The sequence below is a fragment of the Pezoporus occidentalis genome, unplaced genomic scaffold (assembly GCF_034315485.1).
Source record: "Pezoporus occidentalis ecotype Australia unplaced genomic scaffold, CSIRO_AGI_Poc_V1 ctg97, whole genome shotgun sequence".
Classification (NCBI taxonomy): domain Eukaryota; kingdom Metazoa; phylum Chordata; class Aves; order Psittaciformes; family Psittacidae; genus Pezoporus; species Pezoporus occidentalis.
The window spans coordinates 552,512-622,303 of NW_026916336.1; the positions used below are offsets into that span (position 1 = coordinate 552,512).

At 42.6% G+C, this 69,792-nt stretch overlaps 1 protein-coding gene across 2 annotated transcripts; it reads right to left on the bottom strand.

The window, feature by feature from the left end:
• Positions 1-6,057: 6,057 nt before the first annotated feature.
• On the bottom strand, positions 6,058-59,475 carry RYK (receptor like tyrosine kinase). Of its 2 annotated transcripts, none has more exons than XM_062606556.1 (15): positions 59,051-59,475; positions 44,356-44,477; positions 43,529-43,628; positions 42,230-42,364; positions 40,398-40,454; positions 39,662-39,806; positions 36,367-36,467; positions 33,993-34,118; positions 31,008-31,094; positions 16,211-16,280; positions 13,739-13,871; positions 12,180-12,289; positions 10,516-10,675; positions 7,889-8,025; positions 6,058-7,083 (listed from the first exon to the last, which is right to left on the bottom strand). In XM_062606556.1, the coding sequence occupies exons 1-15, from the start codon at positions 59,343-59,345 to the stop codon at positions 6,972-6,974; spliced, it is 1,890 nt and encodes a 629-aa protein (XP_062462540.1). In that variant the 5' UTR covers positions 59,346-59,475; the 3' UTR covers positions 6,058-6,971. The 2 variants fall into 2 exon arrangements, with proteins under 2 accessions (XP_062462540.1, XP_062462539.1); XM_062606555.1 differs by having other exon boundaries at positions 33,993-34,126; positions 36,366-36,467.
• Between the last annotated feature and the right edge of the window lie 10,317 nt (positions 59,476-69,792).

Here is a 69,792-nt window from a genome sequence, read left to right on the forward strand (position 1 = left end):
AGGAGTATTTCCTCTGTGCTTTTATCTGTTGACAGGTAAAAACTGCCAGCTGAAAGGGGGCATTTAAAGCTTGGATTTTAGCTCTCTGGCAAGCATTTAAACCAGGAGCTAAGTCCTGCAGGCACAACCTCAGAGAACATGACCCTTTTGACAGCCTGCTCTTTCTTTCCTTGAACTGCTTTTATTTTGACACAGTTCCCCTATTCAAATTAAATGCCAGTTTAGCTGGGGTTTTTTTGTTGTTGTTGTGGGATTTTCTTATGGGTTGTTTCTTCTGCCGTTTTCTACTTTGCTTTTACTTTGCATATCTAAGCAAGTTTGGTCATTGGTACAGAGCCACTCTCAGGTAATTTTACAGCTGGTCCCATGCATCACCCAAGACCAAGCAGAATCGATTTCTTTCTGAGAGGTGTCCTGTCCAGCTGCTTCTGCATCAAAGAAACTCCAAACATTACATTTACCCAGCGTGAAAGACTGAAGTCGCCCATCAGGCCAATGTACCTGCTCTCATGTGGTATTCGACTACATCACTGCTCATGCTGCTTGTGTCATCCTTCTCTCATGCTCATCCTATCAATATTCCCTTCCAAAGCCAGCTTGCCGTCTTCCCACCTCCAGGCTCACTCCTGAAGACTTCTGACATTTCTGAAAGACAAGTTTAGTCAGTCCACTTCCATATTCCTTCAAGCCCCGCTGCAATCGCAAACCATTATTCAGTCTGTTCCTCAGCATTTCCTATGGAGATGTTGCCAGTGTCTGTCCCGTTTGCATCACTAAAGACAATTTCTTTTTCCTCCTAGAGCATGGGTCATCCCCAGCTTTCCCTGTCTGTGGGTTTCTCTTAGCTCAAAAACAAAGCTTGGAGGACAGCTGTAAAACCTCACCAGCTCAGCTCCATTTTAACTGAGGGACAGCCAGCTCCTCTGCAGGCAAGGGGGCTTGAAGACACAAGAAACGCTCACAGCAGCTTTAGACCAAGGCTGCCTGGAGAGAGATGTGAGACACAGAGGGTCTGGGCAGCTTTAGACCAAGGCTGCCTGGAGAGAGATGTGAGACACAGAGGGTCTGGGCATGTGTCTGAGCAGCCATAAGCAGGACCTTAAGGACCTGGGTAAGCTTGAAGACAGATTTCACATATTAGCTACAGCACTTGATTTACATTCTGCACAGGCTATAGCATCTCAAGCACATCCAGAAGACTCCTACTTGCTTTCACCCAAGTTTCTCAGCAGAAACACACTTAACTTCAGCTTCCAGCCTTCCCTGAAACTAATCCAGTCTGGAACATCACAAACATAATGGAGCCACCTCCCCTAACCTTTGTCGGTAACCCACCCCCTTAGAGAGTCATCAGCTTTTGATGGGCAATCAAGCCTGGGGCCTGCACAAAACTTGGGTTTAAAAAAAACACATACTGAAAATGCTGGTTTTGAAGGTGTTGGACAGCTCCAGAAGATGGTCCCCAAGTGGCCACACTTGGCTGCAGGTCCTTCCCACACAAGCTGCACAACACAGTAGTTCCCAGCCTGCTGGATCAGAGGCAGCCCCTGACTTGGATGCTAGAGAGCTATGAAATGCATGGGAAGAGGAGCCATTCTTATGTCTTCAAGCAATGATTCCATTACAAGCAGGCACTCCTGCTGGAGGACAGGATGGGATACAGGACACATGGCTGCAGACCAAGTGACTTCCAACAGGGAGCCATTGCATATATCCCCACCACAGTTACTGTATGTCTCTGGATATAAATCCAAGTGCCTCTGGACACAGGTCCAAGCCATTTTCATTGTCATTTACAGGATGAAATGAACTACACCACATAGGTCCTTCTGTTACAAACTAGTTTCAGAAAGGTGAATCTTGTCTCACTAATGAGCTCAAGTGCTCAGGTTTCTGCTTACTTGCGAAGTGTTGTGGCTCCAATAAACTAAAATGAAGTGCATCTTGTCTGAGCAGGAAAAAACAAGGTAGAAGCTGAAACTACAGAGCTGGAGAAGAGGCTGGGGGGCAGGAGGGAGGGAGAGGAGGAGATGGGGTTATTTGATGCATTCAGCCACTCCCACCCTAGGAATGCACAGAAGCTGACAGCTGAATCAGAAATGCACTTGGGGCAGTTATTTTGTTTAACTTTGCATAATTCCTGGGTTTATTAGTGGAAAAAGGTTCCAAGTTGAAGCTTTTATAAAGCTGCTATGTTTGGCTGCTTCAGCTGCCATGCAGCTGTGAAAAGGGGATTTGCTCTCTGGAACATCAGCCTTGGAGTGAGAGCTGGGCCTAGTTACAGTGAGCCACACTTGTTTATGTGACTGAGAACAGTTTCTGTGCCATGAAAGGAAGGAGACAGACCCAACATTATTATTGCCTTTTCCAGCCAAGGGAAGCGTGACAGCAGATGGCTCAAACACAGGCAGCACTATCAAAGGTGCATTCAGCCACTGCAGTTCTGGTGGAGCTGTAGGACTCCAATATAAGCCAGCACATGAGAACACACACCAGGCTTTCCCTGAGTTTTAAGCCCAGTATAATCAACCCAAATCAGGCTAATAACTGACCTTGAAAAATGCTGAATTTTACATTCAGATCTTGCCTTCTGCTACAGAGCTACTGCATGGTAACACAAGCCTCCTCTTTTTAATCAAACACACAAGCCTTATCAAGTGCTTATTTAGCAGGACTATACAAGAGATGCTGCTCCAGGGCAAGATACAGTTAAGAGGTCAGGATAGGCAAGGTTCACTCCTTACAGGAATGAAATGAGCCATCAGAAATACACGTTCCCTTTACCCCCCAAAAAATGCCCTCCCTGCAATGCCATTTCAAACAGGTATTTGCAAGGCAGCACCCCAGAGAGAAGGTATGTTCTCCACATCCTTACCAGGGAGGAAGCAGCAATTAGCAAGTGCATCACTGGTGAAGCACATGAATGGCTGCAGGAATGTCCTTATCTGGCTGCAAGAACCTGGATGTGTGAGGGTGTAAAAGCCTCCCTTCCCAGCAACAGCACCACAGATTTCAGCTGCCAGATTGGCTCCTTCTCGGAAGGCTCCAGGAAGCTATCTGGATCAAACCTCACTCACATCAGTCCTCAAGCAGGCTGCCAGCCTCAGGAGGCTGCCTGCCCTTTTTCTTATTTTAATTAGATTTATTTCTCCTAATGCCTTCTCACTAAAACTCCTGTTTTGAGATCAAAGGCTATGGCTGGACTCACATTGAATCCTGTGATAACAATAAAATCCCAAACTGGTTTGGGTTGGAAGGAATCTTAAAGCTCATCTAGATCCAACCCCCTGCCACAGGCAGGGACACCTTTCACTAGACCAGGTTGCTCCAAGCCTTGTCCAGCCTGCTCTAAGGTCTCCCCCCAAGCCTTCTCTTCTCCAGGCTGAACAAGTCCAGCTCTCTCTGCCTGTCTCCATAGCAGAGATGCTCCAGCCCCCTCCTTATCACAGTCTGGTCCATCCATCAAATCCATGCCTTTCCAGTTCAGAGACAAGGATGTCATGAGGGACACTGTCAAATGCTTTGCACAAATCCAGGTAGATGACATCAGTTGCTCTACCTCTATCCACCAATGTTGTGGCTGCCTCACAGGAGGCCACCAACTTTGTCAGGCACAATTTGCACTTAGTGAAGCCACGTTGGCTGTCACCAACCACCTTCTTATTGTCCATGTGCTTTAGCATAGTTTCCAGGAGGATCTGTTCCTGGAAAAAGATCTTGCTGGGCACTGAAGACTGGTCTGTAGTTCCCCAGGTCTTTTTACCTTTTTAAAAATGAGGATTGTATATCCCTTTTTCCAGTCAGCAGGAACTTCATTGGACTGCCATGACTTCTCAAATATGATGGATAATGGCTTGGCAACCTCATCTGACAGTTCCCTCAAGACCCACAGATACAACTCCTCAGGCCCCATGGCCTTGTGTACCTTCAGGTCTCCTGGATGACTTCAAACCTGAGCTCCTAGAGCAGGCAGTTCTTCTTTCTCCGGGTCCCTGCCTTTGCCTTGTGCAAACTGTGCGGTGTGGTTGGAGCTCTTGCAAGTGAATACCAAGACAAGAAAGTCATTGAGTACCTTGGCCTTCTCTGAGTCCTAGCTAACCAAGCCTCCCCTTTCCTTCTGGAGAAGGCCTAAATTTTCCCTTGCCTTCCTTTTATCCCCAGGGTATCTACAGAACCTTTTCTTGATGCCTTTTAATGTCCCTGGCCAGATTTAATTATCACGGCTTTAGCTTTCGTAACCTGATCCCTGACTGCTTAGAAAATTTCTCTGTATTCCCCCTGGGCTACCTGTCCTTGTTTCCACCTTCAGCAGGCCTCCTTTTTGTGCTGGAATTTGTCCAGGAGCTCCTTGTTCACCCAGGCAGGCCTCCTGGCATTCTTGCCTGACTTCCTCTTTGTCAGGATGCATCACTCCCGAGCTTGGAGGAGATGACCCTTGAATATTAACCAGCTTCCTTGGGCCCTTCTTCCCTCAAGTACTTTAGGTACAATGAACTCATACAAGGCATCTACTCAAGGTAGTTCTGCTATCAGCAAAATGCGTATCTTAGCTTTAAACCCTGTAGGTGAAGCATGTTTAATTGAAAAGTAGATTTTCCAAAATGGATAGGTGCATCTCTACCTTACTGACACACTAAACCACTTCTCAGTCTCTAATGATGTGCACACTCATCTGGGAATAGATAAGAAATAGTCTGGCAAAGGGAAAGCTGACACAGTTTACTATTGCCACAGCTTGTGCTGATGAAGTGGAACAGCTTCCCCAACCCATCAGAAGACCCCAGCAGTTAGATGCCACTGCAGATACCTATCAGATGTGAACAGATCTTGCAATATATGTGTGCAGGTGACTCTACGCTGTGAAGCACATATAATATGCATATCATTTTCAACCTGGGCTGTTTTCCAATCTCAGGTAAATCTTACTGCTATGACCCCTGTAGATTCCATCATAACACAGGTCTGGGTACGAATAACACTGACACTGAGAGTTTTAACAACCAAGTCATCGTAAACAGGTACTGACATTAGGTAGTTTCCCTGAGTCAGAATGGAAAAAGACTGTGAAAGTCCACACAGTCGAAGCCTTACTGCTATCCCCAACAAACTCAGTGTCTCCAAAGCCAGTCAAATGAAACCAGTTTGAATTCATTCAAGCAAACACAGCCCATCATAACATGCCCAAACTTGAGCCAGCAGGAAAAGTTCCTTCTAGGATACAGCAAGCCTTGGCTCACTAGCCACAGGTAACTAACACCAAAGTACAGAAGTACAAAATTCTCCTGCATTGCGTAGGACACTCCTGTTTAGCTTAGCAAGGCAAAAGGGCAGCCTGTAAGACAGAGAAGAACCCATGCAAAGTTCTGCCTCACAAGAGGCCAATTAGAAAGTATTATTTCAGCAATGTTCAGGACTCTGGAAAGGAAAAAACCTCTGTGCAGCTGCATGACACAGCCAAATCCAGCTGACCAACATGGCCAGATCCAGCTGCTTGTACTTGCAGACCAAAGTGGCCTAAAATGCTACAACTGCTACAGAGCCTGTCAGGGCAATGCTCCCAACCATGCAGCTGCACAAACACTTGAGGCTACGGGCGCGTTACTCTGAAGGGGGAGTGAGACAAAAGGCAATTTTCCCTGTTTCACATTGTGCTAAAGCTCAACCTGCCTCATGCCACCATGCAGAGGATGCAACCTACAGTTCACTTGGAACACTAAGTTACTCTACAAATATCTTTGTTACATATATAGAATATTAATATTCCTGAGGCTCAGTCAATGGGTCACCACATACTTTCCCTGCTCAGTCCTACTAAGTAACATTCAACTCGAAATAACCTGGAGTGGAATGGATACTTGAAGAAGGCTGCAGGACAATCTACTAAATCTCAGGGACTAGGTTCTGCAAGGAGGGAGGCAGGCAATCCACCCTGACTTCATGCCAACTCCAGTGCAACCACCACCACTACACCACCCTGCACAGTCAAACACACAGGGCAATGTGAGGGACCAATCTTTCACATTAGATGTAATAGAAAAACATTCTTTACTCTGCAAGTGTCTTTACAAATATATATTTATATATTTAAGCCCATTTCAGGCCATAAAAGCCCATAAAAAACAATCAGTACCTTTTTGAACAAGAGAAACTCCGATTCAGAAGTCTGAGGTGAAAGATTACCACACAAGGGCTGCTTTGGCGCTTCTCTGAAGGCCACTATTTAGCACATAAAATCATCCTAAAAAGAAATCACATCAGCCTTTTATCTGAAAGGAGGGACAACATTTTTACACCTCCTTTACTGCTCTTTGTATGAGGTAAACTGGAATCACTTTTACATGATCACTTACTGCTTTAAAAAGGAGATATTGTATCCTGAAGACCAGCTTTTCCAAAAAGCATTTGTGAATGGGTTAATAAAGTAAGATGCCGCTTGTGGATCCAACCACAATGTGCTGTTGTCTCAAAATAGAAGTTGATACTAAAAAGCTATTCCAGATACATACAAGTACAAACACTAGAGCTGGTCAGAAAAATTCAGTTTCAACATTTTTAAGAAGCAGGGAATGTTTTCTGCAGTGTGTTTTTTTGCATTGATTTCCCATGCTTCACTTTGCTACCTGTTCAATATACCCTTCAAAAAATAATCACGTCTGTTGTAAGAGTGCAAAGTCCATCCCGATCTTGTGTTTAAATTCACTATCACTACATTTTAAAAATCCTGATGGCAAACAAAACTGTGTCGATTTAACTTAGCAAAAGTGATATCTATAAAATATTCAACATCAAGAGGTCTTACAAAAAAACTTCAGACTACTAAGGCATTCTAAGGCACAGTGTTTTGGAAGAAGTGCTTTCTCCCTTTAGTGTTGCTTTATACACATCACGTGTGTGAGTCCAAGTGATGCATGGAGCTGCAGATGTATGCCATGCCTTCTCCCAATCAGTGAATTGAATCTTCTTCTGCAGTTTCAGACGTAGGCTCCCAATGCTGCATGAAATTCAGTTAGACATTGCACCAGCTGCTGAAACTTGGGTCTTTCTTCAGGATCTAGGGCCCAACAGCAGGCCATCACAGCAAACCTGCATGGCAAAGACAAACAGAAGATATGAGAATGTAAGGCAGGTGACTACTGTCCCAACCTGAAAGTGAAAGACAGCATTTGCCACTGAAAACCCTGCTGAATGGAGACAGAAAAGGAACCTGTATCTTCTGATACACCATGCTGAACAACTGCTTCAGAAAAAAAAGACACCTGGAATGATCAGTAAACATGCCGTGACTGGAAGTACATGGACAGGATACAAATCAGAGGCAGTCCATGAGGAAGAAATACGTAATTCATGGAAAATTGCTCAACTATTGTAAAAGCAAAGTTTGAAGTGTTTCTGTGGTAGGTTTACAGGAAGGGGATTTGGAAGAACATGCAAGGCCGAAGGTAGTACCTGTGCATCTGCATTCTCCTATACCATTAGGATTATGAAAAAACACCTCAAGCACTGCCATTTAACACCAATAAACACAGTACTTCTCCATAGTCCTGCTGACAGAACAGAGATTCCCTCTACCTAGTGGCTTCAGACACTGCAGCCCTAAAAACCCTTGCCCCTTTGCCTCCCTCCTCCCACCCTGCAGATCAACCCCATTTCTCCCATGTGTCACAGTAAGTAAAAGAGTTGGGTCAGGATTAAATGAAACTCAACACCACCAACAAAAAGCATTTAATTTTAGCCCAAGTTCCTTGATGTATGCCATGCAAATACTTGCACAAGGGTTTGTCTAAAAGGCAGGGGAAGGCAAACTCGTCTCTGTCATTGATAAGGTTAGCTTAATATGACAGTTACAAAACCGACATTTTATCCTCCCTCCAAAAACATGATGACTTACAGTTCATCAGGGCAGTTGATGGGCTGAGCTATTCGATAGCCATCCTTTAAATACGCAGCCATCTCAAATGGGTCGATATCAACATATGGAGTCTGTCCTAAAGTCATCAGCTCCCACAGCGTTACTCCAAAGGCCCACTAAGAAGAAATAGCATGGAGCATTCACATAACATGCCAAGTTTTGGTGTTCCACCAGAATCAGTCATAAATAAGACTATACAAATCAAGAGAGCTTTACATAAATGCTGTATATATACACAAAAGTTCAACATGACCATACATTGTCTTGACTAGGGACAATTAAGAACCACAGAACAGATCATAGAATCACAGGATCGTTAGGGTTGGAAAGGACCTTAAGATCATCTAGTTCCAGCCCCCCTGCCATGGGCAGGGACACCTTACGCTAAATCGTATCACCCAAGGCCTCGTCCAACTTGGTCTTGAACACGGCCAGGGACAGAGCATTCACAACCTCCCTGGGCAACCTATTCCAGTGCCTCATCACCCTAACAGGAAAGAATTTCCTTCTAATATCCAACCTAAACTTCCCCTGTTTAAGTTTTAACCCGTTATCCCTTGTCCTGTCACTACAGTCTCTAATGAAGAGTCCCTCTCCAGCATCACTATAGGCCCCCTTCAGATACTGCAAGGCTGCTATGAGGTCTCCACGCAGCCTTCCCTTCTCCAGGCTGAACAGCCCCAACTTCCTCAGCTTGTCTTCATACAGGAGGTGCTCCAGTCCCCTGGTCATCCTCGTGGCCCTTCTCTGGGCTTGTTCCAACAGTTCCATGTCCTTTTTATGTTGCGGACATCAGAACTGCACACAATACTCCAGGTGAGGTCTCACAAGAGCAGAGTAGAGGGGCAGGATCACCTCCTTTGACCTGCTGGTCACGCTCCTTTTGATGCAGCCCAGGATACGCTTGGCTTTCTGGGCTGCAAGCGCATGCTGCCGGCCCATGTTCATTTTCTCATCAACCAACACCCCCAGGTCCTTCTCCACAGGGCTGCTCTGAATCTCTTCTTTGCCCAACCTGTAGCTGTGCCTGGGATTGCTCCGACCCAGGTGTAGGACCTTGCACTTTGCATGGTTAAACTTCATGAGGTTGGCATCAGCCCACCTCACAAGCGTGTCAAGGTCCCTCTGGATGGCATTCCTTCCCTCCAGCCTATCAACTGAACCACACAGCTTGGTGTCATCGGCAAACTTGCTGAGGGTGCACTCAATCCCACTGTCCATGTCAACGACAAAGATGTTAAACAAGAGCGGTCCCAACACCGATCCCCGAGGGATGCCACTCGTTACTGCTCTCCAGATGTTAAGTTGAATCTTAGTGCACTTAAATCTACGTGCTAACAAAAATAACCCCACATGTTTACTGCATTTTTTCAGTATGACGTTTCAGGAAACGTAACAAATCTAAGGAATATTTAACACCAAACCACAGTTCTGAAAAACAATTTTATATTACTTTTTACCTCTTCAAAATATTACAGAAAATTCCTCAGAGGTCTGTGAAATTCAAAGATTCAGAAGAGTAGAGTGAATGAAACCTTAATTTTTTTTTTAATCTGTCATCTGTATATTTTGAATACAGGCTCCAAAGTCAGACTCATGAGAAAAATAAAGATTTCATCTAAGTAAACATGACAGCTGGATCAGTACTCAACACATTCAGCTGGCAATAGTTGCCAAAAGGAGCTTAAGGTGATAAAAAAAAAATAATAAAATCAATCAATCAATTTACATGCAAGCACAGTACAAGTAAAATTATTTACTAGCTGGTATCAAGAAACTCAAGTGACAAAACACAGGTGGTGCAATCTCCAGATTTCTTGTAGCCATGCCACAAGTAGCTACAAAAAAAATAGCACGAAGAGACACAGAGCTTCATTTCCAACAGAGGGAAAAACCACAGAACTAAAATTCAGCAGGAACTGTGTTTTGTTTTTCTGTGTTCTGGTTGACTGGTATAAATGTTGGCAGAGAATGAACACATTAGGAATGTTTCAAGCCAGCAAAACCATTTTAAAGAAACGCATCCAAAAAGCAAGACTACAAAACGTGCCAATTGCATCTTAACAGACATCATCTAAATTGTTTGCAACAGATTTCATTACCAAGGACTGTTGAATCACAGAATGGTTTGGGTTGGAAGGGACCTTAAAAGCTCATCTATTTCCAACCCCTTCCCACAGGCAGGGACACCTTGTTAGCATGAGTATAGCTACTAGGTCAAGGGAAGCAATTCTTCCTCTCATTTCTCTATCTGTGAGACTGCAACTGAAATACTCTGTTGTGGACTCTAGACCACGTTAATTCAAATAGCAGACAAGTCCCAAAACAGACTACTTCCTGAATTTAACTGCCTTTCCTGCTAATACTATCAAGGAAAACAGGGTAAAAGGGAATATTCTGCCATGCAAGAAGGGCCTGCTTGACCTTTGAACTATCTGCTACGAACAGCAAATGTAGGAAGCAGGTGTATAGATGCTGTTCTGGGCAAATCACTGTTGTCAATTCAGTACAGCTGAAAAAGTGGAAGAACGTCAAGAACATGTATTTACAAAGTGTAAGAGGGAGCAAAAAAATAACCAAGCAAAAATAAACTCCCAAACACTTACCACATCACTAGCACTGGAAAATTCATTGTTAACCAGGCTTTCAAGAGCCATCCATCGAACTGGCCTGTTTTCATTATCTCCCAGGCAATGGTAGTCCATAGGAAATAGGTCTCGAGAGAGAGCATTGTCTGTAATCTTAACCTGAAGTGCGTCATCAATGCTATTTAAAAAAAAAAAAGAAATAGTTAGCAAACTTGGCATTAGAGTTTTACAGAAAATATTTATGCTCAAGTCTTCAGTTTCAGACTTGGGATTTAATTGGGGAACACTAATCATACTATCAACACTTCAAAGGACTAGCATTCTTCTAGAGCAAGACACACTTATTCTATGGTAATCAAACATTATCAAAGAACATATTTATCCTGCATTAACAGATAAGCACTAAAAAAAAAAAAATTAGCAGTCTTAGATGAAATAAAAATCAAACATTTACAAGTGAAAAGAAAAACAAAACAACACCCACAGTTAAAGCAAACAAACAACTCCCTAAAATTATTCCTGCTCACTTGGAGATCCTCTTTCAAATCAATTAAATTTCAGCTATAGTACCTCTGTACCAATAAAGAGCCACAGATTTAAGAAAAATAAGATCTAGTAATATCTTGGTAAAGCAACTGAGATGATTTGTGCCCTGAAAGCTTGTTTATGATAAAGCAGAGCTCATCAAATCTCAAAATCACCTCTAATAGGCAATTCCAGGTTAAAGACTATATTCATCAGTAGTTCAGTTACCTCATTAGAAGGTGCATCACTGACAATTTGTACACAACCGTGAGGTATAAACCTGAGGTTGATTCTTTGTCCTTTTCTTTCATTACTGCCTCATTAACTGATCAGTGTGTAGCCAGGAGGAAGAGGGGGTATCTTTAATTCTGAAAAGTAACTGTATTATGATTTGAATTATGACCTTATTTGCAGGTATCGTAAAACTATGCTCAGGGACTAACTGCCCTCTGTGATATTTTCAGTTCAGTGAAATAGGCAGAATGCTAATTTTCTGTTTCTCTTTATTAGGTATTAAAGCAGATAAAGAAAGAGCACAACTGGCAGTCTCCAAGTGATTGGTTTAGCTGAAAGCCACCAAACACCTCAGTCTCTACATTTTGAGCATAGTCCAGTCAGAAGATTATCTCAAAACTCCTGGCATGTCATTCCTACCATTATGAAGCACATCCCTATCTGTTCATCATTTGACAACTAAGAAATCTGCAAATCACCAAAGCCATTAAGCCATTCTTTAAGGAAAAAAGAAAAAAAAAAGAAGAAAAGCAACTTCATACAAAAATCTATCCATTGATAAACTGCCAAAGATATTCCAAGTTTTTATTAAAGCTTAAGGGAAGCTTTAATATTTTTCAAGCCTTTGAAAAAGTGATAGACAAAAACTAGCAAAAGTATTTAAGATGAGGTTGTTCTGCTTCCTTGAAAATCACAATTTCTGGTTCACCTCATGGTTGGAGGAAAACAATTTCACTAACAGAACTATTTGCCCAAAAGTTGGAAAACCTGAACAGTTGCATATTGTGAAGCAGAGAATCAGGTCAATTGAAGAAAGCCATCACAGAATGGTTTGGATTGGGAGGGACCTTAGTTCTAACTTTTCTTCCATGGGCTCTAGCTACTGACATAACATTGTCTGCAAAATGACTCTGAGTACTTACACACAGTTTCTAGCAGCCAGGTCCCTGTGAATGACCTCCCGTCTGGCCAAATAACTCATTCCACAGGCAATCTGAATAGCCATATGTACAAGATCCTGCTGGGATATTGCCTGCAAAAGCAGAGAACAACCATCACTGTTAGGCCAGTGCCCACGAAGTGTTTTTTGTTGTATTCTAGTGCCCCTAACTCTTCCCCACACCTTTAACAGCACAAGCAACAGTCAATATCTACTGCTGAAAACAAGCATCAAAGGCTGTTGCTCCATCTACTTTTACAACTTCACAGTCCTATATAAATTAAACCTTTGCACATATTTACACCCTGGACTTCTTTTTCCATTTCTACAGTGTTTCAGAACTTCAGTACGCAGATGTACACACTGAGGTTGCAAGACTGGGATCAAAATAAACCAAATGCTAAATTAAAACAATAATAAGCTGGCTTCTGCATGAACAGCTTAATAAGAACAGAAGCTACGCATCACTGCTGAAAACTCAAGGAGTTTGCTTCAGGTATTTGTCAAAAAGTTTCTTCTTAAAATAAGACACCAAATGTCACATTATTTTATAGTTAAGTACAGTCATACCTACTTGCTAAAAGACAACTCCTGTTTGACAGAATATAGATTTTAAATACAATTTCTGCTGAAATTCTTGGAAAGGGATAGCAGTGCATTGCATATGGATTTATAATTTGGATTAAGCAGCAAAACAAGTAAAATCCAAGTTGAAAGAATCTAGCACCTTAACACACTTTGCAGATTAACAGAGGTAGGTGGCCCTTGCTACTTTGAAATCTGGTACATAACAGGGACAAATGCTGACCTCAGGAAACAAGATTTCATTTTGTGCTTGATTTAGTCTAAAGACAAGCCAAATCAAGCTGAAGTTGAAGACAAGATAATTCTAACAAGAGGGATTACACATACATCACTTATTCAGACTATTAAAAATAAGCAAAATACGTTTTCATCCAAGAATATTTTCTCACTTCTCATGAAATGTATTCAACAGGTTCCACTGAAACACAGTAAAATTGCGAATGCTGAAGAGCACACACAGCAGTAAAACCAGCAGATTGCTTCCTTTACCATGTAGTTAACTAAATCCAATTACTTTACTTATTAACAAATCTACAGGAGCACAGAAGTGCTTTACGCTTACTATGAAATCAAGAACTACAGTAATTAAAGGGATAATCTAGTAATTACATCAAAAATAAAATCAGTAAATCTCATATTTCCCCATACACCATTTCCCCCTGGGCATTCTAACTTAAACCCACAACCATATACATCTTTTAATTTATGGGTTGATACACCAGGCACTTCCCAAACCAGAGTTTACCTCAGCTTCATGCTCTCTGAACATCCGTGATAAACACAGCCAAGAATGTTTTCCTTGTATAAATCAAGACAAACACTTGCTGGGGAACCCACTTGTCAATTCTCTCATTGTCACCAGCTAATAAGTGAATACTACAACTATTTTTTGTCATACACTGATGACAATATAAGTCCAAGTGTAACAGGCAAAAAGTCACAGATTTCAGAGTGTACCTGAGGATTGTTGGCCTCTACCAGCTTGCACTGTCTCAAAAATAGTTTAAGGTTCCCCCAGTTCATGTATGGCAGCAGCACCATTGGTTTCTCTCCCTCTTCTATACAGACATGAGTGATGGGCAGCAGATTCCTGGAAGGCAGACAGAGAAATTCCCGAGTTCATGAAACTGAAATTTGAGAAAAATCTCGTGATCCCTAAACACAGTGAAAACAACTCAACACTGAAGAAAAGCATTTAATCTTGCATTATGAATTGCAGAGGACAAGATCTCCAAATAACTGAAGCCCTTGATAATTTATTTAATAAGATTATATGAGTATTTTCCCATCAGGAAGAACTCCCCAAAAGTCTTCACTTGGTCCAAAAGGGCTGAAATAAGTTTCTGTTAATACAGGTTATAGTTTATATTAAGAAGCGATATATCCTCAGCTTTGAAGTCTAAATGCAGCCACAGATACAAGAATATATAGCTCCAATACAGTGGTTTAAAAAAAAAAACGAAGTCAAAACCACCATGTTTGATCCACCTCAAAATGCCAGAACAGATAAATGTAGTTTTCAATTAACTAAGCAGTAAATTGCACTCTAAATGCAGAAGTACCTCAGGAGTTTTAACATGGGTGTTTCAGAATCATAGAATCATTTAGGTTGGAAAAGACCTTTAAGATCATCCAGTACAACCATAAGCCTAACACTGACACATCCCCCACTGACACACTTTAAAGCACTCCTTCTGGCTCAGATAACCCCTATGCTGCATTGTTTCTAAATATCTTATTATAGTTTCAATATATCAATTGGTAGACACCTGAAGCAAACCATATATAGTTCCAATTTTCCACAAAAGGTTTTTAAAAAAAGTTATATCTTCTCCTGAAAACATATTAGTAAGTCTCCAAAAGTTATTTTTCAAAGGGAATAGGGAAATCTCCTGTTCTTACTTGAAGATGTCTGATAGGCAAGTGTGACACCCATGCACTCTACATACCATCTACCTTTGATCAAGATAAAGGTCCCAGCTCTATAGGCAGTGTACAGAAGAAAAGCTTTTTGGACTTTTTAAAGAACTGGACTTGTAAAAGGGAGGATAGCAGCTGATTTTGAGCTATGAGAGGGGGGTGTTTAATTTTGTTTCAATTTAATGTATGTTTCCCCAAGAGCCTGCTACTCCTCTTAACATAACCTTCATTTTAGGTAAGGCCTTAAGGAGAACAACTCTTAAAAAAGGAACTTCTACATGTACTATAGAATTAATCATTGTGCATGAAATATTCTAATTTCCTTCACAGTACCAGTAAAAAAAAAAAAAGATAAATTAAAGGTCTAAGAAAATTGACAGTGAGTGTGGGTTTCTTCTTATCTGCACCCTTGCCAGTAATGAAGATCCTTAAAGTCAATCTCAGCCTTTAATCCAAGCTGCAAAACTGCCCCTAATTCAAGCTGTTTGAGGAATCAATTTAAAAAACTTAAGCCATCACCCCCCAAAAAACATGTCATTAATTCTTCCAGAACACATCCCATCAGTGATGCTACAATGCCATACTAGGACAACACACATACAAGAGTCCAAAAAAAGCATTTCCTTGTGTCCAGGTGGGACAGTACCTAAACACAGTAATTTTCTGTGTCATGCAGAAAATTATGAACAATACAAACCAGACTAGTAAATTAGCTAAACTGACAATCAACCTGCACATTTACTTACTCTTATCATAGACTGGTTTGGGTTGGAAAGAGCCTTAAAGCTCATCCAGTTCCAATCCCCTGGCACAGGAAGGGACACCTTCCACTAGACAAGGTTGCTGCAAGCCCCGTTCAACCTGGCCTTGAACACTGCCAGGGATGGGGCAGCCACAGCTTCTCTGGGCATCCTGGGCCAGTGTCTCACCACCCTCATAGTGAAGAGCTTCTTCCTAGTATCTAATCTAATTCTATCCTCTGTCAGTTTAAAGCCATTCCCCCTTGTCCTGTCACCACAGGCCCTTGTCAAGAGTCCCTCTTCAGATCAAGCCGGCCCCTTAGGTATTGGAAGGTATCATCATGAAGATCCACCACTTTCAACAACTAGGCTTGTGCAAGAAACAGCAGAAACCAACATGTGCCTGCAACATGTTTTTCTGTAAAAACTAAGGATATATAAAAGGAGTAACTACCCATATTTTACTGAGAGGTTTGAAACACTAAAGACTTTCCCCATTTCCCCATACACTGCTACAGACCATGCAGCTAAGAAAAAAGCTTATAAGCACTTTCTGCAGTAAGAAGCATTTCGAGAATTCAGTATTTTAAAGTGACGCAAATACAGTTTTAGCTCTTTTTGGCTTAAAAATCTGAAACATATAAAACATTGCCTAATTCTGGAAGGAAAAAAAAAAAAAAGAGTAGTTTCCTCTCCCCTAGGGTACATTAAGCAAAAGTATTTTCAGCTCACATAGATACAGTTTTGTTTATAAACACTAATAGCTTACCTGTGATGAAGTCCTCTGAGTTTGCAGCTTTCAGTCAGCATCATTGTCACCTGTACCTCTGAGGCCTGATCTAATAAAAAGAAATAAGGAACCATAGATATAACTTTGGGAACAAAACAACATACTGATATTTGGTCCAGATTTACAAGTCAGTTGAGGTCATTTGAGCACAAACAGAACTTGTTTGCCTACTTTTGTAAAATGGAATTTAAAAAAAAAAAAAAAAAACAAACTAGCAAGCCAAGTTCTAGGGCATATTTCTGCTTAAACAAATGGGGTAGAGCTGAAAAAGGAAATCAAACACTCCAGGTGCTGACAGACTGTATTTTTGCCACTTCCTGACAGCTTCTGGGCAGGCATGAACTGCCTCCTCTAGGCAGCATGGTCACATCCTGCACACGGGGCTGGTGCTGCTGGAAGAAGGGGAGCATGCCACACGTTTCCCTAAGCCACAGATGTACTCAGAAGACACCGCTTCACTGTGCTGTTGAATTACCAACATAGGCTTCTGCAGTTTACTGCCACATTGATGGAGACCATTTATTTCTAGATATACTTATTTATTTGCTGTCTACTTTAAGCACCTGACTCTTGCTAACCTTGCTGTTCTCTTCCCCACCTTTCAAAAAACATAAAAACCACTGCTGCCAACTAGAATTCGAGCATGTTGTAACCTCAGTAGCCCTCAGCAATCAGAACATCTACTGGACAGAAGCAGAAGTATTGCCTGTAGCCCCTTCCCCACAAATATTTTTGTGTTTGTTTTGGTTGTCTTTTTCTCCCCTCAGGGAATCTTAATGGGATGTAAATCAGAGCTCTGGCAATCCCACCCTCCTCATACCTGGCTGCATTTTCTGTCCCTCCTTCATGCTAGAACTAGCATCAGTGTGCCTAGGCAGCAAGCTGGCACAGGAGAGAGCCCATCTAGGGCCAATCAGTTTTCCTTGCTGAAGGAAGAAGAAGAGAGAACTCATCTGCTCTTTTCCCTTCCTCATAGTCGTACCCTCCTACCAGCACCAGCCCTGACACCCTTTCCTAACTGCACTTTAACCCTGAAAAAAAAAAAAAAAGGATGGCTTTTGGCTGAGTTGAGTGGCGAATGTGGTCAGTGCAGATGAGCATAAAGTAAGCACGAAGCCCAGAGGGAAAGCACAGCTTCCCCCTCATGGCCATAGCAAGCTAAATGGATAGGCTGTAACCGTAACTGGCACACAAATTGGCATTTAGCTTTCCAGACCTGCTGGAAATGGAGACAGCTCCAGACACAACACAGCTCCTGCCTAAGAAGGGTTCATCAGAAATCGTGCAACTCAAGAACCAGCAAGCCACATAATATCAGCTGGATTGAGAAAGTTCCCCTAAGTCAGGGAAAGGAATGGTATTCCCAAGGCAAGCTACTTCAAAGGCTGCTTTACCATCTTGGCTCAGGAGAGATTAAAAAGGAGGCATGCCTTCCCAAAAGCATACAGGCACTAAGGAAGAAGATGATGAGGTTATAAATGCAGATACAAGTCCCAGGCCAGAGGCACTGAAGCCTGAAAGTGCTTGGAAAGCCCTAAAGAGTATCACTGCCTGGACCCTGTGCAGGCTGGAAGCACTGAGACCACCAAAAGCCAAACCACAGCACTCTAGAGAAGTCCAGACACAAAGGTACCATTAGATCAGTAACAATTACAGCTGTGGTGTATTATGGGACACATCAAGACAGTGCATTTCTTTGTATTTGATAACAAGTTACATATGGGGGGACAGTATGAACAGGTTCTTGCACTGCTGGAGACATGTAAGTAATGGTCAGTTGAAGCCTCTAGTTTGCACTCAAACACACAGAAGCATGAGAAAGGTCAGGTCCTACCTACCGTGCAGCAAGAGTACTGAAGTGTTTTCTATGTGATGAATTTGACATGTAGGAGAGAGACTTCAAAAGGCTTGTAAACAAAAAAACCCAAGATACTATATTAAAATTAGGTTATAGAGGCATGAGATTTAGGTTAGGTATTGGGAAAAAATTCTTCACCATGAGAGGGGTGAGACACTGGTACAGGGTGCCGAGAGAAGCTGTGGCTGCCCCATTCCTGGCAGTGTTCAAGGCCAGCCTGGACAGAGCTTGGAGCAACCTGATCTAGTGGAAGGTGTCCCTGCCTGAGGCAGGGGGTTGGAACTGGATGACATTTAAAGTCCCTTCCAACTCTAACCAGTCTGTGACTCTATGAATGGCTGAATCATCCAAATATGATACAGGGCAAAAAGCATTAACAAATAGAGGTGTAGCAGCATACTGTAAGAAGTTAGAGGAACTGCCAGAAGGCTACTAGCACACAGCTTCAGGTTGAAGTGCATTAATTACTGGAACTCAAAGGCCACAAATCTCTTCAACCCAGCATATGACAAAGGGAAGAAAGAGATTACTGGGTGTGAGTTTAAGCCGGTTAATTTGCTTATACACTTTTTGACTCTCTGCTTGCTTAACTGGTTTGCTTTTAATTATAAGAGCCACCATGCACTAATTTGAAGCTCTAAATTAGAGACTATTTAAGACTGGCTTTAAAATCTACAGAACAAGTTCATCTGGTTCGGACAATGCACCTATCATCTCCTCATGCTAACACTAAGAGACAAAATTCACTGACGCCTTTCCCTTTCCATCACACAGGGTGTTTTTCAGCAGGACGCTGTTACATTTCATTTTCTTTCAGCTTGCAGACACTACACTGTAGCTGTTGAGCACCCAAAACGACAACTAACTCCCATTCAAGTATATACGGAAATCTAAATCTTATCTACTGAAACAGTCCCAGCATCCGTATTGTGCTCTCTTATCAATATTATTTCCTTGTTTTCTGTATAGAAAAAACTTACAGAACACCAACAAATTCAACACACTCAGAACAAACAATAGCAGTACAACTTTAATACTCCTCCAGCTTAGACCAGTGCCAATTTAGAACCGCCACGCAATTTGATTATTGTGGTTTTGTACTAGATACAATTTGAAACAGACTCACTACTCTCAGTGATTCTAGTCAAAAGGGGGTAAAATCCCACCCAAATAATGCTACTGCAATAGTCCCAATTGCAATTAAGCTTTTTAAGGACATAATCTTTAGTTACACAAGAAAAACATTTAAGCTCTGCCACATTAAATACATTGTAAGCACTTTGAGCATTCAACAGATGGGTCTTCATGGATAAGGAAGAAGGCGATTTTGGTAATGACACATTTTGTTGTGGAAGACCTTGTGCATCTGACCATCTTGCACTGAAAACCCTTAAAAGCGATCCAGAAAATCCGAAGCACTTCTGGCTTTTCATACAGAGCTCAGCCATGGACAACTCCAGCTTGTTTCATAGAATCACAGAATCATTAGGGTTGGAAAGGACCTTAAGATCATCTAGTTCCAACCCCCCTGCCATGGGCAGGGACACCTTACGCTAAATCATATCACCCAAGGCCTCGTCCAACCTGGTCTTGAACACGGCCAGGGTCAGAGCATTCACAACCTCCCTGGGCAACCTATTCCAGTGCCTCACCACCCTAACAGGAAAGAATTTCCTTCTTATATCCAATCTAAACTTTCCCTGTTTAAGTTTTAACCTGTTACGCCTTGTCCTGTCACTACAGTCTCTAATGAAGAGTCCAGCCCCAGCATCCCTATAGGCCCCCTTCAGATACTGGAAGGCTGCTATGAGGTCTCCACACAGCCTTCTCTTCTCCAGGCTGAACAGCCCCAACTTTCTCAGCCTGTCTTCATACAGGAGGTGCTCCAGTCCCCTGGTCATCCTCGTGGCCCTTCTCTGGGCTTGTTCCAACAGTTCCATGTCCTTTTGATGTTGAGGACATCAGAACTGCACACAATACTCCAGGTGAGGTCTCACAAGAGCAGAGTAGAGGGGCAGGATCACCTCCTTCGACCTGCTGGTCAGGCTCCTTTTAATGCAGCCCAGGATACGCTTGGCTTTCTGGGCTGCAAGCGCATGCTGCCAGCCCATGTTCATTTTCTCATCAACCAACACCCCCAGGTCCTTCTCCACAGGGCTGCTCTGAATCTCTTCTCTGCCCAACCTGTAGCTGTGCCTGGGATTGCTCCGACCCAGGTGTAGGACCTTGCACTTGGCATGGTTAAACTTCATGAGGTTGTCATCAGCCCACCTCACAAGCGTGTCAAGGTCCCTCTGGATGGCATTCCTTCCCTCCAGCCTATCAACTGAACCACACAGCTTGGTGTCATCAGCAAACTTGGTGAGGGCACACTCAATCCCACTGTCCATGTCAATGACAAAGATGTTGAACAAGACCGGTCCCAACACCGATCCCTGAGGAACATCACTCGTTACTGGTCTCCAGCTGGACATTGAGCCATGGACAACAACTCTTTGTGTGCGGCCATCCAGCCAGTTCTTTATCCACCAAGTGGTCCATCCATCAAACTGATGTCTCTCCAATTTAGAGACAAGGATGTTGTCTGGGACTGTGTCGAACGCTTTGCACAAGTCCAGGTAGATGACATCAACTGCTCTACCCCTGCCCATCAGTTCCGTAGCCCCATCGTAGAAGGCCACCAAATTGGTCACGCAGGATTTCCCCTTAGTGAAGCCATGCTGGCTGTCAACAAGCACCTTGTTGATTTTTGTGTGCCTTAGCATGCCTTCCAGGAGAATCTGCTCCAAGATTTTGCCAGGCACAGAGGTGAGACTGACTGCTCTGTAATTCCCCAGGTCATCCATTTTCCCCTTCTTGAAAATGGGGGTTATATTTCCCTTTTTCCAGTCATCGGGAACTTCACCTGACTGCCATGATTTCTCAAGGCAGTTTTACAAGGACACACTAAGGTGAATCCTAGAGATTTGCCTTGGCTAAAGTGCAATTCTGTACCAAAAATGCGTATCAAATCTCTAAGCATTACATGTAAGCACACACATGTGGACCTTTTATTCACAGAGTTGTTTGTGTAGCCACACAAACCAAAACCTGGGGACTGATCCTATCAAACATGAGATTGCCCACAGGCTTCTGTGGCTCCTTTTTTCTGTACCCATGAAGTCATTTGATATGAACACAGCGGCACACACAGCTAAAGAGGAGGGGAAAAGTCTGCCAGAGGGCCAGAAATCTCTTAAATTAGAGTAACAACTTAAAACCATGACTGAGTAGGCCACAGTCTCCATATATTAAATCTGTGCATCAGGAAACAGCCCTGAGTTTAAGTCAAACACTCCAGGGCAAGGCAACAAGGGCTTGCTACACAACTTCTTCAAAGCCTTAAAAAAAAGTTAAACTTCCCTCTGAGATATAAACACTATTCGTGATTAAGAGTATGTCAGGGCTTAACAATTCATGCAATTGAAGCCTGCTGATCATAAGATGTAGCCAGGTCAGTGCTTCTTAGCCCTGAAAGAGCATCATCTATTTTATTTTCACAAGGATATCACATCCAAACACCTCAGCAACTCAATAGCAGACGCTTCAGGTCACACGAGTTAAAGAGAAGGATTTAATACCCAGTATGAATCCTAGATGTTCAACTTGGACCAAAAAGATCCAACTTTTGGAAGGTGCCTAAAAACAAGACTATCTGATATAGATGTAAATGCATTCTGGAACTAGGAAGATGCTTTAAAGCACTTGATTTTACCCTTCCTGTGCCAAGAGCCTGGCTGAGAAAGCGCACCCGAAGGCGCAGAGCAAGATAAAGCATTTCAAGACGCTTTAATATAGCTGCAAGTTTATCTCATGATATTCTGTTATATGTATAGAGCCAGGCACAATAGGGCTCTTGGCACTACTTTAAGAGGTTAATCTCTCCACACAATTCTGGCAAGTGTTCTACGTGCTGAGGCCCTTCCTGGTTCACGGGGAGAAAGAGCACCCAGTCGAATTTTACCAACTTCTCCAAGCCCATCTGCAAAACTGCATTTTAAAATCTTTGTTCATCATCAGTCAGTCACATGAATCATTGTAACACCCATGTGGAAAAACATCTCTTTGAAGTTTTGCAATGACATTGACATTACAGCAATTTGCTTCCTCCAAGACTGGGCACTGATAACAACTGCAGAGCATCCAGCTCTGCATTCACTAGGTGGTAGTGTATCAGAAAAGACTCACTCCACACCTCAAATTACCTACCAGAGATGAAAAGCAGCAACTACCTGGCTATGCAGTGGGTTACCTGATGAACTGGATGGCTTTCAAGAATACCATTTAACATCAGACCTCCTAGAATCTCAAAATAGCAAAGCACAGCATTACAGCTTAAAGACTTCAGACCATCGCATGGTCACTGAAATCTCTTTCTTCAGGGAGAAGACAATCTTAAAAGCAATATAACCAAGGGTTATGTGGGCAGTAACACAGAACAATTTCTTTCAGCACTCCCATCAGAAGCAGCTCTGCAAACACTACAGCCAGGAAGCCCAAGACTTCTGATAAGCGCATTTTCTGACCACAATATTTAAAAAGATATTTTACCTGAAGCTTCTCTCACCTTTGGACCATTTGTAAAGTCTTGTTCATGTGCAAGCTTCCTTCTGTCTCATACTGAAAGCTAATACTCCTCAACATCAGAACACTTATACCATCCGTGTTCTATACAGCCACCTGTTTTCACAAAGCTTTTATTACCCTTACTATCTTTCAGACCTGTGGGCTTTTCCAAATATACAGTGACAAAGTTCACAAGCTCAGGTCATTGAAGGGTGAAAAGCATGTAGGCAGGCACAATGGTCACAGACTGTGTCCACAGGAGTTGAGAATCAGTACTGGAACTGCCCTAAATGTTCAGCTTCAGTTAAGAAAGGTTCCTAGTATCAACACATCCTTTTTAATTACTGCTCCTTCTGCACAGCAATTAATTATGTAAAATTTCTCCCAAGGCAGAATTCAATCCCAGTTCAAAGGGAATGCACGCCTGAATCCTGTTTTAATCCTTCTACATAAGTCTGGCTTCTGGACAAACTTCAAACTCAGACTATCCTGAGTTTGCTTCTGTTTTTTTAATGCTGCTAGCAGTCGTTTTCAGAACGTTCCTTCAACAGAAAGATGAACTGCTTAAGGAATGCAAGTAGTCATGATCCAATCTGCTTTTTCATAGGTAGAAAAAAAAGCAAACACAAATATTTATGCTTTATAAATTCAAGAGGCCCTAACAGTCTGACAGTGACAAGTTACCATGGAAGCCAGTATTAATCTGATAGCTTTCTGCCTGCCATAGAAGTGAAGGAAAAACACCTTGCTGCTATTTGGCATCTCTACTGCACATGCAAGTCCAGATGCTTACAGAGGCATTCAGGTAACAGCTATACTCTCACACATCAACATCCATCTGGTCTACAAGACTGCCATGTATCCTACAGAACCCAAATCTCTTGTACGTAAAGACATACAGACACAAATAACAACATAAGGAGGTTACATCATGGGACACGATGCCTCCTCTTGTTCAAATTTCAATAGAGCAAGATTTCTCCTCTCATCTTGGTATCAAGGGTATTTATCTTGAAATGTTTGTTTCCACACCACAACCATACAAGCTTACTTTCCAAAGCAATGCAGTTCACAGTTTTCCAAGCCTAATTTTATTAAGTTCTGGAGGTGATTCACCATGACACTGCTTAAACAGGGAATGCTGTTTTGGTTTTCCTATATTACAAATACACACACTATTTTAAACCACAGAGAAGTGCAGAGAGAAGAATGATTTACTATTCCCCTTCATAACAATAATACCAGAGCCCAAGCAGCTGCAGAAAATAGCAACAAGTAAAAGGCTTTTTGTTCAGTAACCCATTTAACTTCAAATGAAGCTGAAAGCTTAAGCCAACGTTAAGTGAAACTGGGGAACAGAGACATAACTGATTTGATGTTTTGAAGTCTATCAAATGCTAAAGGGCAGCAGATAACACTGACATACAAGTAGTGATTTTAACTGGATGTATATTAAATTGTACTAGAGATTATGATTTTTTTCACCCTGCAGAAGCATATGGAATAGCAAATCTTTAAGTTAAGAAGTACAGTACTTTGGACACCAACCTCAGAGCTGCCACTCAATTTATTTTTTTTTTGGTGTATTTTGTACTATTTTAGGTCTCTGTTTTTTTTTGTAGTGAATTGGGATTACACGACAAATACAGGGCATTTTTAAGATTATATTCAGGAATTTGCTACTTTTCCGTAATTCTTTAAATTCAAGTATCTTCCTTTACAAAGACTCTTGAGAATTTAGTTCAGACTAGAAGCAGCTCTTTTCTCAAATTTTTTTTTGTTGTTGTTAGAAACTTTCTTCTATAGAAACAGGATCCCATACTCTGATTTTGGAAGGTTAAATACTTTTAACAATTAACTTAAATACTGTATATTTAAGGCAGGAACTTAAAATAATATGTTTTCACAAGGCAGGGATTTTAAGAATGTACCACTCAGAACATAAAATGCAATGCAATTCAAGAATGGTACCTTGGGTACAACTGTGTATGCTTGAGGTTGTGGTATACTATTGATTACGTCTATTATGAACAAGAAACCCTTCAACTTAGTTTAACACAAAGGTTATACTAACTCATGTCACTTAAGGATTGCTTTCCCCTTGCTTTGCATAGACAAAGTTCTCAGGATCTCTATTTCTACACCTCCTAACTTACTGGAGAAGTCATAAAGGGTCACCAACTTGCCTTCAGCTAGGTCATAAGCAGGCCAAAATGGACATCACTGAGCAGTAACAGACTTGAACACTATGGACAGTTAAGTTCCACTTGTTCTAACATACAACATTTAACATCTAACAGGTTTCCTCACATTTATAATTCAACAACCAACTTGAACTGCAAAGTGCAGGTTTTGTCTCATAATAGAAAACTCTTGTGTACTACAAATACTCCAAAGGCAGTTGCAGTCCTTAGCTGTACCAGATGAATTCATGGGTAAGGTCCTTCCCCAAAACTTCCACTACAGCATCATGATCTGTATTGACTCTATGGGGGCACTTTGAGCATCTCCTCTGAACTAGATTAACAATGAAAGTTTTTTAAAAGTATAATGTTGCAGGTAGCCAAGAATGCTGAAAGAGTCCTTCAGTGACCTATGACGGCATGAACAAATCTTTGTTAAGGCGGTAAAACAATAAAGTCTTAAAGAGTTAGGCACACTCATACTATGACTTTGTTTCCAGGGCTTATCATGGGTAGTTTGTTTTCAAACACTCTTTTCTTGTATATAAGAATAGCTTTAAGTGGCTAGAAAATGAAGTGGAAGCAGTTGAGTTATCTGGAAGAGCACAAGCAGTTGTTTTTAACAAAAGTGTACCTTGGCTAGAATGTATTAAATGAGTCAGGGTTCTGCACCACTCAAACTCACTTCATATGTTCCTGGAATAATACAATTCCATTTGTTCTACAAAGAATTTTCTCATTCACAGGAAAAACACCATTTAACAATGTGTTCTTTAAATCAATGGTGAAAACTGTGTGTTGTCTTCCTCTTCTGACATAAGATGAACTATAAGATTCACAAGAAAGTCTGTTTCATGCCATATAAAGGCAGAAGAGACTGTTAATCACTGGCAAGAGATGCAATGCCAGCTTTTGAGAAACATGCCAACTAAGACACTTCCAAAAATTAAGAGTAATTGGAAACCTCCTATTACAAAGTCAAGCATTACACCCTCATAAAACAATTCTACTGTAGAGCAAGAAACACAATGAAGATAGCAAATGCCAGCGAAGTCTTTCATCTTTCTAACAAAGAACTTATTCAGGTTGCGTTGATCCACAAATTTCAATACTCAAATGCAGTACAGGTCAACAGATTTTTTTTCTTACTGGTAATGAGACATACATCCTCCATCTTCACAAATGTCCATTCAAAGAAAGAACAAAAGCAAATTATCCATAGAAAAGTCTAAATGTAAAAGAAGCTAAAACTTCTATGATGACAACTAGCAAATTAATGCACAGTGAAACTGTAAACTGCAAATAGGAAAGAACAACGGGACAGACAACATGAAGGCTCCAGTGAAAGTATGAACAAGTCATACCTTTTGCTTACAGCTTGTGATCTTTGTACTCCCAAAGTTATTAGACCTTCCAGAAAGCTACCTCTAATTTTGCCAACTGATACCCATTTTTTTCTTTTGAGCTCTCCTCCTTGGCACAGAACGCTGCACATAATGGAATACTCAGGCATCCAGACACACTCTAAAGTGTTAGATGATATAGCATTAAAAAAACCTATTATAAATTAATGTATTTCATGAAAACACAGGTAGAAGCTTTGTCACTACCCAGGGCGTGTTGCAACTCTTCTCTAGAGCACACTACAGTTAGGTGGAAGAAAAACTCTAAGGGATCTGAACTTCTGGCACTCAGGGATGAATTCTGCCTTCATACTGTATTTTTATAATAAAAGATGTGACAGATTTCAAAAGCAGCTGTCTCACTCTCCAAGTGGCCTCTTCGACTTAAAAGTTTCCCAGGACAAAGGGAGGCAGATCCAGGCTTTCTCAGTTTTTATGTATTACTGATTCCTTTAAGAGCAGATCACTTCTAATGGGAGAATACGTACCAAGTTCAGAAAAATCAAGGCTACTTGATTTCAGTTTGCACTCTTCTGGTTTACAGTAATGCTCAATACCTTACCATGGTGCTAGAAAACATAAGCGAAGGAAAGCGGGAAAGGCTGCTGCAGCTACTGCCACAACTAGTCAATTGTTCTTGCTTTTTGATACTCTTGGGGAAAAGGAGATAGGAAAGAAGCCAACTGAGGACTCATCTTAAGAGTGGGAAATACAGATCTAACTATTGTCTGATGAGCATGTCAGCCACAACATTCTTCTTTCCTTGGATACGAAATGAGAAAACTGACAGCACATTCTTCTTTGTCCACAATACTGGAAATAACCCATCTTGAAAGATTATGGATCCTGTAACACACTAACAAATGAAGGAGGAACAGAAAAAGAGATCCATTATGACAGGAACCTGCTGCTCTATCTACGGCATGACCTTTTTTCACAGGTTCTCCTAATGAGCATTATTCAGAAACCATCACTTTAACTGTACAATATCCTTCTTTGACACCTTTCCTAGAACATCAGAAGTCTTCTCCTAAAAGCCAACATACATGGGCTGCCCATAGCACAAGTAAGCCTTCCAGTCCCATCTACACTAATTGTTGAGCTTCCTTGGGCATGACCAGTGGTTAAAGTGGACTTACTCCATTACCTTTACCACTCTACACAATTTACTGGGATCAATATAGCTTCAAACAGTAACACCTAACACAAAGCCTCTTGCATGCCAGTACACTGGACTTATTCTGCAGGGGTGAAGGTGTCACTTATATCCAGTGACACAGTATACAACTGCACCAAAGGTCATGTCTAGACCAAATTCCAAGGTTGAGGGAGGCGATTCTCCACCTCTACTCTGCCCTTGTGGGACCTCACCTGAAGTTCTGCATCGAGCTCTGGGGCCCCCAGCATAAGTAAAACATTGAGCTGCTGGAGCACATCCAGAAGAGGGCCATGGAAATTATCCAAGGGTGGAACTCCTCTGGTACAGAGAAAGGCTGACAGACTTTCAGTTCACATCTTCCAGAAGATCCAGCCCCTTCCCCATTAATTCGGGTTATTTGGGGTAGCACTGGACTTAATCCACAGTGCACCACTCCGTAAAACAAGACAGTTTTGGAGCACTTGGCTACACAAAGGCTATTTTCCTTGTTTCTTTTCCATGACCCTCAGGCTCCTTTCTTGCCTTCAGCAACAGAGATACTTAAGTCAGTTTAATAGTTCTCATACCCATCTTCTCACTTTTGTGGTCCTGCCCTACTCCTGTGTTTGTGCCAAAACAGCAGTGTGTGTGTGGTCACAGAATGAATGAGATCAAGGAAAAAGTCTGGTTAAGAGAGCATTTTTACTTTTTTTTTTTCCATAAGCAGATCAGATTCCCAAGTTATTACATGACCCAGCTGCACAGACAACTATCACAGCCAGGGTATGAAGACAAAGCTGCTTAATATTAGCATCACAAATGAGCTGCTATAAGGAAAGTGGAGATATTTATAGTTATTTTCCTAGCAACGTTGTGCTGCCCAAAACAGTATTGTTTCACAGACAAGTATCAGCAAAATCTATTATAAACTTTGCCCATATAGATCGTTTTTAGAACTGACAAATTCCCTACAGACAACAATTACGTGAATACCATTACTCCCTGAAGACCATGCTCCAGTTCACCGCAGCCAGAAAATCTTTCACTGCAAAAGGAAGGGCTATTGAAATCAGGACGTGTGCTGTGTCAAAGATACAAGTCACTGTAAGGGAAAAATATGGCGTTAAGTGTGAATTGGAAGTCCCATTTTGGTAAAGTAATAAGATAAATAGCGATGAGAGGCAGCTAAATTAAGATGCTCTCACAAATCTTGTCATTTAATCCAATGCTATAAAAAGTAATCAGACTTGAGTGGTGCTGTAGAGATGTTAAACTGCCCTAGCTCAAAACAGGTTTGGGGCTCACAAGAGCTGTAGTATTTGTTGACTCTGAATAAGGACAGAGAACAACCAAATAACACAGTGAAGGGGATCACAGATTAAGGTGATGCTCGTGAATGATGCTCCACATCAGACTGCCTCATCAAACACAGAGAAGCACCATGCTCAGTCTAAGAATTAGGGGCTAACTTTTTTGGAAACTATATTACATAAAAATAATAGTCAGAAATGTTTGGCAGGAAGGGGCAATAGAAGAGGGCAGAATTCAGGAAAAGTTCCCAAAACACTGAAAAGATCCATACTTTTTTTATTTCTTTAAATAGGGGACACTCCTTTGCTTCTTGCTGGAAGTCACTACAGGAAAATACTTGCCTTTATATAAGAGGACTATTACTTTTGTTAAAGATATGACAACTTCAGTAGACACAGTTCTAACTACCACCAACATCCTAAATGGCATCTTACCAACATCTTCCAAAGGGGCAGCATATCTACTCTTCAGAAATCCTCTCTGGACTTTACAGGGAGGAAAAGTGCTACAGAGTGAAAGTATACCACCTTAGAGGCACTCCTGAAGAAATAATGGAAGCATCTTGTGACTACAAGAGTAACTGACACTCTGATTATAGGAATGCCCATGAGGACATGCAAGAGACAAGAACAGAAAATGTGACACTGGCAAATCCCCACTATCCAGCCTTCCATGAGTCACATCAGGAGAAATACAAACAGTTGCTGCAGAGGACAGAGCAAGTTCTGCTGTCTGACTCAATGCTGAGACAGATTTACTCACAGTTTACCCTCCTGCTGCCCATTAAGCAATACTTCCCCACTGGTACCCATCCCACCTTACAGTTCAGCCATACCAGACTGATTCAGAGGTAAGGATTTGTTAGGCAGGAAAGGAAGCTGATTTCACACTGCTTGTGTTCATAGAATCACAGAAAGGTCTGGGTTGGAAGGGATCTTAAAGTTCATCAAGGACAGTGACACCTTCCACTAGACCAGGTTGCTCCAAGGCCCATTCAACCCGGCCTTGAACACTGCCAGGGATGGGGCAGCCACAGCTTCTCTGGGCAACCTGTGCCAGTGCCTCACCACCCTCACAGGGAATAACTTCTTCCTAGTAGCTGATCTAACTCTATCCTCTGTCAGTTTAAAGCCATTCCCCCTTGTCCTGTCACTGCAACAGCATCCATCACAAAAACTGCCACTTCACATTGTTTCAAGAACTAAGAGCCTCTTCTTTAGCTACTTCTATTCCAAATGAGGTTGACTTCAAGAAACTCCTCCCCTTAAAGTGAACACAAATATTTTTCTAAGTGGCTCTCCAAATAAGCTTTATTATTATCACAAGCATCTGATTGTGTGAGAAACATACCAACTATAGGAGGTTGCTTCTTTTAAACAATGTATTTTTCTTAAAAATGGCACAGAATGGGTAGAAGAAAGATTCAACACCAACAAAATTCAGCAGCTTCACCAATTCCCACCTTCCTCTTCAAAATGAGTCTCTTTAAAAATTCCTAGCCAGGCCAAAAAAAAAAAAATTTGAAAAACTTATAGAAGCCTAATTGTTTGGTTTGGGGATTATTTGGAGGTTTGGAGGTTGTTTTAAAGAGTTAAAGAACTTGTAAAATGAAAACCAAAAGGCAGTAACGCACCACCTGAAATGACAAAAGTAACTGGTGAAGCAACTACTGCATGAGGAGTTCAGCAAAGCTGTTTTGAAGTACTAGAAAACTCTGATAATGTGTGTAAAGGAAAGGATGTTATGTGGACTCTATGTAAGATATATGTAGGCTATCTGTAATACAGTTTTCACCTATACTTACCTTGTTGTTTCTTACGTCTGTCCATCATGACTTAAACCACTCCAACAACATATTTCTTGAACAAGGATGGTATATTTTTATAAATTATGTTCTAAATATTAATTTTTATGCTTCAGTAGCAAAATTTAGGGATAGCAGAAACTATGCCCTATCTTCTGTACAACCACATATCTTCATAAAAGGTTTTAAAAACGCACTGCAGGTGCCTTTTTCAGCAGTTTGCAAGGAAAAAGATTGTGGATGGATAGAACAGTGACATGCTAGAGGAAAAGAAAAACACACATTCTTCTTCCATATAAGATTTCTATTCTCTCTGGCTGAAGGCAGCATCCAAATTGCTTTTGCTTTTTAAGCAGTAGTAATTTGCATATTTTGGGGAGGAGGGGGTTGGTTTTAAAGACAGATTTGATGCACTCAGCACGCACCACAATCCACACAACCGGACAAAAAAAACACTCCTTAATGCAAATGTACCTTTAACAGTTTTGACAAAAACTTGTTTCTCTTTACTGGGGTCTTTTTCCTCTATTAGAATCCCGTGAAAAATGCGCCCAAATGTTCCTGTGAAGAGAACATACAGTAAGTATGATGTGATTAACATACACTGGTAACATTAACAGAATTTCAGATTAAGAAAACTCTACCTTAAAACATATCAGCCAAAGCAAAACCTTAGAAACAGTTGCAGCTGAAGCCTAAGTCGCAAGTGCCCTACATTAAGTCAGCAATATATAACCCAACCACTTCTCCAGCAAGAGGTGGATTCAGAACTATACGCAGTAATTGCTGAAAATTTTAGGTAACTAGAACTTAAGGGGACAACTGTGAAAGTGGACCCATAACACCAGCAGAACAGAGTTAAATTAAGTATCAATACCAATGATGGGGTTATTTTTGGTAGCTCAGTCTTTGACAACTGCACTAAACACCAGCTCCAACCTTTTCTCACACAGCCAGTCTGGAATTCTCCAGCATTTCTCAAAAACATGAATTTTGGTTTGGTTTTGGTTTTTTTCTTTAAATCTTCACAGGGCAATACCGGTTTCAGCCAACCTGTACCCATGGAACAGTTTGAAACAAACAGTAGCCCACTATTCAAATGTTTCACCTCAGCTGGAAGGTTTTGGGTTCATTTGGGTTATTTTTTCAGTCTCTCCAACATTTTTGCATTCACAAAATTTTAATGATGCTATTGCAGGAAGAGGAGCTACAGCTGGGAAAAGAACAACTACAGCGTGGTAACACTTTGAACTGAGTTTTTATACAACTCGGGTTGGCAACACTTTTCTGTCACTCTATCACCATGGCACCAATGTGTGCATCATCTTCATGCAGTCTAACCATAAATATACAGGATGAATTATTGAACAGTAAACTAAAACCTTCCTATCTCAGCTCTTGAAGACACCAAGTGCCTTAAGTATGTATTTCCAATACGCAGGTGTAAGTCAAAGGGAAGAGAGCATCTTGTACTGAAATGTGTGCTGGTATGAAGCTATCTGTAAATGCTGAAATTAAAGAGGATGAGGAAGCATGTAAGAGCAGGTATGACTAGAAAGTAGTTTTCATGCAATCTAATATCTAAACACAGTAAGACTGTAACAGGGTTTTGTTGTTTTGGTTGTTTGCTTCTTTTAAGCAAAAAAACAGTAACCTGAAAGACTGGTGGTATGTTAGCAGGAATTAGATGTCACTGGTGTGCTGTAACATTTAGAGACAGCACTGTGAACATGCTACTTCTGTCTTGCTCTCCCCAAGGCTTTTCCCAGGTTATGCTGTTTGTATTCCAGACTGACATCAAAGCCATTTCTCTTCTTCACGAGAAAACAGTAAAAGGTACATGTACTGTGAACATCCATTTGCTAAAGCACACCTATTTCATAAGAAGCTTTTGTTGTTTTTTTCTTAAGACACCTACATTTTTGTCTTACATCTAGTAAAATATGAGCTTGAGGCAGGTTCAGAATCAGATGCTGTGCAAGCCCAGCAATACAAAAGGCCTGTACAGACCCATCTTCCTTTGCACTCTCTCAAGACCTGGTGCTTTACACCACAGCAGAACCATAACACTCTAAATTATCTGCATGTTAAGGTAGGTTATATTATGGAAGCTACTTTGATGTTTATACTGAATCTCTAACTAAGATCTGCAAAACATGTTCAAGTTCCACTGGCAGCACTTAGGAATTCTTAAAAATTTTATGCAGACATTTCTATTACTCACTTCTTCGCCTCTGAATCTGTTTTGTTCTTAGATGACAGAGACTCAATTCCATTACAGTCCTGAATTAAAATTGATAATTGTTCATTAGGACCTGTCTTTAAGTTCTCTAACTTTTGATGGGTTTGACAGGCTAAAATAAGAGCTGGAAGCCAAGAAACAAGATCCCAGTGTTAACTGAGTCCATATCGCATTCAACAGCCATTTAAGCTGTATCTGGTGGACTAGAGCAGCTTTACTACTTGGTGCTAAGCATCTGAAGCATAGCTGCAGCACTAAGTCACTTCTGGTCATAGGATGACTCTTGAACATTACAGCTACAAGCAGCAGACAGTACAAAGGAAAACAAAGCACAACCTGCATACAAAGGAAGCTTTTTGCAGAACCACCATTGGAGTGGAGCACAAAGATACCTCCATAGAGATTTAGAGGCATACATTAAACAGGAAGCATAGCATCCTCCCACTGTTTTCAAGGCAGCAATGCAACACATTTAGCAGTTCTGCCTCCAAAGGATGAGCGCCTCAGATCTCCAGCTTCAGAAGTTTGATTTCTCATGAGGCTCAGGGAACACAGACTCGAAGGTTCAGCAGTAAAGTATAATGACTATTATTTAAATATTTAAGACTATTTCCCAAATTCAGTCTCAACAAGAACCAATTAATGTTGTGCATGAACACTTCCAAAGTAAACATTAATCAGGTAATCTCTGTATTCTTCATATTGGAGCTGTAAATGTTGCATCTGCTGACCAGATTTCCAATAGGAAGCTATCAAATTGAGACAGTGAGATTTGTCAGCTGAGGTTTCTGTGGGCGTCAGGGTTTTTTCTGTTTTCCATTTTTCGTTGTTGGAGAATCTCTCCTGTAGTAACTTACAAAAGTGAGTTACTTTGCTGCTGACAACTGATTTCCTCATTCCTTAACCATCTAACCCTTTCCTTTAAATAAAGGACCTTTAAATAAAGGACCAGATTATTATTACAACAGACAAGCTGAATGATTTACTGAGAATGATTCGTCGCTTCCCATTCTAATGAATTCTGGAAACTGCTTTCCCCACCCAACCCCCCCAAACGCAAAGACAGGTCTTCCTGCAAAAATTCTTCTCCTTCACCACAGTTATAAAGATCAGCAATGTCATCCATGATTAATTTCTGAAAAATCCAGCTATTAAAAAATATATAGACATATATATATACACACACACATTGTAGCCTACGAGTGTCCTATTAATACCTTCTTGAAGCACATCTTTTAGAGTGATCCTCTCCCTGGAGATGGCTATGTCCTTCACTTTAGCTTTTGCTTCCATTAGAGTGACACTTTTAAGATCATTCTTCTCTATCCGTAATGTAGGATAACCTGAGGAGCCAGCAGAGCCAAACAAACCAATATAAATACCCTTATAGTAAGAACACAATCACATTGCTTCACCTCAGCACCACCTACAGGTAAAAAGACATGGAAGCAGCATGTATTTAAAAATACTGTTTGTTAGTCTTTAAAAGAATAGTAATGTTTAATAGTATTAAACAACAACAAAAAAAAAAACAAGCCATGTGAATGTAATCATCTGCAGGGAAAAAGATACCACCCAGGAATTTTATGTACAGTCATGCAATCAACTCATTATTAACAGCAAGTAAACGCCTTATATACCGAAGTCAATTAACATGACACTGTTTCCTTGTTGTCAGGGAAGCGCAAAGACCACAGTCAAGAGACTTGGCGAGGAAGATGCCTTTCACCAGCAGAATATAACGAGAACTATCAGTGCCCTCTTCTGGCACTTCTAGACATCTAGATACAATACAGACAGGCCTGCATATTTCTGTACACATTTATGAATTATCATGGAAATCTTGAAAATTACTTTATTTACTTGTTACTGAAAAAAAGTTAACTCAAGTGTGGAAGAACTGTTCTTCCTGTTGATCTCATGCATGTAGTCTGGGTTTGCTCAATCCAACCTGGCTTGCTCAGCATGGACAAGGCCCTGGGGAGACCTTAGAGAAGCTTCCAGCATCCAAAAAGACTACAGGAAATCTGGAGAAGAATTTTTTATATGAGCACATAGTAACTGGACAAGGGGGAATGGCTTTAAACTGACAGAGGACAGAGTTAGATTAGATGCTAGGAAGAAGCTCTTCACTATGAGCGTGGTGAGGCTCTGGCCCAGGATGCCCAGAGAAGCTGTGGCTGCCCCATCCCTGGCAGTGCTCAAAGCCAGGTTGGATGGGGCTTGAAGCAACCTGGTCTAGTGGAAGGCATCCCTGCCCATAGCAGCCGGCTGGAACTAGATGAGCCTTAAGGCCCTTTCCAACTCAAATCAGTCTGTGATTCTGTGAATCTTTTTTCTTCTTATACTTGTTTTTACTGTTTCCTATGCTACTGGGGATGTCTCAAAACAAGTAAGACACGTTCTGAAATAAGGACTAAACACAGCAAACAAGTGCCATTTAGGCACAGTGGCTACCATGCTCATCAAGGTGAAGACGGTTTCATCATCACTATGGTCTTGGTCCTCCCACCTTTTGCCAGAGGGTCAGTTATAAGTTTCTAGGGATCATATTCACTTAGAAGGCCATACCCTCTGAACACCCATCTTAGTGCTCTTACAACTATGCTATAAGCCAGTTCAGAGACCCAAGTCAAACAAAAACCCCATCACTCTACAGAAGAAGTCAAGGTTGGGCTGGCTCAGCTCCCCACATTCTCTTGCAACCTAGCAGCATAAGTGCCAGCACAAGGGAAAGGCCCACAGCCAGTCAAATGAGACTGAACGGCCAAGGAACAGCACAACAAATGTGGCCCTATGCCATCCAGCTTCCCTACAGTCTGAACAGTCCTTGTAGTGATGCAACGTGGAACATCCCTCCACTAGAGGGGACAGAAAACAACTGGAAGAGTAAACACCTCACAGATAATAAATACCTTCAGTAATCGCAGAATTAACACAGAACATGGCTAGTATCAGTCACCCAATCAGTCTGTCAAGGACCATACAAATCATTGCCAACCTTCCTTTTAATTCACTGCTCTATTTCATGCTTTCAAGCAAAGCTGTAAACTAAAAGAGATCATGAATATATCACCTTTGTAAAGCTTTCTTCCCATGCATTTCCACTGCAGGTTGCAGAAACAAGATGAGAACAACATAATCATCAGTAATACATGCTGATGACATCAGCTGCTTTGGTCTCCATGCATGAACTCATCCTAGAGCTAGGTGGATACTTCCACTTTCTATTCTCTTCCAGCTCTATACCACCCTCTGCTAGAGCTGCGTAAGGCAGCTTCTTTCCAGTGTTAAGAAAACAGAAACTTCACAGATACTGGTGAAGTCTTTCTGGCTGACTGATGTATGTGCAGGGAGAATATCATGTTGGACAAAACACGGGATCATGATCATGTGATGACTCCTGGGCTCCACTACTTAAGGATGCCTCAATTACCATGGCATGGGTGGGTAAAACCACACACCACGTGAACTTGAGAGGCAAACTGACAGCCAGAAGATTCTCTTCTATTTGATACTAAACCGGTGTGACTCCTACCACCAAATATTCCAGCTGTGCATAAAAGGGTCTGTAATTAGATTAACACTTACTGGTTACTGGCGTTGCATTGTTCGGTGTGTCAGCTCGCAAGTACTGTGTTGTCTGTGTGGAAGGCTGGGATAAACCTTGTGAGCTACTGCTGTCACTAATGCTGTTTTAAAACAAAAATGGACATGAACATGACTGCTTGACACTGGAATAAATAAAAACTTAATTTACCAACGTTAAATCCAGAAGATTTTCTAGGCTTGATTTTTAAAGAATGGCATTTTTAAAGTCTCTCACATATTAAAATGCATTTTGGGAAACTCAAAAGTCTTAACACTTCTGTCCTTTGAGTGTGAACAACTTCTTACTGTTTTGTAGAATTTGCTGTTTTCCAGTACTTTTCCCCCACTTTTGGAAAATCAAGCTGACAAAACATTTACTGCAAGAACCTCCCATCATCCCAGAAACAACAACAATACTACATTCCAAAGACTTGTATGCATTAATTTCATTGTACAGATACCCCACTGAGACTCAATGAATACACTTGTTTGGAAGGAGTAGCCTGAGCAAAAAAACATGAAGCACCCATAACACCCTGCAAACCTTAACCAGCTTTTTGCAGCCAGAGTGATCTCCTCTTGCTCACTTTGGGCATGTTAGTTGCTCTTTAGTTCCTGTGCTGGAGCAAAGATCAAAAACATATTCCCTACAGTTCACTGCTGTAAACAGTTGTTTGCCTTATACAGAAGGCTGTTTTCTGTCCTATCCTCACAGACAAAAACCCTAAAGAAAGAGCTGCTGCAGCTGTAATGGCCTAAGAACAGGCGAGCAAGTCCTGGCAGGCAAAGGCAGTACCTGTTACTAGCTCAGATGGCGGGGCTGGAATAAACTTTTTTGATGTCCCTCCCAAACACAAACATTCCCCCTTTCTTTTGAAACTTAAAATCTTCTCCACTTCTGCTGACTGTATCAGGAGAACAAAGAGACTGGTTTGGGGAAAAACCCTCTGCCTTACCAAATAATCAAGATTCCATTTGCTTCTTGGGCTGCTACTGAGCACTGACCAAGCAGTGCTAGCCATCCTCACAGGATTTTTAGACATACTTAGTGATGCCCTAAAGGACCACTGTTAGCTTTGAAGCAAGACTTCCTTTAAAAAAACCCAAGAAAGCCAGTCAACTGTTCTCCACTATACCATAATCACAGATGAACCTGCTGAATTTTTTCTTTAGAACTAATTCTCAATACAAACATCAGGCTTACTGATTAATAGCTGGCCTCAAGCTCTCCTTAGAAACCCTTTTTAAAGTCATTCCCACACTCACTGCCTTCCAGCTGTAGGGGTCCAGCATAGTTTTCAGCACAAGGTTAAAAGTCACTGTTGGTGGCCCCCATTTCAACTTCCTTTAAAGTTTCTGAATGAATATTCTCTGGTGCTGGCAACTTACTACTGTTTATTTAACTGTTCGCACTGCTGCGACTACAAGATGTCTCAATATGATCCACTCTCAGAGAGCTGCTCAGAAAGATGCACCCTGGCACGGTCACTGCACTAAACACTGATGTGGAACTTGCATTTATGGCTGAAAACTCCTTTTGTAACTTGATCATCCAAGAGCCCTATAGATTTCTTTGGCTGGCTTCCTGCTGCAGGCAACCCTGAAAAAGGAATTACTCTTTTGATGCCTGTTGCAGGTTTGAAAAACTACCTTTTTGCTTGGCTTCAATCTGGTTTTCAGGTTTTACTTGCTCATGTTCATACACTCTCAGTTTTCTCACTTGCACACTACATCAGCTTTTTGAAGGATGCCTTCTAGCTTTTAATAACCTCCGCTATCCTGCTGTTAAGCCATGCCAGCTTTCTCTGGCACTTTGTCAAGTGCCTGTGATAGGCATGCAAGCATTTATTCTGAACTTTCAATACAAGGTTCTTACATAGTCCATGTGCAGCCTGTAAACTCAGCGGCCTGGCTTCAGTTTCTACTTAACAACCTTCCTCATTTTAATTTAGCTCTAGTTTTCGAAATTAAGAGTATCAGGAGTGGGGTTTTCAGCCTCTGTTGCTCCTGGAAGGTCGTTAACCCTAATGATGGTATCATCTTTGAGTCAGAACCCCTTCACAGCAATGTTCTGAGCTTGCAATTCAAAACCAGATCAAAAGTTGTTTCTTCTATCACGAGTTCCTTGACTAAATACTACAACAAGCAGTCACTGATGATACGGAATGCTAGGGCATTAACACTAAGGCTAAATTTTAACACCGAACCAGCTTCTCAAGCAAGCACTGAACCATCCCCTCAGTTTCTTTCCTGGTTCCTGTGAGTGCTGTCTGCTCTGAAAAACAAAACTCCAGATCCTGATTTTCAGGCACATTTTGCCTGTGCTGCACCTCTGCTATGACACTAGCTGACCACAGCTCTTACCCAGAAGCCCATCCAAGGTTTTGTCAGGTCAGGAAATTTTGGGCTCAAAAAACCCCAAGTCATCACATTGCTCTCTGAAGAACTAAATCCCACTATCTGCACAAACCTCACAGAAATTATCAGAAAGCCATATACCAATTTAGAGCAAATTCTCTAATACCTGCAAACCACAGAGCATTAACAATAGATGAATTTTTAGCTTGTATCTCCACAGAAATCAAGTACAATGGAGTGGATGAAAGGACATTTGATTACACTAGGCTGAGACAAGTCTCTCAAAACCTCATAAATGACACTATTCACACTCTACAAATGTAATACTTTTCCTTTCTGAATTAAAGCAAGCTGCACATCCTTGTACTTGGGGTCGTGCTACAAGTCCTCTTCAGATGCATGTGCCAATTCAGCTTTTCAGAGTTGAAAATACATTTGGGAGAACGCCACATTTTCAGCTTTATAACCAACCAATTGTAATCCCCACGCTTTACCCCAAGTCCAAAGTGAATATTGGTAAATCAATCAGAATAGAGAAAACTGAAACTCAGAAAACTGAAACTCAATCTCCTGTAAAAGTCAGTAAAAATCAACTATTTTCAGTGTGCCCAGTTATCTGTCAAATTTTCCTTCAATTCTGACAGTCCCTGCAGATCTGCTTCCATCCAAACTTCCCCACTGTGCGCCATCCACACAACTATTCTGGAGAAAACCCAGCAGCCACAAACCTCCCACCCCATAAGCAGCAAAGAACACGCAACTGCTGCCATTCTGCTGTATGGCACTTACCACAGCTCTACACAAGTCGTAACTGCTACTGCTCGACATCAAGAGTGGAAAATGCAAGCTACTACAGAGTGCTCATTTTGAGACCAGAACTCCCACAAACCTGAGTAAACGTGCCCCAGGAAAGTATCTGAAAAGTCTGAATACATACCTGTCATCCAACTCTATCCTTTTCATGCTGTGAAGATGCAAGACAGCCAATATTATTGCCACCAGGAATATAACGGCACAGCACACGCCAACACTGATATAAAATACACGGGTAGAAGTGGTGGGAGCTGCATTTACAGGATCAACTGAAAGAGAAAGGTGAAAGTTACTGAACCTTTCTCAAAAACAAGCAAACAAAAAGAAAACAAACATTTTGTTAGTTCCAGCAGGCTGACACTTCAGGAGGGCAGTGTTGCTGTCCCTAGACTCACCCCCAGTGCCCTACCACCCAGGTCTGCTAGGAGCCAGTCTGCAGAGGAAGACAGTGATACACCCCCAAAAGACTGGCCACCGCGGTTGCTGCTGCAGCAAAGCAGGGCAGGGCACAGCAAGGCACTCAACACCTGTATTTATTTTTTGGGTCAAAAGGAGGGTTCCTACTGAAGGATAAAAGCTACTCAAGAACCTCCTAAAATAGTCTTGTTGGCCCTGCTGGTTCTATCTCACACAATCCCTTGACCTTCCTCCATGGCTCCCATGCTGCAAACACAGTAGAAGCATGGACAAACCAAGTCTGCAGCTCAGATGAGCCCGAACAGAGCATGTGGCATGCATATGCTAATTAAGCCTGGAAGAACAGGAGTCACCTGCACACCAGCACACACACCAATACATTAAATAAAATCAGATTAATACCTAAGTACACCAAAATAAGTTGTGCACTCAGAAGTACTCACAGATAGTCTTGCTGCTGTTTTTATCAGATGCTGGAGATTTTACTTCTGGTTCAAGCTCTAAACAGATGAGAGAAAACCATTAAGTTCGGTATACATTTATTATTGCAGCCCTTCACAGGAAGTCAACTGCCTTATTTATGGAAAAACAAACCTGCTTTTCCAAACAGGTGAGCCGACTTCAGGACTACAATTATCTCCCGATTTCCATTTTAAAAACCTAACCACTGTACAATAAAAATCACACTTAAGATGCATGGGTCAGGTATTTCACCACTGATACACATGTCCATTGAGGCCATGCTTGAACCCACTGAATCTACCTACCTCAAAAAACCTTCCGGCTTGTCCACCAAAGTCCAAAGCAGCAACAGTAGAAAGAGGAGGTGCAGAGTATATGAGTGTATGCTAAGACACTAAATAACAAAGACCTCACAGAATCAGTTACTACTGGATAGAAAATAATATCTGAAATGTTTAATCAATACTACCCTGACCTTTTTGGAAGAAATTCTGGCTTGAGTCTAAGGCTACTCATCCTAGGAAAAAGTAAGAGATGCAGCCATGGGCACTGTGCCTTCTCAGCTGACGCTACAGTCATGAGTATTTTAAAACTGAAGAATGAAAAAGGTTATGCCTATTTTAATGCTCATAAATATGGAAAAAAAGTAACCGGGACGATCACTGTCATTGAAATTCTTACGAACCCACAGAAACATAATCTTTGCAAGAATTCTCTGCTTAATTTAGGAAGTGGTTCTATCTCACACACCCAGGTAACTGTGAAGTACCTACGGAAACCTCCTCTGCACATTCAGCGGCTCAACAAGCTATGAATGCATAAGCAGTGCTGACTTCCCCCACCTAGAATCTTTGAAAAAATACCTAGGTTAAAAAAAATTGCAAATTATCAGCCAGACCTCCATTTTCGCTAGAGATACACTTTAAATTAAGAATGATCTTCCTATAGCATCAGCACAGCACGAGCGTCACACTATTATGTGCTAAAAAGCCATGCTAGCCCTTTCACCCACGCCTTCCAGAAGTTCATCCTTAGATATTCATACTGAACAGAAGTGACAAACACACCTCTGAAAAGCCAACTACTGTCCTCAAAGGCTTCAAGTAAACTGAACAGAGCCACAGTGAGCACATAGATAGAAAAGTGGTCATCGTCCAAAGTTGCCTGAGAACAGGCCACCATAGCCATTTTTAAGGAGAGGACAGTTCTTGAGTCTTTACAAGATAATTTCCTTCTGATGCCTATGAAGCTACAAATAGGAAGTTGCAACAGGAGACAGACACAATCCAAGAACAAATTGTGCCTGCAGATTCCCAAGTCAAAACCCAAGAGTCGATCCGGGATTTCTGAAGTCTGCATTATCTACCAATATCATTTTGTACTCCAAGCCTTAAAGACTAACACCTGCTTATAATCACTAAACAGCCAATTTTAAGTTTATCACAATTTATAGATTAAGTAGATTTTGTTGGTAATTCTTAGAACAATCCAAATATTCAGAGTGCTGCAGTTTTGAAGAATTTGTTTCTTCCTTCTAAGCACAACAGAGAAAATGCTTTTTGCTATATATGTAAAAAGGTCTGTCAGCACAGCAGAACACTGGTGGAATTTTTTCATCCATCAGATTCTCCTTTTAAGAAAAGTCTCCATTCATCCCTGAAAAGCAGAATTTTACCTGGTTTCTTCCTATCCTCTTCAACATTCATTTTCAGGAACTGTCACTTGTGTCCTGGTTCATATACCTTCCCACTCCTTTTTCCTATCATACTTTAAACACTAAAAGCTTTTTAGTATTTGAAACTTGATGCCTTACTTTTGTAGCACATTTTCCTTCGCTTGAAATTTAATACTGTGATGTTTTTTGATGAATTTATTGTCAAGTTGAGCTGCATTAGTATTGTGACCTCAGAGTCAAGTCTGCCAGTGCAGGAGAGTTCAACACGAAACACTGCAAACAGACAACACAACTGCATTACAATTCAGTCTGAGCACTTTTCAGACATCCTGGTGAAAGAACATTTAAATGATAAGGGTCTTTTAAAATTATGCTTATAATACACATTTTTAAAGAACGTGCTACTAAGAAATGCTGTTTTAGTCTTCATGCTTTGTAATTTCAGACAACTATTAAAGCAGGAAAGGGCATAGATTTGTAATTAGTTTATGCAAATTGCATTAAACATTTACTGATTACTAAAATTGTATTTGTGGATAAATGACCATTAGCCATCCATTAGCTCTGGAGTTCAAGTGCTGTCACAAGAAACCTCCATTACTACAGAAAACCAGAAGATTTAATTTTCCTTGTTGCTTTTTCAAGTGCTATGAAAGTTAGCTTTTTTTTCCACCACCAGTAAGCTTAAATATTCTGGTCTCTGCAAATCTGACTGGAATCAAAGCTTAAACTAATATGGCACTTTTTATTTTCTAGTTTATAGGCCAGTATTATTTATGCCAACAGAGCAAACACAATAAGCCTAATTCCCCAGTGTCTGCTTTCATAAAGTAGTGGTATGCAACCAAAGCATCTACATATATATATATATATATTTCATTTCCCCTTGAGTATCTAACAGAGCACAAGACAGTGAGAAACCATACCTGAACAAGCTTCAGTAATGATAATTTGCACATTTCCCGAAACCAATGCTAGTGTCTACAGTATAAAATCTACGGAAGAGCTAGCATATATTCAAAATAGTTTTCTCAGTTTTAAACTTACCAAAAACACTTCAATATATTAACAACTCCCACACACCTTGAAATGCCATCTCTATAGGCTAGAGAAATTAAAAGGTGTGGATTTTAAAATTCATGCACATGTTAATTATTATTATTGAAAGAGAACAGGAACCTTGCCTTGTGTGTGTATGTATACATAGGAAAATGAACAAGGGTGAAAAAATATTACTCCCAGATTAATAGTTTCAATCTATTTAGCAATACCCTTTTAGCAATACCAGAATTGTTGCAGAAGCATGTAAACATATGTTTAACAGAGGAAAATTACTCTTATACAAGACTACACACATTTGGAAAGAAATTAAGTACCACCTGAAAGCATCATTAGTATCAGCACTAGCTGTGCACTTCTGGGGTGTTACGGGTTTACCTGAAAGGGTGCGAGGAACTTCTCCTTGGAGAGAAATGTTGGCCTGGGGCATGGCCATCGCCATGGGATTATCTACCTGAAATCCCAGTTTATACTCAACCTGTAGCAACAATTGGGAAACAGAAAACATGTAAGAAATATCTATAGTAGTAAAAAGAAACGCTACATAGTCATAATTATTCTTGAAATTAAAAAACTATCTTTAAAACAAACAAAACAAAAAAAAACACCATCCGGCAGAGACTAAACAAATCATTTCAGAATAAGAAAAAAAATCGTTAAGTAACTGGAAATCCTTCAAAATGTAAGAGCATACATAATCTTTATCACAGTTACTGCTGCACACTCTAGCCATAGTGATTAAGTGAAATAAAAATCCCTTTCCATTTAATCAAGGCCTGGTGATAACATACTAGATGCTAGTTTTATAGATTCTTGACTCCAAACATAGGTTTCTAGAAATCTCTAAAATGCAATTGCTCTGCATTTGATTTCCAGAGGCTTCAGTTCACGGATGCTCCTTCTGTGTGTTCAATGCGCCCCTGGAAGAGATTCCACAGCCAGTAGCTTGGATATATACATATATGGTCTGCCAGAAGCAAGAAGTAGAAAATACTTCAAAAGAAGTGATTAACATTTATAAACCAAGAAAGGAACAGTTCGGATACATATTCTCTTAACTTACTGCCTGCAACCATAGAAATAATTCTTTTGCCCCTAGTATAATTTTTGCAAAGAAAAAAGCCATTACATTACAACAGTGGGTATTCCCTAAGCAACACAGATCATGTATCAAGCACTCCAACACAGACGTTATGTCTGCTTACCTTAGATTTCGCATGCCAGCTGAAGTGAAGATTGTTGGTCTCGCTGGGTATTAAGAGATTGAATGACAATGCATAGTGATTAACCACATCATTCCTCACATAAGACAACTCTGCATCAAGACCTGTAATGAGAAAGAAGAGTAAGACAGGGAAGAACCAGAAGTAACACACTGGAAGAAGCAACTCTCAGTACCACCAACTCCACTTATATTTGAATGTTTAAGCAACTACTTCCTCAAGTTTATAAATTCAATTGCAAGTTTGGAGATGAATACTCATGCAGGTCAGCATTAACAAAAGTGCTTCGAATTCTTACAATTCAACAATTTCAGAGATGCTGCAGCCTAATGAACAGGTAAAAGTTGGAATGGGAAGGAAAGAAACGTAACTTTTCATACAATCTTCCAAAAGAGTCATTACAGACTCTCCTGAATGTAGCCCTGTCTGCTTCTGGGAATCACAGGCCCAATTTCGGTCTTATCTACAACCGCCTACACTCGAACTGCTTTGGATCATCAGCTTGTTAACTGCAGGTAATTCTTCCTGGAATAGCACATTTCTTGAGACACATAAGTACTATGGAATTAACTTCAAGGTAATTAGATCATAACACAAAACATAGTGAGAGAAGGAATGTCCATTTGTACACCAAGTACCTTTCCCTTTTTGGACATTTTAATAAACCTACAGAATTGAAAGACCCACAAAACTATTTATTACAGAGCACTAAAGTGCATTTTTCTAATTAAGACACATAATCTGATATTAAAAATACCAAAGCTGCTGTTACCTTTTGCGGCACATATTCCAAGGTCACAAAGAATATAAGAACACAGGGTACAACTCTAAAGCTTGCCCTGGGTACTATTAGCAATTAGTGATAAAATAAGCACTACAAGTTAACTCACTTCCCTGCAGCTGTAAAATTAATCCCAGCTCTATATCCTCAGGACAAAACCATAATGTATTTGTAATCAGTACTATTTTGTCTTGTGTCATACTGCTCTTCCTCCTTTGCTGCCACTGAAATGCTATTCTGGCTCAGCAATACAGTGACATGCTAAGAGAACAATTAGGCAAACCAGACACAGGTGCATGCTCCAAGCATAATCCATGCAGAGGAAATAGAGTTCAATTAAGGTATCCTGAAGTTATTCCAAGAATATAGAGAATCATGAAAGGGTTGTGGGCTTTTAAGTAAAAAAAAAGGTAACAACTGAACTGTGTAGACAAGCTGCATTTAAACAAAGCTTAGCTTGAGAGAAACAGTTCCTCCTGTTTAGTGCAAAAACTGAGCATAGAGCACTGCAAAGTGATAAGCTTTCTCTTATTCCAGAACTTTATTTAATCCACCTTGTTTTCCACAAGATATAGAAATGCAGCCAAGATATTCCTCTTCACTCTGGTTGCTGTTAACCACTGCTGGCTCATTAGTGTCCTGAAACTTAATCAAAACCCAAGAGTATGTAACCACAGATACTGGGACGTGGGTAAGAGGGAGAACCCTAGAGACTGGATGCGTGAATCAACAGACCAGAGTAATCCCAGGGACAACTACTCAAGATCTTGAACAGAAAAAGATGCAGGTGAAGCCTTATGTGCTGAATATAATCAGCCTGAGACAGTATCTAAAAAAAAGGTTAAACTTTTCTTTTCAGATTTGTACATTTTTCTACTCAATAATAAATGGCAAATGCAAAAATACATCCACCAGCAAGATAGGGAGGAGGGGAAAGCACAAACAAACCTTGAAACAAAATAAAGCTTGGAAAACACATTAAAGAAACAGTTTTAAAACATCAGCTGTAGTTCTGCTTTGGCAAGCCTCCTTAAACAATCTATGTGCAGACAAGGCACAATGCTAAAGGATCTGGTTTCTCATTACTTGGAATTGACTAACCTACACCAACCCATGTGAAAACAGCAAAACCAATGCGCTGCTCCGATTTCCAGGCAAAACCACCACCCTTTTACCCAGGCAACCCCTAAATCTCATTAGCTTTCACATCTTTGTACCTCCCAGTCTTGAGCGCAAACCTGAAAGAATAAATTAAACTTGAACACAAACAAAAAGGTAAATTTAAGCAGCACCACAGAGAAAGTCTGTCATTCTTTGCACTGTTTAACATAACAAAACATTTGAAGAAGCTCAGAAAGGAAGGGGAGAGGCCAATTTTCATTCCCAAATACAAAGGATGCTGGGCAGCCCTTGTGTTCATGACAAAATTGAATCATTTCAGTCTAGCTGCCTAACAAAACACCTCTTTGCAAATGTCCTTGTGCAAATGCAGCCTAGCTTCAACTATTTTTTTCCTCTCATTTTAAGCACACTATACAAAAGAAACTTTCCTCTATCAGCATGTGAAGAACTAGATTTTATTCTTACAAAGCAAATCTATCCTACAACATGCACTAGTAATAACACATCCTTATTAAGGACAACAACAGTGTTCAGGAGTCTGTTACCTGGGGTTCTACTTCATTACTTACTTGTTTCAAGCTATCATAACATTATTCTGGCAGACTTTGCCTATAATCAAGAGACAGAAAATAAACATGCAATGTAAGAGTTAAATGAGATTGCTGTTAGACTAGAGCTAATGTTCTTAAGGCAAAAAGTAGTATTTCATGAAGAACAGACTGGTAACACTAGTTGGCATAATCAGCTCTCCCAGCTGCTTACCAAACCCTGTGGTAGATTCCTGCCAGCATACAGAAGTGACTGAAATTAGTGCCTGCTTTCTTAGTATGCTAGTCTAATTTGAAAGAGTTTCTTCTGAAGCAGCTGAAAAATCTCTTGCAGTGTGACATCAAACCCCTACAGTTCTCATGCAGAAGCCGCTCCTGCTCCTGACTCACAATGAAATCAACTGAGTTATACAGTTAAACAAGTTACTATCTTTTATATAAATATTCTAGTTGTTCAGAGGCTTACATGCTCTAGATAACCATGTCCCCACTCCTGAGCAGCTCATCCAGGTTAGGTCTCTGGCCAGACCAGAAATTTCCACTCCGTGGTGAACATCCACATGAAGGAGCATGAACCTCAAGCTTCAACATCCCTTCACCACCATCCACTCCCCAAGTCTGTGTGTCCCAGCCCATAAACACACAGGATTCTCCTAGCAATGGACAATTCACCTTGTTGAAGAAGGATACAATTTTTCTTCTCCTTCCATTTTCCTTTCATTGAAAGCTCACCCTAAGTGCAAAACACTGACTAAATCCTCAGCTTTCCTTTTTTTTAGAAACAGGTTCTGCAAATGTTTACTGGAAAAATTCTACTATTTTCATACCATTAGCCTGAGTACAAGAAAATGGGGCAGAAGAATTAAAAATCAGCTCTGAACTACTGAATTTTTTCTTTTTTTCAGAGTAAACATTTTTCCAAAGCAAGCCTTCTTAGTTTGAATGTATTTAATCAGTTCACTTCAACAGTCAGCTACACAGGGCTGAAACTACAACTTTAAAAAAAAATAAAAGAGGGAATCAAATACAAACTGACCCACATGGATCAATTTCCTTTAGAAAAAGCAAACTATTGGAAATATAATACTAAGATCTGAATATACATACACACACTTCCTATATCCTTGTATATATATATTTAGCATATACAATGAAAAAAGTGAACTTTCCTTTAATAGAGTAAGTAACAGGTTATATAGTTTTCTACTTGCTTTTCTACTTAAGTTTTCCACAATGCTACAGTCTGCCAGTTATAGGTGTTAGTCAGGAATTCAGGCTGAAATACTTGCTTTTAAAAGTCTTACATCCCAGACTCTCTGGAAAAGATGACTGACTACAGAATCACAGACTGGTTTGGGTTGGAAGAGACTTTAAAGCTCATCCAGTTCCAATCCCCTGCCATGGGCAGGGACACCTTCCACTAGACCAGGCTGCTCCAAGCCCCATCCAGCCTGGCCCTGAGCACTGCCAGGGATGAGGCAGCCACAGCACCTCAGCACCCTCACAGGGAAGAATTTCTTCCTAATGTCGGTGACCTATACAACAGGCATGGAGAAATGGGACAGATGGGAATAGGAATGGTACAGATACAGGGTTGGAGGTGACTGAAAGGGAAGTCTATAATATAAAAAAATAAAATGAGCTTTGAGCAATTAAGCAACTTTATTCTTAGCTCACACAATAGGTATAGTTATGAAATAAAAATTTAACTTCTCAGTAATGGCAAACATCTCAATTATTGTAACATGAAGTTTGATGCTCCTTTTGAATTAGAATGAAAGTAAACACTGAGACTAGAAAATAAAAAGAAAGGTCCCATTCATGTCAACTGCAGATGCCCAAGAGTACACACCCTGAAATTAAATCACTTCAGATCACATGCTCTTGAACCGAACTGCTGTTATTTTCCCAGCCAAAACCTGATCATCTAACAAAGATACATCAGACATCATCTGGACTTGTGAATAACATGCATTTGCAATATTTTAATGTCATCTACCCACAGAAGTTGTGCCACTTTATGTTTGTTTTGGGTTTTTTTAAGTTACAGCACTGCACCCACATGTTCATTCAGTCAGCCCTGTAGGCAACAGCATAAGGTACAACAGCATCAGTTACCTGCACTTTATGTTATGGAGAAACTTGAACGTATGCAAGTCAACCTACAGGGGCTTTTAGAAGCCCTATCAAATGCCTCTGGCTCAAGATCAGAGGGGTCATCTCCAAGAGGACCTTATAGTAGGCATCTGCTACTGAACTCCAAACCAAGACAAGAAGGCCAACAAAGCAGTATTTGTGTCACTTAAGTAAGCTTCAAGTCAACAGAATGTGGTTCTTCTGAGTGACTTCAACTACCCAGACATTTGTTGGAAGAACAATACAGCAGCTCATGTGTCTCAGGCGTCATCTATCAAGATCTTGGAATGCATGGAGGACTGTTTCCTCAGACAAACGTTAGATGGGCAAACCAGGAATTGAGGGACTGCTGGACTTGCTACTCATAAACCAAGAAAACCTGCTCTCTAGTGCCTCAGTTAGTGATAGCCTCAGCTGCAGTGATCACAACCCTGTGGAGTCTGGGATCCAGCTGAGTGTCCTGAAGGTTAGTAAAAAGGGGTTTGATTTTAGAAGAGCAAACTTCAGCTCACTCAGAGCTCAGCTGAAAGATATTCCATGGAGGATAAAGGAGTTAGCAAGTGGTGGGAGATGTTTCAAGCACATTCTCTTGGAAGGAGAAACACTGTTCATTCTTTAAAAGTAAGGTAAATGGGTGAAGCAGGAGACCCCCCTGGCTTAACTGAAAGTGTTTGAGTCTGCTCAGAATCAAAAAGGAAAGCATACCAGAGATGGAAAAGCAGACAAATAACCATTGAGAACTACAACAGCAGTGTCAGGGTGTGCCAAGATGCAGTTAAAAAAGCACAATCTCAGCTCAAATTGAAATTGACCAGAGATGTCAAAAGTTACAAGAAAGAGTTCTTCAGGTACATGAACAACAAGCAGGAATAGAAGGAAAATACTGGCCACCAAAAACACTGAAAAGGCAGAGGTTCTGTACACTTTCTTCTCCTCTCTCTTTACCAGCACTGTTGAGCCCCAGGCCTTAGGAACAAAAAGCCAGGTTGATGCAAACACAGACCCACCACCAGTGAAGGAAGAGCTGGTATGTGAACTTAAGAGGTCCTCCAGGGATCAATATTGGGCACAACACTGTTCAACGTCTTCCTAAGTGATTCTGATGATGGGATCAAGTGTACTGTTTGATGATAAGAGCAAACTGAGTGGGGAAACAGGCACTTTGGAAGGGAGAGACACTCTACAGGAAGACCTGGATAGACAGGAAGAGCAGGCTAACAAGAACCTTACAAAGCAGGCTGGGATCTGCCTGGCTGGGGAGCAGCTCTGCAGAACGGGACCTGGGGGGCCTGATGGACATCAAGATCAGTATGAGTGAACACTGTGCAGCTGTGGCAAAGAAAGCCAACAGGATGCTGGGAAACATCAACAAGGGCATCCCAGTAGAGATAATGGAGTCATTTTCCCATTTAGTGCTTGTCAGGCCACACCTGGAATACTGCGTTCAGTTTTGGTCCCCACTATGCAAAAAAGATGTGGACAGGCTGCAGAGGGTCCAGAGAAGGGCCACAGAGATGAGCAAAGGCTGGGCAAGTCATGCTGAGAGAACTGGTTTTGTTTAGCCTTGAGAAAATAAGGCTCACGGAAGACCTTATCACCACGCTCCAGTATTTAAAGGGTAGCTACAAAGAAGATGAAGACTCCCTTTCTACAAGAAGTCACATGGAAAAGATGTGGGGTAATGGGCAGAAGTTAATCCTGGAAAGATTCCAAGTTGGACACAAAAGGAAGAATTTTCAGTGAGAACAATGAGCCATTGGTAAAAATGCCTCCAAGGAAGCAGTGAATTCCACAGCACTGGACACTAAAGGTTCAGCTGGACAGGGTGCCAGGCCAGCTTGCGTAGACCATGCTTTTGCCATGAAATGTTGGACCAGATGATCGAGGTCCCCTTCCAACCTGGTGTTCTATGATTCTGTGACTGCTGAACGGATAACATACCATTGAGACACTTTGAAAGCTTTCCATCACAGTGACATTAATTAACGATAAACGCAAGTTCCACATGAACTAAACCATGTCTGTTTGTTTCTGTGGCAAGCTCTACACTCAGGAAAGCCATGGCACTTTGTACTGGTTTTATTAGGAATTACTCTGCAAGGCCATCAGCTAACTTCATAAAGGCCAAAGGAGTTTTGAGAGAATAACCAACCACATCAACCTCGCTGGTATCATTGGCATTACGTATTCTGAGTGGCTGCAGCTTTTCAGGCCTGCTAAGCAGCAGCTCCAACGCTCATGTTACTGCTCTGATCTTTCTCAAACAGCATGGTGAAATCAATACACTGGTTAATTTAATTATGGCTATTCAACACTCCATAAGTAGCAGCAGAATTCTAAAGCATCACATTAGTTTCATGCTGTTGCTTCTACTCCCAGCTCTCCAAAGCAGTCAGTGCAAATATGCAAGTTATCCACTTGAAAGAAGGACAAAGGCAGAGATGGAAGAGAAATAATGGATTTGAAGCCTCTACCACTGCACCCTTTGTACCACCACAAGGCGTTTTCAGAGAGTGTTAGTATTCATTCTTACATGGAATCTGCTGGTGCTGCTGCCATTCAGAGGTGGGTGAAAAACAAGGGGGGGGGGGGGGAATCAATTCATCAGGCACAACTCATTAAATGCACTTCACCCTTTACACACACACAGTTTTCACAGTACCATTTTAACACTGCACACTGAGTCACTACAGGAATAGTCTTTAAGTAAAGACCCACTGCAAGAAAAATACAAGCCTCAGTTATATCTCAGTCTGGATAACTCCAGGTAAGAAATACTCATCAAGCAATCCCATTCCACCAGAACAACTGTGAACCAAGATATATTTGGAATTAGTCTCAGTTATTCAGCTTTTCCAGTATCCAAACACAACTCTCAACAGCAGAAGGGGAGGAGAAAAAACATTTCCCGCTCTCAGGAAAATGCTACCCTGGGATTTTTCATGCTGTGAGCATGATTCTGATCTCTTGTATTTCCTGCTGCCCAAGTGGTGTTAAGAAGCAGTTTCAGTCCCTGTCTTCCTCCCAGTACTGCAAGCCCTTCTTGCTGGCTTTTCTCATGCATGAAGAGTTCTTTGCCTCCATTTCCTCCCTCTTGTTCCCATTCCATCCATGCACTGGAGGGAGAAGGAGAGAATGTATTCAAAGATACCAAACAATCAACAGTGATAAAGAAGATGCTGCCAAACAGAACACAGGTGTAAAATCACAGCAGTGAAGAATGAAGCTTTGGCATATCCCCTCCCTCCTCGCCCCACATCAGGCCAGCCTTCAGTCTCAGAGGTCAGATTTCTTCGAAGTCCCTGACACAGAAATGTTACAAGAGCCACACACATTTATCACTAGACAGACCTTGGCCTATTGGAAGCTGAAATGACGGCTTCCTCTCCAAGCTGTCTGCTGCCTGTGCAGTCCCTCCTCAATAGCCAATCTGCAGAAACAAACTGCTTTCTCCAAGAAGAATTCAGATGGAGCCCCTGGTATTTTGAAATCCCAACACATCAGCTGATGTGATAAAGCAGGGTGCAGAAATCAACCACTCATCTCAACATGCACGAGGACTTTGGTATTTCCCGGATTTCCCTTTCAGTAGCAGTCACACAGAATAAATTATTTCAAAGCAATCCTAACCCAGGCTAGAAGCTGCCCCCACTAGTGTCACTTCCGACAGCCTTCACAGGCCATTTCCAACTCCTAGAATCATACTCTCCTGCCAGTTTGCAAGCATTACAAATACTGCAGTGGGTTTACATGACTGTATATATGCATCTCCAAAGCAACACCTATACGCACTTTGCTATTTGAACTTCGCAAATTTCAAGTGAGGTAACAGAATGAAAAGGGCACATGAACCTCAAAATATTGACATGAACCTCAAAATATTGACATGAACAGTGGTACTCAGTAAATAAGAGAGACAAGTATCCCAGTGCACTGAAAGGCTCTAAAACAAAGAGATCTGCTTACTCCAGGATGCAAGTAACTTGTCACAACCTGCTGCAGCTTGCAAGCAGCCAGATGTTGCTGCATGCACCCTCTAAATACCCTACCAGACTTAATCCCTCCATTTCTCCAAAACAGACATAAGTGCCATTTACCTGCAACACTGAAAAGCCCATCTAGTAAGCACCACTCACAGACTATCATTAGGTTAAGAAGCTTTACAGGGCAAGGTACTAAAATATTTACCCTAAAAATAACACAATTAAGTGGAGTATAGCAAAATACATCAGCAGCAATACAGATTAGTTACAGTGCACAGCATCTGTCAACATCAGAAGCTTTCTTCCCATCCAGCAGTGTGCACTTACAGTAGTCTTTATTTTTAAGTCCCTTTCAAATGGTAAATGAAGCAGGTTTCTGCACTGCTGCAAAGACAGGCAAGTGGACCACAGCCTATATTACTTATTTTTGCATACACCATGCAAGAAGTTACCATTCTTCAGGGAGAAGCACTTAAAAACTAGAAAATTAAGACTTACAAACATGTAGACAGCAGAATCAGATTCTGAACTGTCGGTCATGTACCACAGACACTTGCTTCAAGACCTTCGAGTACTCAAACATCTCCCCTTCAGCCAATGTCTTACTCATACTCCTGCAACTACACAGAGGCTCTGAACTGTATTTTTTCCATCTTAAAGAGGCACCTGTACAAGCAGCCATAAGCTACCCATCTCACATGGAAATTTATCTTGGATGCTATTAACAAAACTCAGAGCACAACACTAGCTCCCTACTGGCGCTCGAGGCTGTGATGTTGTCACAGGCAGGCATGAGTAGGTTTTTAACAAGGCCCTGACACATTTCAAGAATCAGAAGAAAAATACTTCAACATTTTGGACATCCAGCTCATCCCAGCACACTGATTTTCAGCTCCCTTTCATAACAGGGACAACTAACCAGGCAACAGATAAAGGAGCAAGAGAATGTCCAGTCACTATAAACTCAGTGCAAGCACAATTAGGCACTTTTGCTGTGAACCCCAAAATAGTGATATTGAGAAAGCTGTTTCACAATATAAAATTAAGACGTATTATTTAAGATCAACTGCTGCAGTAAGTAGATGTTTAGTCTCCATCTAATACATACAAAACTGCATTTGGCCTGTAATAAGGCTCTGTTCAGTTCTGGTGAAGCCATGTGGGGTCCAGTGCTGGGATCCCAAATACAAGAGACATGGAACTACTGAAGAGAAGCCAGGAAAGGACCACACAGATGATTAAAGGGATTGGAGCATCTCTCCTACGAAGAGGCCGAAAGAGCTGGAGCTGTTCAGCCAGGAGAAGGCTCAGGGAGATCTCATTAATGTATGTAAAACACCTGAAGGTTTATTCACAGAGGATTGAGCCATGCTCTTCTCAGTGGTACTCAATGACAAGATCAGAGGCAATGGGCACAAACTGAAACATAGGAGAGTCTGTCTGAACATCAGGAAAAACTCACAGACTGTGAGGATGACCAAGCACTGGCACAGGCTGCCCACAGAGGTGGGTAGTGGAGTCTCCATCCCTGGAGATGTTCAAAAGGCTTCCGGACACAGTGCTGGACAAGCAGCCCTAGGTGTCCCTGCCTGAGCAGGGAGTTGGACCAGATGAGCTCCAGAGGTCCCTACCAACCTCAACCACTCTGTGAGTCAGCAGTGCAATTTAAAACACAAACAACCACCCTCTACTATAATAGATCCTCATTAACTTTGCATCTTTCAACCAGACAACTCATTTTAGTAAGCTGCACGCTGGCTTCAATGAAATTCTAGAACATGGAAGGAAGTCACATAAGTGTTAAATTAATTTAACCCTGTAATTAAGTAAGTGCAAATATAAAACCAACAGAAGATGGCATTCAGTATGATTACTCAGAAGAAACTAGACCAAAAATTACTAGGTTTGCAAACTCAAAGCAAGCATTGTAGGACTTCTGGACTTCACAATTCTCCTGCAACTCTAATTTAGGCCCCTCCTCCACACTAATGTATTCTGATAGCCCTCAGTTACATGGTAACATATTGTTTTTTACCCCATGGGACTAAAGTCTTACTCAGTGTTTAAGCTGTACCTGTCTCTAAAAAGAATTGGAGCCATGTGGTGAGGAGGGCTATCCACAAGACCAATTTCACAATTGAAAGGTATGCGGTCCACCAAAAAAAACCAAAATCTGCAAGAACAAAAAGGACTGTCCTTGCTGCTTAAGCATCTCATTGCGGCTGTGAACCATTAGGAACCCCCAAAATCCGCAAGAACAAAAAGGACTGTCCTTGCTGCTTAAACATCTCATTGCTGCTGTGAACCATGAGGTACCACCTAATGAATGCTGCAAAAGAACTGCCTGCAGTGCAAGAAAAATGGCTTCAGCCAAGTTTTCACAGGCAGCTACTGATTCTGGTCCTTGTACTCAGAGGGTATAATGCAAGGTCTGCGAGGCTGAGCTGCAGAACCGCCAGGAACTCAAAGATGAAGGTCTAAGAGATAGACTATGAATGCATTAAGTGCTAAATAATGCTATGTACTTTAAATAGACCGGATCAAATCCTTAATTATTAAAGCTACCTACCTAATATTAATGGATATTTTTTACCTTATTCTCTAAACCTCAGTTCATTACCTGCAAAGCAGGGATACATGTGCCTTTATATCATAGGATCCTGTGAAAGCCAGATCAATCGAGCATTTCAATAGTAGACAGACACCACATTCAGATTTCACAAGATAATCTGAATGAAAGTCACTAAATCAAGTACAGACCTGCTACTGAGCAACTCATCACTAGTTTCACACCAACTGCCCTCTGTATTTAGCATCACAGGGGAAGAAGTAACCCGATCAAATGGTGTTACCATACCTATACAGTTAGATACTCCATAAAACTAATATTACTTTCGTTAAGTTTATGCAAAAGCCCAAAAAAGATTCTCCATGAACCATCTACAAAAAGCTGCAGCTCACAGTGCCAAGAGAGTTCACAGACACCCCTAAAAAGGGCTGTGGTGCTCTGGATGTCTCTTGACAGCAAGCAGCACTTCTCTTCCTCGTTCCTGACTCTCCATCACCCCTTACCTCAATGCTGCTCTCACACACCTCTAGCCCCCACTGCCATCACTAAAGTCGTCTCAACCAAGTCTTCTTGACTAACTCCTCTTTGTACCTTTATCCCATCTATTGTTGAATCCTGGCTGGTGCAAGTTGAATCTGACACATTCAAACATGTGAAAACCAGTTTCTTTTTTTTTTCCCCCCTCACAAAGGCTTATAGTTTGGATGGCTGTGAATGTTTTCCATGGGAACGGGAAGAGATGTTTCTGACAGAGACACCATCTGCCTGCCATATAGCAAGCCCTGCTTTCATACCATGGGAACACTGCAGCTTTTCAAAATAAAAAATCAGTCTCGCACAAGACAAGCCAGTTTTCTCTAGTTTTCTTCTCTGTGAAGTTCTGAAGATTTCAAAACAATTCCTCTTAAGGCAGACACATGGTCAGAATCACATAGCCTAACGCTGGAAACCTGGCACAGCATGCATGAAAGTAGCGGGCAGTTTGCACTATAAATCATAGTATCTGTTCTGTCTCCATACCACAGAAAGAACAGCACCCACAAATAATCTTAAGCAAGTCAATATTTCATTTACAAGAGCCACAACCTAATTAAAAACATAGACCATGGTTCCGTACGACACCGAACTCTGGTTTTGAGGAGAGCAGAAGCATGGCAATGCTCCACTGAGCTGGTTCAGCCTCGCTGGTGGTAAGACCATGCATGGGTATGGCCCCACAGACTTTACACCAGACCCTGCAGATGCTCCAGCTTTGCATGGAGGATGCACTGCATCACTCTCTGTGGCTGATTCAAAAGACACACGGTTGTGTGCTTACATTTGTTCCAAATCAAATTTGTGATCTAAAGATCACAGATGATATTAAGCGTGAAAACACACCACAGGCTGTAGTATTTCCACAGAACATTTGGGGTTATGAGCACTTCAGAAAGTCTTCAGAATTTTCTGTTCAACCACAGCAAGACAGTAGCAAAGACAGAGTTTGTTTAGAAACAAAAGGTGACAAAACTAGATTCTAGGCTTGTATTAGCATCTTCCCTGAAGTTCACTTCACAAGCAACATCATTTTCCTATGAGCTATGAAGGACTGTTCTAGCATCCACTAAACCATGGCTTTTCTCAAAGTTACAGAAGCTGAAACACCTCCCTGCTCTTTGAAAGTTCATGTACACCCATATGAGCACTCAAACCATAAACTTGATTGTATGTAAACACAATACACATGCTGCAAAACTGAATGTTCTGAAATAGCTTGGCTTGTTTTCAGAAGTGTGAAGAACTGGAACAAACATGTCTATCCTTTTGGACTTCCTTCTGCCAGAGGAATGCATAGTCACCAGAGATTTGATTGCCTATGCCTCTAGATGCCTCAAACCTCACCCTACCTACAGCAGTTAGCAGGTGTAAAGGATACCCCTAAAATTAAATCTGCTGGTGCCAACAACACAAGGTAGATCCTGATAGTTTACACTGCAACAGATTTCTAGCAATCTGAATCCCACTAACTGAAAAAAGTGACAGTTTATCTCCCCATTAGACTCCAGTTTACCAAAGCCTTTGGGTTGCAGAAGCAGAACAGATCATTACGTGTCAGTTTCTTGATGTGACTGGTATAAATCAGCTACAGACAGCTTGAGTAACAAGTGGTTTTGGACTCATAAGCAATAGACACCTATAAGAGAGCTTTTGGGATGCAATTTAACCTAAAAAACAGTAACAGCAGCTTTTCTCTCCCCAGTTGATGCTTAAAGATGAATACTTGTGCTAGCTGTCCATGGAAGCCTGGGCAAATCCAGCTAATAAGAGTTCTGGCACTAGAGTCAGGGGAGCTCAAACCTCACCACTGAGTATTTCCAAGATTAACTACTTGTTTAGAAACTCAGCTAAACAGCAATTCTGACATTTTTATCCTCTATCTGCAACAGAGCATCTGGCAGCAAGCACATACGATGTAAAAATGATAGCAACAGAAAGCTAATCACCAGAGCAAACCATAAGGGAGAAATATTTACACTGTTATGCAGTCCCTGGGTCCCCTGACTTCAGTCAGCTCCATGCTTAGAGAGTTCAAATTAACCAACCATGGTCTTATTTTGTCCATTTTATGTAAATAAGTTCTTCCACTGCTCTTTTTTTCAGCTTACAGAGATACAGGACACTTGCTGAAACACAAGTCACTAGGGATACCAACATATTTGTTTTGAGACCCCAGCCACCAACTCTAAACAAGAGCTTAAGCAAGCTAAACCTACAGAAAACAAATCTTTGCTTAAATCAGAGACTTTCCAAGCACAAAACTACTGCAAAAGCCCTCCACAGCAGGCCAGATGGGGGACTTCAGGAACTGTCTTCAAGTACTCACACAACTGTCAGCCTGCCTAGAAATTAAGATTCCTTTCACACACACACAATTATTGCCAGGTCTCCTCTCTGCCCTCTGAATGTCACTTGCCTCGCTAAATCACAGGCCTGAACTAACCTCCTCTTCCAGGGCTTACCCTACTCCCATGGGGTACCAGCCTCAGTCCCCTGAACCCCAGAAACCCCTCACCATTAGGGCAAAGCCCAGTATTCTTTTCTTCCTCCAGCCACACAGACACGAGGCAGCAGAGACCCTGTCCCCGAGTTCCTCAGATCGCTCCATTCTCCCCATGGCCCCTGCTCCCACAGTCCTATAGAACAGCACACTGATCCCCAGATTCCACACCAGTCCCATCACCCTTCCATCCCCTCCTCCATCCTCCCCTGCACCCCCAGACCTCACAGCAGTCCCACAGACATGCCCATCGCTTCCTGGACCCCCACAGCCCAGTCCTCTGCTCCAGCTGATTCCCACCCCAGTCCAACAGACAACCCCACACACATTTCCTGAACCCTCCAAACTGCCGCTCCAAACCCAGAGATACCCCCTCATTCACCCCCTTTAGAGGGCCCAGATCCCCAGCAGCTTCTCAGTCACAGAGACACCACTCCCCCAGCCCCACAGACCCCCGTGTGCCCCTCCGGCGGGCCCGGCGCGGCCCCGGCCCGCACTCACCGATCAGGCGGCGCACCTCCTCCTCGCTCAGGTAGAGACTGAGGCTGGGCCCGGGGCCGGCAGGGGGCCAGTCCGGGGGCCCTGCGCTGTGTGGGCCGGAGCTGGGGCCGGCCTGGCCCTCGGCGCCGGCGGGCAGGAGCAGCAGCAGTGGCAGAAGGCGGAGGAGATGGCGGCGCGGGCCCCGCACCCGGCACCACGACGGCCACGGCAGCCGCCGCCCCGCGCCCGCCTCCCCCGGCGCCGAAAGGGGCCGGGCTCTCCGCCACCGCCCCGGCTCACGGCCTCCCGGCACCATGGCTCCGCGGAGCAGGCCGGCAGGGCCGGGGGGTGTAAGGCAGGGAGGGACCCCCCCGGCCCGGCCCGGCCCGCCGAACCCCCTCACACGCCGCCGCGGCCACCGCTCGCCGCCCCGCCCCTCATGGCTGCGCGCGACCGACGCCACCGAGCGCCGCGCGCGCGCCGCACGCCCCGCCCCGCGCACGCGCGGACCCGCGAACTCGCCCGTCTTTCCGTCTAGCCGAGCCTTTCCGTCGCCCCTCAGCGCCGCTTCAGTCACACCCGGATAAGGGGAGCGCGTTTCCCATCCTGCCTCTCGCAGGGTGGTGGGCAAGAACAGTGAGGCCCTGCCTAGCCCCTGCCTCTTGCCGGTGCTCCACAGTCTTAATGCGTGTCCCTCGGGGGGGGCCCTGTGCCCGTCCTCAGGGAAGGCAGGAAGGGGGTGACCTCACCGCCGCCCTCTGCTGTCATTTCCTCCATCTCGCACCGTTCCAGTCCCACGGTCTGTCTTGGTCACCTACAGCAGCTTATCGTAAAGAGTTTGGTTTGGAAGGGACCTTCGAAGGTCGTCTGGTCCAACCCCTGCAATGAGCACGGGCATCTTCAACTAGATCAGACTGCCCAGAGTCACATCCAGCCTAACCTTAAATCACAGCAATGGCTTGGGTTGGAAGGAACCTTAAAGCTCATCTATTTCAAGCCCCACTGCCACAGGCAGGGACACCTTCCACTAGACCAGGTTGCTCCAAGCCTTATCCAACCTGGCCTTGAACATTGGCAGGGAAGCAGCATTCACAGCTCTCTGGGCAGCTTGTGCCAGCACCTCACCGGGGATATTCCAGTGTCTCCAGGGATGCCACATCCACCACCTCTCTGGGCAACCTGTGTCACTGTTTTATCACCCTCACATCCAGCCTGAATCTCCCCTCTTTTAGCTTAAAAACTAGAGGCAGACCCAGCGTGTGTGGGCTCTTCCACTTGGCAAAAAAACCCAAGCAAAAGATATCCTGAGTCACTGACACTGCACAGAAAGTTACCCAACTAGAAATACTTCTGGAATACCAGCATTTTGGTTTAAGACTATTTCCTTTTTTGGTAATTTTTTAAAAACTTCACATACTGGTGTAATATTTAATGTGTTAATTTGCTCTCTTATCTTGCATTTAACACTCCTTTCAGAGTGCCGAGCAGCAGCATTTCATTTCGCTATAACAAAGGGGGCCTCTGATCTTGAAAGGATGCTTATTTCAGTCCCAGCCAAGCCACTGCTGCCTATAATGATCCTGAAGTAAAATCTAAACTGTAAACACGTCTGCTGTTTTGTTGTAGTATGAAATGCCAGCAGCAGTGCTGCGTGACAGCTGATGTACTTTGAAAGAATGCAGTAAGTCAAATGACAAAAACAATGCTAAATTCCCGTATGAGACTTTCAATCTCCTATACAAACATTCTCGACCTCTTCCCAAAATCCTCTTCTGCACAGAATTTCAGAAGTAAGTATTTCTGTTGCAGTTTTGGCACAAAACTCCATTTCAAGATGTTCACTTTTCCCCTGAAATGCAAAATCTCTTGTCACCACTGGCTCTGAAAGTGGATCTATTTTTTGGGAACTGACGTCAGACCAAATGCGCCTGTTCCCTCCCCCTCCCGGGGCTGATGATGGAAGAGCCGTTTCCATCATCACCTTCCTACCTGCTTTCAGACCTGGCTGCTTTCCAGCTCCTCTGGACTCCCCAAAGAACAGTAACAGCCTTAGGAAATTTATCACTGGTAGCTGCCTGCTTGATTGAGATTTTCAGCAGATGTGTCACAATATTCTTTTATGACCATTAAATCAATTAATAGCTTTGAATTCTACGCTCCCTTCTGGCCTGCCAGGAGGAATTTCATACCTACATGGGACACCCTGACAGAAGAATAATGCAGGCTAATTGGCCACGGAGGGGTTTTAATCAGCGGGTCTTTCATAACCACGAGAGTGAAAAGAATATAGTAAGTCCTGCTTTTGTAATCACTGTGGTGAAAGGGAAATCACTCACACACCTTCCCACAGCAAACACCACTTACTTAGCAGCTTGAGGCATAAAAAGATAAAATGGCAAACTGAAAATGGAGTTGCAAATTGCATGCAGGTCTTTAGGTGGGTGGATGTGGACCAGCTCAAATTGCACTCGCTGCTGGGAGATAGCCCTCCATACTACAGGTTCTCCACAGACCATTTGTCAGCCTCTAAACCCTGGGCATGTGTGTTTATTTGCCATTCAGACATACTCTGAATTTCAGGCTCTGGATATTTTCCAATGTATCTCAATTAGGGATTCATGGACAGACAGGCAACTTGCGGTGTCTGACATGACCAGAACCAAAACTGAGGCTCGTCTTTGGCTTAGGAATCCTGAACTGCCTGGCAAAAATCATCTCAAAAGCATTCGCAATACTGATGTGCTAAATGAGCATGAATTTGCACCAAGCTCTGCTTGAGAAATGTAGAGGATCAGAATGTAGCAAATCAGCCTGTTTTAGCAACTGTTTTAGCCTGTTTAGTCTTTTAAACTAAAGCCTATTTATGGTAGCAATAACAAGCCATGCTTCAAGTTCTGAGAACGTAAGGCTGTTAATATCCTAATAGTGTATCACTTAAAGGTAACTGGTGCAGTGTTACCTCTGGCACTTAGGGTATTTCCTCAGGCTGAGCCACTCTTGCTTTCGTTTCATCAATGTGCTTCCTGAAAGGCTTGCCTACGGATCAAGCAAACTTCTGTCAGGCTTCTCTGGTGAAGGTAGCAGACAACTTACATGCTGAGATGCTGCCAAAGCCACCTGAGCATAGGCATGGATTTATCACTTTGAGAGATCCCTGCTTCACTCTCAGTCTTTTATAGTGCAAAGAGGTAACAGCAAGGCATTGGTGCTGCTCTCTGGAGCTAGGATGAGCGCAGCAAGGCTGAAGAATGTGGTGTAGGCACCCGGCAGGAGACAAACAGCTCTTTTATTTTATTTCCTTGGGCTTGTCTAAGACTTGGCAGGACAGACAGGAAAATACAGGCACTCCTCCTCTATAAAACAGCCTGTAATGGAGACAGGACCCATAGGAAGCCCCAGAAGGTCACTGTGCCCCAGTTTGCCTGCAGTCCATTTCTGGGCTGCCATTTTCAATAGGAACAAGGAGGGAATACCATACAGCCATCCTGTCCACTGATAACATTACTTTAACCTTAAGCTCAGTTATCTCTGCCTTGGACACAGGGATATGAAATTCAGCAGGAATGTGATACTCAGCAGAAGGACCCATGCTAGGGTTATTGGACTGCATTTCTTTTCAGTGTGTAACTTGCCTCCTGGAAGTCACTGGACGATTTTAACAAAAGCTCACCAAAACCGCATAAACCAAATGCAAACAAACACATTCTTAGGCTGCATCTGCCAGCCTGCACACAGACACTTTTAGGGCGAAAGTCCCTGCTGGTGTGTCTGTTCTGCTATGCCTGTGAAGCTGATTGCTTGCTGAGCCCTGAAGTTATAACTAAAATGCAGTCTGCTACGCTAAGAATAGTTGGGAGTATTAGAAGTCGAATGAGGGTTTCATGGATGTCACGAAACATATTCTTTGGAAAAGGTGAAAAACGCAATTCAGAGGCCAGCTCAAATGCTAAAGATCTCCTGTTGATTTTTTTTTGGCTGCACAGACTATTTTTGGCAGGATTGAGTTCACAGTCTTTCAAAACCATTCTGGGTAAGATTATATTACAAGGGGATACACAAAGTCTCTCCATGGAAAACTGCTAGCAATAGCTGTGAATTCACAGCACTCGTATGGAAAAGTTTTGCTTGGCTACTCAGTGGGATGCATCATTGCTTGTGCTCTGAGCATGATTGTATCAGCACTTACCACTACCGTGTCCTGAGGGGCATAGAAGAGCTGGTATTAATTTCTGGATGTAAAACAAATCTGGAAGTGGAAATAGCTGACAATTCATGGCACTGATGAGAATTTGAAACATTAGGACCTCATGGAAGACATACAATATAGGAATATTCACTTGTGTGCTGGAAGATGGGAGAAAGGATTTTGGTTATGACTGCTTCATGTCCAGACTTGCTTCCACACGCTGCTGCTGCTGTGATAAAGGATGGCTTTTCCCACCTCCTCTTTATGACTGTAAATGACTGTATAATATGCCCTGTAGAACTGGCCCCTTCACGTAGACGCAGGAATGAAGTCCTTCTGCCTCTTTCACTTCAGTCAGTCTTCCAGCATTTTTGCCTTCAAAGAGTTTATCTTCTTTATGAGTACCAGGTGACCTCAGCATTTGGATGGCTTCCAGCAAAGCTGCACATTGGCTGTGTGGCCAAGGAGCCTTCATCTCATTGCTTGCACAAAGACCTCTGCCAGGTAGGCTTCTCCACAGAAATGCTGTGGAGCAGATTTAGGAAACCTAGAAGATGTCACAGCTGCGGCTGTGTAAGCACTGGGCTTCCTAAGCTGTTCGGTATTTATCTTCTCAGGCAACTTCTAAAGGGCTCTGTCATGGCAGAAAGAACCCTTTTCATGAGCAAGGATGTATTTGTACACTTCCAAGTAGCAATAAAACCCATTCATTTGCTCTGCTTCACCTGCTGACATTTGTTGAGGGGTGTCCCACTTTCTGTCTTCCACAGAGCAAAGTGTCCCAAGTTTTCCAGTTCTCCTCTCTTACTTGGGTGGAACAGACTGAAGACTTTCTGATTTTGTTCTTCCACATCTCCAAATTTGCCATCCCTTTTCCCACAGCCAAAGGACAACCAAGAATAAGGGAATGGACTATATATTGAATTGTATGAACAGATGCATAGTATACATACATAAATTATACATATGTATTATAGATACATAAATAGTCTGTATAGATACAGACAGACCCATGAAGTCTTCCAGGGTAGGAAAGAGCTGAAATTTCAAAGTTGAAAACATACAGACACACACACATCCCTCCAAACTGTTTTTATCCCATCAGATCAACCATAAACATGAGGCACTAGCTGGGAAGCCTTTTGTGCCCTGTTTCTGGAATAGCAGAGACAGCACAGAGGCAAAGATAAAAAGCCTCAGACTTCCAGACTGCTTCCCTTTCCAAAACACTTGTACTTTTTCTTATACTAATTTCAAATTGCCCATATTATGGACACAAAAATGTTATGGACACAGGTCCATAAAGCCACCCTTGAGAAGGAAGGGCTGGCTGATCCATCACTGCAAGAGCTGGACCTCTTGGGCTGGAATATATAAAGGGAGGAAAAGTTGCTCACAGCACAGAGCAGCAGAGGGAAATGCTGCATGCAAGTTCCTGGAAATGTAACATTTAATGGGAAAAACATCCTGGGAATATTAAGCTAACTGAGACCTATATGGCATTAGGCAAGCAGAGGCTGGAAGAAAGCAATGCATCAGAATACAATTTCAGCATGTGGTTGCTAAGGCACATGCCATTCCTTTGTTTGCCTTATAAGGGGAGTGTTGGATGCCATGATATTGCTAAATATAAAATAAATAGCTTCTGTATGGGGGGCTGGTCGTCTCACCTCTTTCCTCCCCAGGGCACCCGTGGGATGCTGGCTGGGGTGTGTGTCATCTGAAGTGCTTTCCTTGCCAATAGATGCCAGGATCTGGGGCCAGTTTAAGGCATAGATTGCCATTACAAGGCTTGTAATGCTGTTACATTTTGTTTTGCACTCAGACAATCACAGCTTAATGCTCACATGAGAGCTGGTATCATGATAGGACAGAAAATCACAAATAAAACCATTTTGATGACAAAATGGAGAGAAAATTAGGAAGATGTCTGCTGGACGGAGAAGAAGGCAAGCAGACCTTGGGGGATCCCTCCAGACCTTGCACTGTAGTTCAGCACATGAATCCAAATGAAGCACCCGTTCTCAGAGACCTGTCCTCTCCATGCCTTTCCCTTTTCCCTTGGGAAGTCAACTAAACAGCAGTTATAAACTAGTGTGGACATGGTTTACAGATCACTTATGTAAGTTTTCCCCTGTGCTCTGGAGGTTCAGGTTGTTTTATGGTTTAACAGGGTCTTTTGGAGCCCACACACAGTGTAGGAATGGAGAGCACTACTTGTAGGAGTCACTGTAGCCCATCCTTCTTTCACGAAAGTACAGCTGGAGCGTTTGCCCAGGAAGTGGAAAATTTTTATTTGACTTCCTTTCTGGGCAAGTATTAAAATCTCCATATTCACTGGGATAAAAGTTACCACACGTGAGAGCCAGAAAGCAGGAATCACTGGCTCACCCAGTTCACTGAATCCCACACCCTCTACAGAAGTTGTGGAACCCTTGGATCCATCACAGCTGGAAGCAAGAGGGAGCATGATTCTCACACTCCTGTCAGGGTTTAGATGGTTCTGGGGAGCAGCAAGCCTGAATTTCTTTAGGCTGCAGAGATCTATCTCATCTCTCATTCTCTGGGCTGGTGGTGTTACAATTCATGCAATGTCACCAGCAAAGCGTCTGAGGAAAAGCCAACCCTGCTCACACCTTGCATGCAGGGGATAAACAAGCGTTTTGGTCTCTGGATCCTACATGGATGAAACCTCTTGCTTGTGATCCCAGTTCAGATGTCCATGTTCTCCTGCATGCTCCAAATAAGCAGCTCCTGGATGACTCCTACTCAGCAGGAGGAACACTTGGGAGATTTTTGCCTCTGCATACACACCAGAGAGAAACCAGGGCTCCAGTTCCAAACCTCAGGCTGGGCACCTATGTTTAGATCTTGCACATTTGGCAGTGGTTAAGTTATTGGTGTAACCGAATATAGACTATGGTGAATGCTAGGTGATACTAATGGACTCACTGTGGGCAACAGGAATCTCCCCGTGGCTTGTGGTGGACTTTAGAGCAGAGCAGATGATGATCAAACCCACCAGAACCTGCCCATGGGGAGGAAGAAGAGTACTGATATTGATTTCCTCAGCCGCACATGCAATCTGAGTCGTTATTGTGGCCGAATGGAGGTACCTGCTTCTCTTCGCAACACTGGGCAATATTGTTACACCCTAAGCTCAAGTGGGCACCTTTTACTGAAGACAAATACATTTTACTGAAGACAAATAGATTCCCATGGCTGATATAATCTCATATAGATAAAAATAGATCAATTTTGATTATGCTTACATTGCAGAGCCCATAAACTTTAATAGACTCTTTCCGAGCCCTAGTCTTTGGGCTTGGAACATACTCAGCACCAGTAAGCCAAAAGACTTAGCGGGATGCTTTGCCTCATTAAAACATGTTGTACTTCTGACTGCATTCTGTTCTTTCAGGGCTGCTGTGTTTCCATAAAGCCTCATCTTGAAAATGAGATGAGGGTCAGGAAAAAGGCTGTGGAAAGACAACCTGACCCTCTCCCATCCAGCTGTTCCTGGGTGTTTCCATAGTCCCTGCCAGACCATTTGTTCTCCAGCAGCTCATGCCAGTATTCCCACATAGATTTCAGTGCAGAAAAACACTTTAAAGCCCCAGAGTCAGTGAGGTGCGATCCTGTAAGCAGGTATTTGCTTGGGCCAGGTCTCGCCCCATCCTGGTTGACACATTTTCACCAGCTGGTTCCTCTGCTGATTTCTCACTGTTGCGACAAAAAACCCAAGCCAGGCATTTTCTACACAAGGTGCTTCAGCAGCAAGTCACTGTCCTAATTGGAAGCAGAAATAGGGAGAGTTTCTCTGCTGGATGCCTCCATTCTCCCCACAGGCTGGATTTTAGTCCAGCTGTGGGCTGTCCCCAGCTGCATGGCTCAGAGGTTGTTTCCACTCCTGGTCCAGCATCTACCCTTGATAGCTGGGCAGAGATTTACGGAAAAACGGAGAAGGACCAGGGGCCTCAAAGGGGCTGTGTCCCATAGGGAGCAGGGATGGGCAGCTGAGGGCTCTCCCAAGCCCAGACAGAGCAGAGCAGCCCCTCACCCTGATGCATTTTGTGTCAGTTTCCCCTGGCACCAGCTTTTGTTGCCTTTAAAAGTCATCCGCTACTGGGAGCTTTCTTGCTTCATGATCACCATGATCAACCATTTCTCTTGCATAAGCAAAATAAGCTACGTTTCCTTGGCCTTTCGCTGTAAAGTGGAAGCCTGACCTTGAACGGATTCCACAGGTCTTATTTCAGCATTTTCCTTTTTGTCCAGTTTCTGTCAGGACTGGACACAGCAACCAGGGATGGATCACAGGAATTGATTCTATCTCCCATTTTCTACTGAAAGCATCTCCACGAGGATCAGGGTGAGGGTTGGGTCAGGGTGAGGGTTAGGTCAGGTGGAAATGAGCTTTCCAGCACTGTTCGACATCTTTGTCGGGGACATGGACAGTGGGTTTGAGTGCACCCTCAGCGATTTTACTGTGTGGTGTGGTCAACATGCTGGAGGAAAAGGATGCCATCCAGAGGGACCTGGGCAGGCTGGATGAAGTTCAACAAGGCCAAATGCAAGGTCCTGCACCTTGGTCAGGGCAATCCCAAGCACAAACAGAGGCTGGGCAGAGACTGGATTGATTGAAGCCCTGAGGAGAAGGACTTGGGGGTGTTCATTGACAAGAAGCTCCCCATGACCCAGCAGTGTGTGCTTGCAGCCCAGAAACCAACCGTGTGCTGGGCTGCATCCCCAGCAGCATGAGCAGCAGGTCAAGGAAGGGGATTCTCCCCCTTTACTGCACTCTGGTGAGATATTCCCCCTGAAGTCCTGTGTCCAGCAATGGGGCTTGCTCAGCCTGGAGAAGAGAAGGCTCAGAGGAGACCTTAGAGCAGCTCCAGTGCCTAAAGGGGCTACAAGAAACCTGGAGAGCGGCTTTTGACAAGGGCCTGCTGGGACAGGACAAGGGGGAATGCCTTTAACCTGACAGAAGGGAAATTGAGATGAGACATTAGGAAGAAGTTCTTCCCTGTGAGGGTGCTGAGGCGCTGGCACAGGGTGCCCGGAGAAGCTGTGGTTGCCCCATCCCTGGCTGCACATGAGCTTTAAGCTCCCTTCAACCCAAACCATTCCATCACCCTGTAACGCTCCCCGAAACCGGGCCCGCTGCCGAGCGCGGTGCGGTGCACGGAGCGGACGGTGGGTGTCGCTGCCCGCCCGGTCTGACCGTGCCTCTGCCCGTGCGGACCCGGGGCAGCGCTGCTCCGCCAGCGCGGTGCGCAGGAGTACCCCCGAGGGCTGGCAGCGCCTCTTGCATTCTCTGGGCATCCTGGGCCAGGGCATCAGCACCCTCGCAGGGAAGGACTTCTTAATGTGTCATCTAAATCCTCCCCCTGTCAAGTTAAAGCCATTCCCCCTTGTCCTGTCCCTACAGGCCATTATCCAAAGCCTCTCTCGTGTTTCTTGTAGCCTCTTTAGGCCCTGGAAGCTTCTCTAAGGTCTCCCTGGAGCCTTCTCTTCTCCAGGCTGAACAAGCCCAGCTCTCTCAGCCTATCTCACAGCAGAGGTGAAGAACTGCAGAGGTGAAAAATAAACATTGCTGCAGATCCAGATTCCTCCCATGAGATATGAAAGCCAAGGATGCCGTAATATTCCAGGATTTTAAAAGCAGCTGGGTTTTGGCATGCCTGTCACTCCCATGAAAACCCAAATTGGTACCACAGAGGCAGATGAGCCAGACTTGCATCATCGTGGCCAGAGTGGGAACTCCAGGCTCCTGATGCCCTGTATTGCCTCTGCACAAGGAAGGGATGCTTTGCTGAAGTGTCATAAGCACGAAGCACATGCTGAAACCTGCTCATAAAAAACTGCCCATGGAGTGGTTTTAAAGACCCGGTGCACTAATATAAACTACTCTCTTCAGGATCAGAGAACTAGGGGTACCTGCCTGCCTTCCCTTGATCGATAATGGAAAAGGTGTATAAGCAAGTCCTGCCCTGGCTCAGCTGCGTTCTCACACTGGAGCCAGCCACAGGCCTGTTCTTGCTTAGCCTCTCCAAGGATTTTATCTTGCTCATAGTTTATATCCCATGCTACTCTGCTTGCCAGCTCTGCTCCAGGTCCTGCTTGCTAGATACACCCCACAGCCATCCTGCCAGCAGCTCATCTGGATTGGACTGCCTGCTGCAGCTAACATGGATGGGTTTCTTCCAGCACATCTCAAGTAGTCCTGGAACCCAGGACTTGCTTTGAATGATGTTCCTGAGCAGCACACAGTGCTGCTGAGCCCTGGCTGGTGCCAGGTTTAAACAACACATGATAAATACTAGAATAGCCTGAGCTATGGATAACTCCTCAGACACCAGTTTCTAAGGATGATCTAATACGCCTCTTGGATGCTCCATTCCTCCTCATTACTCTGCTGCATTTTTTCCCCCTGCTATTTTTCTTCCCTCCCAATAAAATGTTTTGGTTTTCTTCTTTCTCTTTTTTTTTCCCTGCTTGAGTCTCAGAAATGCGCAGCCATGGCAACAGGCAGGAGGAGAGAATTCCCTGGATCGGCCGGGTGTCCTTGGGGTCT

Bases quoted from the DNA above. Each gene is read 5' to 3' on its own strand.
- RYK (XM_062606555.1), bottom strand. From the start codon at position 59,345: ATGGTGCCGGGAGGCCGTGAGCCGGGGCGGTGGCGGAGAGCCCGGCCC. The intron at 43,629-44,355 runs GTAAGCAGACAT...TTGTTGCTACAG, and splicing joins GCTGGCATGCGAAATCTAAG to GTTGAGTATAAACTGGGATT. The intron at 8,026-10,515 runs GTAAGTGTTTGG...ATTTCTTCTTAG, and splicing joins TTTCCAGTGCTAGTGATGTG to TGGGCCTTTGGAGTAACGCT.